We start from the raw sequence: 72,089 nt of genomic DNA, 5'->3' as shown, positions 1-72,089 counted from the left end.
ATTTATGCATTCTCTTCCGTTTCTATTTTTTATTCTAGTGATCCTTTTTAATGAGTGGTAATTTCTTCCCAAAGGCATCCTACTGCACTGTGATTGTGGTGTGGTACATTCCAGGAGGTAAAGTTCATACTTCGTAATAATAAAAAATAAATAAATAACAATAATTTATTTATTATTTATACCCCACCCATCTGGCTGGGTTTCCCCAACCACTCATGGCGGCTCCCAACAGAATATTAAAAACACAATAAAACATCAAATATTAAAAATTTCCCTAAACAGGGCTGCCTTCAGATGTCTTCTAAAAGTCAGATAGTTGCTTATTTCCTTAACATCTGATGGGAGGGCATTCCACAGGGTGGGTACTACCACCAAGAAGGCCCTCTGGCTGGTTCTCTGTAATCTCACTTCTCACAGTGAGGGAACCAGCAGAGGGCCCTCGGAGCTGGACCTCAGTGTCTGGGCTGAAGGATGGAGGTGGAGACGCTCCTTCAGGTATACTGGGCCGAGGCCATTGAGGGCTTTAAAGGTCAGCACCAACACTTTGAATTGTGCTCGGAAATGTACTGGGAGCCAATGTAGGTTTTCATGAACTGACAGTACTATCCCTTGCAGATAGGCTCATGGAAATGGTTGCTGCCTTTCAAATAAGATTTCCCCATGGAGTCACTTGCCCACATACACAGTTGTGTTCATCAGCAAACCGTTCCTTAGTTATTTTGCTTAGTAGAAAACTCTAAACTCAAAATGCCACTGAACGAGCCCTTGGCAAACACCAAGGTGGTGCTGATATCATCTGGGTCACACAATAAGCATTCTGTGTGGAATATTTCTGCAGTTTCTAGGCAAACACAAAAACAATGGTGTGATGATAATTCCTTCTTCTGACTATCTGAGAAAAGGTCACCTTGAGTCCCTATGGGGCTACTTAATGAGGCATCTTCTGATGGGTTATCTGAGTCAAAAAGGAGAGATGGAATGAAAAAACCCTCAGGAATCATAAGTTTAGTGAGCTTTTCCCTGAATTAATACCTCATGTTAAATTTCAGAGCTGTGTTTTGTGTGTATAGAAGCTCAATATTAGTGAATAACCTTTAATGCTTCCTTTTTTAAAAAAAAAATGGCCGCACTGTGCCCAATCCAATTTCTGATTCAAAAACACGACAAAAATAAATGCAATCCAAAATGTGACATATGTCATTCTAATATATATTGCTTTGGATGCAAAATTTTTCAGAATCTTCGTCCATTTGTTTGCATCCTGGAATAAATATACACAACCTATTGGCCATGTATTTTTATATGGGTAGGTTTGAAACTACTGATATCAATGCCCACTGCTCTCCCACCAATGCCTAAGAATGTTTTGCAGCAGCATCTAACACGGGCTAAAAGGTGGGTGGTAATGTGGTCTAAACCATTGAGCCTCTCGGGCTTGCCGATCAGAAGGTCGGTGATTCGAATCCCTGTGACGGGGTGAGCTCCCGTTGCTCTGTCCCTGCTCCTGCCAACCTAGCAGTTCGAAAGCACACCAGTGCAAGTAGATAAATAGGTACCACTCCAGTGGGAAGGTAAACGCCGTTTCCGTGCGCTCTGGCACTCGTCACAGTCCTCCGTGTGCCAGTAGTGGTTTAGTCATGCTGGCCACATGACCCGGAAAGCTGTCTGTGGACAAATGTTGGCTCCCTCTGCCTGAAAGCGAGATGAGCACCACAACCCCATAGTCACCTTTGACTGGACATAACCATCCAGGGGTCCTTTACCTTAAAGGGTTTGCAATTAAGATCATCAGCATGTGTACCAAGACAATTTAAGTCCTGGGCATTGGGGATCAAAGCCAAATCTCGCCAAATCCAATTCTTAGCTATAAGGTTGAGCATGTCAATAGGCATAGGCAAAACAGGTTCCATCAAAATTAACAAAGTATTCAAAAAACTCATTCCTTTAGAATCACAACACAAATGTTTCAAAGCAGTAAATTCTAGAAGATTAAGAGACTCCTTTGCAGACTTGGCTCTCTCAAAACTGAATCTTCTCTATAAAGCTTTTATTTCAAGTCACAGAGAGAACTTTGGTTCGGATAAATGTTTGCCAAAATTAAATCATAGATGATTTTCCATAACCTAAACTCTTTGTCCCTTTTGCGCATCTCTGTAGCAGAATTCCAGTAGCTTATGGTTTAGTAACGTTTTACTAATTTGATAGAATACTGCAAGTATTAATACTCTCAAACTGTATCCTATAAAGTAATGCATTCCAGATAACAATGGTGTATATCGCACCAAGGGCATTGTCATAAATATAATCAATTATGCAATATTTTTAATATAAGAGTAGGATTTTTTACTGGGCAATACATTGAGTTTAATGCAGCTTAGTACCGCATTTTTCGCCCCATAGGACGCACTTTTTCCCCTCCAAAAATGAAGGGGAAATGTGTGTGCGTCCTATGGGGCGAATGCAGGCTTTCGCTGAAGCCTGGAGAGCGAGAGGCATCGGTGCGCACCGACCCCTCTTGCTCTCCAGGCTTCAGGAAGCTATCCGCAAGCCTTGCAAGCCCTGCGGGAGTTCCCAAGGGCTCACAAGGCTTGCGGGCAGCAGCCTGCCGCCCGAAGCACGGGGAGCCCTCCGGAGGATTCCCCGTGCTTCGGACTAGTGTCCGCAAGGCTTGGGGCGGCAGCCGCAGCTAGGGGGGGAATAAATTTTTTTTATTCATTCCCCCCCCCAAAAAAACGAGGTGCGTCCTATGGGCCGGTGCGCTAATTAGACACATTTCATACAAATTTTGGATGGAGAACAATGCTACAAAGTCCAGCAATTCACATATTGTTTTAGAAAGTGCACATTTCTTCCTTGTCTCTATCCATGTACCCAAACCAGTCCTCCACTCTGTGCAAGCTGCTCAAGATGTCATAACCTTCAGATTATTGATTCAAGCTTATCACTTTAACTCAGGCTTGTTTTGACTAGGAGTATGATTCCCACGTTGTGTGTGAGAGGTCCTAGGTTCAGTTCCCAGGAAAGAAACCCACCATATCCCCAAGAGGAAAGTGCCATAGCTTCCCAGAGTCACCTGGTTGTCCTCTGTGGGAACAGGATGCCCTGCCAGATGGAACATTGGTCTGATTGTCTTATGTGAGAGTTCCATACACAGTGGTACCTCTGGTGATGTACTTAATTCATTCCGGAGGTCCGTTCTTAACCTGAAACTGTTCTTAACCTGAAGTACCACTTTAGCTAATGGAGCCTCCCACTGCCACCGCGCCACCGCTGCACGATTTCTGTTCTCATCCTGAAGGAAAGTTCTTAACCTAAGATACTATTTCTGGGTTAGAAGAGTCTGTAACCTGAAGCGTATGTAACCCGAGGTACCACTGTACTGTACAGTGGTACCTCGGAAGTTGAACGGAATCTGTCCATTCAACTTTCAAAATGTTTGGGAACCAAGGCACGGCTTCCAATTGGCTGTAGGAAGCTCTTGCAGCCAGCCAGAAGCTGCAGAAGCCCCACTGGATGTTTGGGTTCCAAAAAACGTTCGCAAAGTGGAACAATCACTTCTGGGTTTGCGGCGTTCAGGAGCAAAAATGTTCGACTCACAAGGCGTTCAGGATCCAAGGTACAATTGCATTTGGTTCTTCCAGATCTTGAGCCAGATCCAGGGTTTGAGTTTTCTCTGGATCATTCCAGGTTGGGTTAGTTTTACAGGCTTGCTCAGCTTTCTGAAGATCACAATTTTATCTTGATTTTTGAAATACTATTATTATTATTATTATTATTATTATTATTATTATTATTATTATTAATATTCTGCCCATCTGGCCAGGCCTCCCCAGCCACTCTGGGCAGCTTCCAACAAGCTTAGTGTGGTCCTTCTGAGAACAACTCTTTAATGTGCTTGTTCTTTTGCTTAAATAGAATGGGAATATCGGAAAACCTTCCAAATGGATTATTATTACTATTTATACTCCACATTTTCCCCTGACTGGACTTACGTATTGTTTTCTAGTGAATTCGGTGACCTTTCAAGGCCAACTTTAAAGCATTACATAAGTGAACTTGCCATTTGAGATACTATTAGTCTCACAGCTGCATTATGAAATCATTTTTTTAAAGTCTATAAAGCGCCATGATGAGAAGACATCAAAGGAAAAGTTCTCTCCGCTTTAATTGGTACATATTTGATGGATCAAGCTTAGATTAATATCTATTTGCAGATCTTTACGGAATTAATCATTATAAACCTTGTACTTTGCGTTACTTATTTAATTCTAGATTAATTTTCAATGTAGCTAATCCTTGGGATGAAAAAGTAATTCAATGGATATTCAAATAATAATAAAAAATGCACCGTATTGAAAGTCAATATCTGATGGATGTTGCATAGCTCTGTGTGCAGCCCAAATTACTAGGGCTGGATCTACACTGCCCTCTTAAACATTATTAGAACAATATTAGATACATTGTTCTAAAAAGTCACAGGGCATACTGGTAAAATGAAAGCGTTCCTTCCCTGTTTCCTCTGTAGCAACACCGTCCCTACTGCCTGGTTCTTGGTTGCTCTGCAGCGCCTTCTGGTGTCACCTTTTAATAATGCATTATTAACGTTCCAAGCAAAATGCAACATGTCCAAATACATTATTGTAACCGTTCCTTAACCCTTCCTTAACGTTATAAGCCATGAGTGTAGATCCGCCCTAGATGTCAGGGAATGGTCGGAACAGGGAGACTGGGAAGTGTGCACTCAGTCTGCTTTCCGAAGAGGAGGAGGAGAGGGAAGCTTTGCCCTCCTTGTCTACAGCAGTTTCAGGAGGGGAGAGAGAGAGAAATGCTATACTGTTCGAGGAAGAATTACCAAGCTATGAGATAGTGGAAGAGGAAGGGGAAGTGAGAGAGCAGCCGACAGAAACCTCCCTGGAGAGTATGGGGGATCCTCCATCTCCATGGGCCCGTCGGTCCCTTCGCATCCTAGAACAGATAAGGCAGAGGGGTGGGACTCCTGGGACTTCCTGTTGGAGCTCAGGATGTTGTGTGGTGAGCCAGGAGCCAGTGTGGTGTAGTGGTTAAGAGCAGTGGACTCGTAATCTGGGTAACCGGGTCCGCGTCTCCGCTCATCCACATGCAGCTGCTGGGTGACCTTGGGCCAGTCACGCTTCTTTGAAGTCTCTCAGCCCCACTCACCTCACAGAGTGTTTGTTGTGGGGGAGGAAGGGAAAGGAGAATGTTAGCTGCTTTGAGACTCCTGAAGGGGAGTGAAAGGCGAGATATCAAATCCAAACTCTTTGTTGTTGGGGATGGAAGAGGTGGGGCTCAGAGTAGCCAACGTCTCTCTTTGTGTGGAGACATGGATTCTTGTCTTGCAACCAGATGACTGAATAAAAAGGGCTATAAAATACAAGCCACTTGTTCTTCTTTGATGCTACCAGAGGCAGAGAGGACTCTCCACGCCTGACACTAGGTGACCAGTGGTGATTCAGTAAGGTTTGCACATGCCTGAATTGTATTGCACCATTCACAAGTCTCAAGTCTGTCAGGAACTCCCAAGTCACTCTGTGGACTCAATTGCGCTCACACACTGCATTTTGCCAAAAGAACCCGAAGTGACTTTTCTTTCTTTCTTTTGTTCTTTCTTGGTTTCGAGTTGAATCAAGCTAAGTAGGAAAACACCCTGAGCTTCAATGGGAAGGTCATGGAGAGATGGGAGGATCTTAAATGTTCATTTGGCAGGTCTAGGTTTTAATCACAGTGGACTATTTTCCCAGGGCACTCCAATCACAGTGTTTTGGGGGAGAGATGCTGAAGTAATTAAAAAGCATTTATTTATCACATGGGGACGCGGGTGGCGCTGTGGGTAAAAGCCTCAGCACCTAGGGCTTGCCGATCGAAAGGTTGGCAGTTCGAATCCCCGCGGCGGGGTGCGCTCCCGTTGTTCGGTCCCAGCGCCTGCCAACCTAGCAGTTCGAAAGCACTCCCGGGTGCAAGTAGATAAATAGGGACCGCTTACTAGCGGGAAGGTAAACGGCGTTCCGTGTGCGGCTCTGGCTCGCCAGAGCAGTGATGTCACGCTGGCCACGTGACCCGGAAGTGTCTCCAGACAGCGCTGGCCCTCGGCCTCTTAAGTGAGATGGGCGCACAACCCTAGAGTCTGTCAAGACTGGCCCGTACGGGCAGGGGTACCTTTACCTTTACCTTTATTTATCACATGGTCAGTTTTGTCCTGTGAATTCTGCTTGGGGGGGAAATAGTGTATTTAGAAGAACAGTGATACACTGGTGTTTTTCCAAATTAATGTTAATTCCCAAGCAAACAATTAAAGGGAAGGTCTTTGATCAATTTGCATTCTTCTGCTGTTGTTTTCCTGGTTTGCATTCGTTTGGTTGTTATTTTGCAAACTTTTAGGGGAGATCAGTAAAGGGTCATTGCACTTTCCCTTTCCCTCGGTTCAGCTACAGGGCTTTTTGCATGATTTATTTTATTCATCCCTTTTTATTCTAATCCCTTTCTGTTTTCCAGCAAGCAACACCTGCTTCGGCATGTGTGTGTTTGCTAATTTTTATTCCTTTCCAGTGGTGGTTTCTCTCTCTTGTTAATTTGTTAATTTGCTTGTTCAAAGTTTCGGTTTTAGGGTACCTGTGATTTCCTTAAATTGTGTTACTATTATTACTATTACCATTAACATTATTGTCATTGATGTTTTCTCTCCTTTGCCATCTATGTCTAGTACATCTTTCCCACTCAGCTAAGTTTGCTTCCCCTCAGAGGTGTTGCTCTTTGGCTGTTATTATTCACCTAGCCAGCAGTAAGTTATAACCAAGCAATTGTAGGCAATGATTCACATCATTTACACATACATGCAAATCTAGCCTGGATCTATATTGATCTTGTAAATGTTCTATGGTGCTTAATAGCAGTTTTCCAATGCTGGTGGCTCGCTGCTCTGTAGCGGCCTCTGGTGTCACACTTTAATAACACATTTATAATGTTATAAACAACGCATGTAGATCCGCCCCCAGTTTAACAAAGATGTGTGGAAGGTGGCAATACAAAAGCCCTAATTTTTATGGCAACCTATGTAAATCAATGAATATGAATAAAAGTATGAGTAAGGGACGCGGGTGGCGCTGTGGGTTAAACCAAAGAGCCTAGGACTTGTCGATCAGAAGGTCGGCGGTTCGATTCCCCGCGACGGGGTGAGCTCCCATTGCTCTGTCCCTGCTCCTGCCAACCTAGCAGTTTGAAAGCACGTCAAAGTGCAAGTAGATAAATAGGTACCACTCTGGCGGGAAGGTAAACGGCGTTTCCGTGCGCTGCTCTGGTTTGCCAGAAGCGGCTTAGTCATGCTGGTCACATGACCCGGAAGCTGTACGCAGGCTCCCTCGGCCAATAAAGCGAGATGAGCACCGCAACCCCAGAGTCGGTCACGACTGGACCTAATGGTCAGGGGTCCCTTTACCTTTACCTTTTTAAGTAAAACAAGGAAGAAATATGAAATATATATATAATGTATATAGAAACCATATATAAGGTAAAGGTAAAGGTACCCCTGCCCATACGGGCCAGTCTTGACAGACTCTAGGGTTGTGCGCTCATCTCACTCAAGAGGCCGGGGGGCAGTGCTGTCCGGAGACACTTCCGGGTCACGTGGCAGCGTGACATCACTGCTCTGGCGAGCCAGAGCCGCACACAGAAATGCTGTTTACCTTCCCGCTAGTAAGCGGTCCCTATTTATCTACTTGCACCTGGGAGTGCTTTCGAACTGCTAGGTTGGCAGGCGCTGGGACCGAACAACGGGAGCGCACCCCGCTGCGGGGATTCAAACCGCCGACCTTTCGATCGGCAAGCCCTAGGCGCTGAGGCTTTTACCCACAGCGCCACCCGCGTCCCTGAAACCATATATAGATTTTTTTAAAAAACAGTATGAACAAATACATTGTCGTACAATTGTATTAGGGACCTTGAGGATCATCTAGTCCAACCCCCTACAATGCAGGAATCCTGCCCACAGCTGTCCCTGGATGGACTCGAACTGCCAACCTTCTGGTTAACAGCCAGACACATTGAGCCATTGTGTTACTGTGTCATTCCACAAATTTAAAAATCAGAGCCCACCTCTCAATAAATGATGCTAATGATTATATTTTTCCTTTTAATCTACTCAGGCTTGATTATTGCAACTCACTCTACATGGGGCTGCCCTTGAGACTGACCCAGAAACTCCAGCGGGTACAGAATGCCACGGCGAGACTCCTTACGGGGTCCTCGCCATGGGATTGCATTCATCCGGTGCTATACCAGCTGCACTGGCTCCCGGCGGAGTACAGGATCAGGTTTAAGATGCTGGTTTTAACCTTTAAAGCCCTATATGGCCTAGGACCCTCGTACCTACGGGACCGCCTCTCCTGGTATGTGCCACGGAGGACTTTACGGTCTTCAAATAAAAACATCTTGGAGATCCTGGGCCACAGGGAGGTTAGGCTGGCCTCAACCAGAGCCAGGGCTTTTTCGGTGATGGCCCCAATCTGGTGGAATGCTCTGTCACAAGAGACTAGGGCCCTGCGGGACTTGACATCTTTCCACAGGGCCTGCAAGACAGAGCTTTTCCGCCAGGCCTTTAGCCAAGGCACAGTCTGACCCCCCCTCACTCCTCATAGAACTTTAACCCAATGGTTGCCATTAATTTGATTCTGAATTGATTTTAGAATGTATTTTAATTAATTGTGTGATTTTATGTACACTGTGCTATCTTTACTTGTTGTTAGCCGCTCTGAGCCCGGCTTTGGCCATGGTGTAAAAGGTAAAGGTAAAGGTACCCCTGCCCGTTTGGGCCAGTCTTGACAGACTCTAGGGTTGTGCGCCCATCTCACTCAAGAGGCCGGGGGCCAGCGCTGTCCGGAGACACTTCCGGGTCACGTGGCCAGCGTGACATCGCTGCTCTGGCAAGCCAGAGCTGCACACGGAAACGCCGTTTACCTTCCCGCTAGTAAGCGGTCCCTACTTATCTACTTGCACCCGGGAGTGCTTTCGAACTGCTACGTTGGCAGGCGCTGGGACCGAACAACGGGAGTGCACCCCGCCGCGGGGATTCGAACCGCCGACCTTTCGATCGGCAAGCCCTAGGTGCTGAGGCTTTTACCCACAGCGCCACCCGCGTCCCAGGGTGGGTGGGATACAAATAACAAATTATTATTATTATTATTATTATTATTATTATTATTATTATTTGTTATTGTTGTTGTTCCTCTGCCTTTTCCCTCCTTTATATGTCCTTTTCCTTTTCCCTTTCTACTTATTTTCTTTTTTCTTTACAAGCTTGTTTGATGTCTAACGGTCTTGGCTACAAAGAGTAATAATATATATAAGCGTATGAGCAATAGTACTTCAATTATACCGCTACGTGCTTTCTTCCCCATGGAAACTGTGCTCCAAACAGCTCACCATATTGCTACGAAGTCATTGTGAGGTTGAACAATCCCCAGTGGGTCATAGGTGGCTGGATAATAGCTCAAGTAATTCAATTCATCATTTAAAACACTTAAGGAAACTCACTTTGCACTTCAGAAAACCACTACTCTAGTCCACCGAATTGGTTTTATATATAGAAAGCTAGACATATTTGTCAAAATATGCTGACAAGCTCCACAATTAATCATTCATAAGCCCAGTTACGATCAAATCTGCTACATTTCAGGGGAACTTAGTCCCATATTATTTGCCGCTCAGGTATTAACATGAAATCTGGCGTTTTATCACCATTTCTTTCTTTGCTGCTCTCTCCCGCTTTTTGTAATTCAGTATTCTTAGGAATTACTTGTTAAATAAACCTACAGTTGGACCGGTTTAGTGGTTACTTCATACTTTTGTGTGTCAATATTTTCACGGGAAATTGAGAGTCTGCTTGCCCAACCTAAGTAATAGCCTGCAAATTACAGTATATGGAAGGTGTCACATGAAAATGTCCCACTTGGAAGAGGAGCGGAATGCAAAAATGCATTTATACATATATGAAAATAGACATCATTCCCTAAGGATTTAATTTTAGAGCATGGCACATTTCTGGTTTAGCTAAACATTCCTCATATCTGAAAGCATTACGGGTGTTTTGTAGCTGAGCCAAATAGGAAATTATTACTACTTTTGTGACTGCAGATTCTGAAACCTCCACAGGCTTAACTTAAGGCCTGGTGTACACAGAGCCGGCTCTCCCATGAGGCAAAGTGAGGCAGATGCCTCAGACAGATTTTTTCAGTTGGTTTCACTTGTATAGGTTTTTTTTTCTGGTTTAAATCTTTAATAAAATCTTGATACAGTGGTACCTCGGGTTAAGTACTTAATTCGTTCCGGAGGTCCATTCTTAACCTGAAACTGTTCTTAACCTGAAGCACCACTTTAGCTAATGGGGCCTCCCACTGCTGCCGCGTCACTGGAGCACGATTTCTGTTCTCATCCTGAAGCAAAGTTCTTAACCTGAGGTACTATTTCAGGGTTAGCGGAGTCTTTAACCTGAAGCGTATGTAACCTGAAGCGTATGTAACCCGAGGTACCACTGTACTTGCATTGTGCTTTTATTGCAGCAAGTTGCCTTGGCACTTTTTTTTGATTAACAAATAAACACAAATCATCTTGGATGCCATGAAAGGACATCAAATTGTTAGTTACTTAATGTATTATTATCATAGAATCTTTGAGTTGGAGGGGACCCCAAGGTTATTCTAGTCCAACCCCCTGCAATGCAGGAATCTCAGCTAAAGCATCCTTGACAGATGGCTATCCAATCTCTGATTCAAAACCTGCAAGGAAGGAGAGTCCACCACCTCTCGTTGGAATCTGTTCCACTGTCAAACAGCTCTTACTGTCAGAAAGCTTTTCCTAACCTTTAGTTGGAATCTCCTTTCTTGCACTTGAATCCATTGGTTCAAGTCCTACCCTCCAGAGCAGGAGAAAACAAGTATGCTCCCTCCTTCATGTGACAGCCCTTAAGATATTTGAAGATGGCTATTGTCAGGGAACTGCCATCGGAGCAGGAGGCGGAGAGGAGGCTCCAGGACGATGGTGGAGAGGGTCCCAGTAGGGGAGTGGTAGCCCATCCGCTGGGGAAGGAAATCAGCGTAACACCAGTGGAGAAGGGGGGCAGATGAGGGAATCGGAGAGGTGGCTCCAGGACTCTTCGCAGGAGACCAGCGGAGAGGGCATGAGTACTCCGCTGCCCACACCCACTTTGCGCAGAAAACGTCCGCGCAGGCAAAGGGGGACGCTAGGCGTCAAACAGCTTCTATGCTGGAAGAGGTTCAAGAAACGCCCACTGACGGATTCTGCCAGCGACTGAGGCAGCCACGGAACTTGAGGTTGTCCAGACAGAAAGGGTTCAACCAGGCAACCTAGCCAGGAGTAACGGCAACTTACGCACGAGCAACCCCTAGAACCATTACAGCTATCATATCTCCTCTCAGCTTCCTCTTTTCCAGGCTAAACATACCCAGCTCCTTCAACCGTTCCTCATAAGGCTTAGTTTCCAGACCCTTGATCATCTTGGTTGCCCTCCTCTGCACACCTTCCAGCTTGCCAACATCCTTCTTAAATTACGGTGCCCAGAACTGGACACAGTATTCCAGGTGTGGTCTGACCAAGGCAGAGTAGAGTTTCCCTTGATCTAGACACTATACAGTCATACCTCTTGTTACGTTTGCTTCAGGTTAAATCTTTTCAGGTTGCGTCCTGCAGTGACCCAGAAGTACCGGAAAGGGTTACTTCTGGGTTTCGCCACTCGCACATGTGCAGACGCGCAAAATAATGTCACGTGCATGCGCAGAAGCGGCTAATCGCGACCCACGCATGTGCAGATGTGGGTTGAGTTCCGTTCAGGTTGCAAACTGGGCTCCGGAACGGATCCCATTCACAACCAGAGGTACCACTGTACTTCCGTTGATGCAGAAGTAATAAACTTCAGTTTATTTATCTTTCTGCTGCCAGTGAATTGGAGAGATACAGGTGTCAGAATATCTTAGCTAGGCTTGGGTCCCCTGTGCTGAAAGTATGAAGTGTGTGGGGGGGTGGCGTTTAATGTTCTGTCTCGGGCAGTGAGATATCATGGAGCTAGCCACACATCTGCACATCTAGCACAATGAAAATGAAGAATGAAATGTACCACTTCAAACTGCAGGTCACCTGTTTGTAATATCCATTGCTTGGAATCTTCCAAATAGCAAAGCTTGATGTGAAACTTTCTCAGTAGTGTTTGATAAAGTGGTATAGAAGTGAATAACATCACCAACAACAACAATATAGGGTGGGAGGTTTGTTGGGGGGGTTGTTTTTGTTTTGTTTTTTACTTGGGAGCATTGAAAAATGGTGCCCCACACCTGTTTCTGAAGTGGCACAACCCAGTCTAACCTCCTCATGTTTGTATGTATATGTGAGGAGAAAATTAGAACATGCCTGAGAAGTTAACATTCTTGGGAATGAAACGAATGAATATTTGGGAATGATTTGTATTGTCTGGTTTCATACCTTTGGGTATGGGGTGGTATATAAATTCAATCAATAAAATTATTATTTTTGCTTCCTCATTTCCTGGTTCCTTTGTTTTTGGAAGAACCTCTCAATCTCCCTGTGACATGCCAATCTTTGTGATGATTAATACAAATTGAAATGTCCCAAGTAAAAAAAAAAAAGTGAAGTCCCTAAAGTGCCCAAACCACAAGGAACAAGCTCTTCTGTTGATTCAGTCATTGGATTGACTTTTATTTTGGTTGGTATTACCCTTTAACTCTGCCAGGTATGACATATCTGACACTACCAAATGGAACAGGCTGCTTTTGAAATTTAGTTCTATGATGGATTTTTAAATGATATTATATTGGTGGAAGTTAACCTGGCAGTTTCATGGCGTGACCTACTTGAGTCAGGATGGTTTGGGTTTATTTCACACACAAACACCCCCAAGAGCTGGTTCATTTATGGCACAGTACATAGAATGTATGTACAGGTAGGAGCAGGAATGAACATCACATGTCTTCTTCTTCTTCTTCTTCTTCTTCTTCTTCTTCTTCTTCTTCTTCTTCTTCTTTCTTCCTTATTATTTATACCCTGCCCATCTGGCTGAGTTTCCCCAGCCACTCTGGGCTGCTCCCAATCGAGTAGATGCAATCCCTTCTCCTACCTGGACAGTTATCTTTCCACAAGGGCCAACATTGATGCCGAAATCTAGCATTGACTGAGCTCTGCGAATACACCTTTCTCGCAATTGAAGTGCAGAGTGTTTGAGGACCGGAACTCTCACAGGGAAACCAAAATGCTTGTTTACAAAGCTATTGTACTACCAACCTTACTGTCTGCTTGTCAAATGCAGACCACTTATAAACGCCATCTCCAGCTCCTTGAAAGATTCCATCAACAGTGTCTTTGAAAAAGTTTACACATCACTTGGGAAGACAGGCGAACTAATACCGGTTTACTGGAAGAAGCAAAGATCACCAGTGTTGAAGCAATGATTCTTCAACATCAGCTTCATTGGAATGGTCATGTTGTGTGAATGCCTGATGTCTTCCAAAGCAACTCCTCTATTCCAAACTTAAAAATGGAAAGTGTAATGCTGGTGGTCAACAAAAGAGGTTTAAAGACTGACTCAAGGCAATTTTTTAAAAAATGTAGTATAAACACCAACAATTGGGAAACACTTGCTTGCGAGCACTCCAGTTGGAGAACAGCCTTTACCAAAGGTGTCATGGGCTTTGAAGACATTCAAACTCAGGACGCAAGGGAGAAACATGCTAAGAGGAAGGCACACCTAGCAAATCCACACCATGATCAGCTCCCGCCTGGAAACCAATGTCCCCACTGTGGAAGGACGTGTGGATCCAGAATTGGCCTCCACAGTCACTTACGGACTCACTGTTAAAACCGTGTTTATGGAAAACAATCTTACTCGGCTATGAGTGATCACCAAAGAAAAAAGAAGAAAAGATATAGTAGGTGCACATTTAGACCAATGTGCCTGTTCTATCTGCAATTCAGGTGCTGAATGTTGATAGACAACTTCAGGATTTATTTATTTTTGCTCTTCTTATTTATGGTTCTTTATCTTTAAACTGGACCCTAAACTGTCATATTCATTTACTGCTGAAGTTACGATATTGGAAAGCATTATAGAATGTCTATTCCACAGGGTGCCACCATGTTGCCCCGCTGGCACCCCCAAACCCCTGTGCCCCTACCTCCTTCCACCCATGAGGCTAGTAACTGTGAAGGCGTTTACACTACTGGGACACAAGGTGTCTCTATCCTTCTTTTTGCCCTCTCAGCTGCTGATCTCTGCCTTTGATATTGAAAAGCTTTCAAGAGATTCCTTACCAGATGCTCCCCTCCCCTTTCCCAAAGCAACATCATTTCGGGCCTCTGGGCGGCCGGAGAAAAATAAACCACAGGATATGCTCCAGAATCTTCAGGAGCAGAGCAAAGGCCTGAAACAATAAACATCTGCTGTAGCTGACAATCGCCAGATTCTTCCAGAGAGACCATTTCATCTGGAGAGCTTTCTAGCTGTTGGAGAAACAAAGGTAAGATTTTATATGTGGTGCAGTTTCAAAAGCATTTCAAAGTGTTTTTCATGTTAAAGCACAAGCAAGCAATGCAAACATTTTTATCACCCTGAAGAAAACCCCCAGCTTTTGTTCTGTCTCTGGGATTTCCTGCTCACCTCCTTTCCTCTTGTTCCGAACTACTGCCTTTGTGCAGGGCAGGTTCAACTTCACTGACCCTTAATAAACAATTGTTAGGAAGAAATAACTTGTCTGGGAGCACTAATATTTATGCATTAATGAATTGGTGATGATGATTCTGCTAAAACCTCTGGCACTGACTGCTTCACCTGCCTTGGCCAAACAGAAGAATCTCTAGCAGGCTTTTGCTGATTTGCTCTGGTTCTAGAGATGAGAAGACCAGGCAGAATTCTCATTATATTCCTCTTCTAATTCCAGTCTTGGATTCATACTGCTTTCCAAAGATCTTTGCAGGCAGGATGCAAAAATCTGTACATGAGAGGAACTGCCTGGACACTTGTAGAGAAGATTATTGTTATTGACATGTTGCTGCAAGGCAAAGTTCCAATGGTGGACAATTACACAAAGACTCAGAAATACTGTATTAGAGGACAGTTCTATACAACAAGATCCTGAGTTTGCTGAAGAATGGTGACTGGGACAAAGTTTTAGAGTTTGACCAGGAGGATCCTAGTTCAAATCTTTGCTCAGCCAGGAATCTTACAGAGTAACTGTGAGCCAATCTCTTAGCACAACCCATATTGCAGAATTATTGTGAGTATAAAAGAAAGGGCCACCTTGAGCTGAGGAAGGCAGGGTGAAAATAAAGTACTAATAATTAAATACAGTCGTACCTTGGAAGTTGAACGGAATCCGTTCCAGAAGTCCATTTGACTTCCAAAACGTTCAAAAACCAAATCGTGGCTTCTGATTGGCTGCAGGAAGCTCCTGCAGCTAATCAGAAGCCGTGGAAGCCCCATCAGACGTTTGGCTTCCAAAAATATTTCTCAAACTGGAACAGTCACTTCCAGGTTTGTGACGTTCGGGAGCCAAAATGTTCAGGAACTAAGCTGTTTGAAAACCAAGGTACAGCTTTAATTGCAATCAAATGCTAAAAAGTTAATTCCTGCTCAAGTGGAACATGTGCAGAGAGAGCAGGGCGGATGCAGTCTTAACAAAGAGCAAATAAGACTTTATAGTACTCATGCTAGGAGGATGTATCAGCATGAATAAGTGCAACAAAATCTTCAGAGATGAGTAGATGCATTTAGGAGTTAGTTGATGTATTTGCTTATACTTTTGTATGAATAACTCAGATTATATATGGTTCCCCAGATGCATATTTTTCACTTCGCTTTGAGAATACTGTTAATGAAATTCAGATGGAGAATGCTTGACAGGGTCATCGTTCTAGAAAACACCTTCGCATCCTAGAAAAGCAGCTGATCAGAATTATCTTGGAGGGTGCATGGAATACGCGGCTGGCTGGTAGACACAGGAAGTCATTTCACAGTTGTTGGGTTGTTAGGCAGCCAGTGAACACAGATGCAGATACATCGTCCAGAAGAAACAGATCCAGAGGGAATAACGTTGGATACTGCAATTCTTGGTCTGTGCTATCCTTTATTTGCCAGAATTAACAGTTCTTGGTCCAAAATAATTGGCTTTTCCTAGGTGAAATGGAAAAGGAGTGAGAATCATGTTTGCCTAAACAGCGGAGATAAGCAACTCATGCTCTCCAAGTCCCCCCTCCCCCTCCCCCAAAATCCTGCATGAGGTGAACACAACTGTATCTCATGAAAGGAGCCCAATAACCGGATGTTCGGCTGCCACCAAAAATAACTGCATGTCTAATTTTCTGCTTCCCCTCTGCAATATCTATTGTGACATCACAGAGTTCTGTGCCATTGCCAGCCAATGGGCAGGCAGGGATACCTAACACTGTGACATCACTGCATGATGGAAGTTCTACCAAATCTTCAGGAGAGAGAACTCAACATGCAAGCCCTGGTTTGATTTTTCATAGTGTCTGCAATAGTTTTTGAAGTGTCTTACTTGCCCCCCCCCCCAGCAATAATGTACCATAATCAGTACTTTAAATTGCCAGCCCAACATAGACACCCTGTAGAGTGACTTTTGTGGAATCGCTGTGTGGCCCTTGCTAGTGATTATACATCCAATATATAAACAGGTTTCGGGTTACAAAGCTCTCTAGGGCAGCTGTTTCTCATTTCCCATCCTACACATGCTATCTTGCTTACATGGCAGTTTAGTTTAAAGGATCTGTGTTGACTCAGAGGAGCAAGATGTACAATGCTCAGCATTGCCTGAACGTCACATTATTACTTGTAGCACCAACAGGATTTCTTGGTGGTTGGAGCAGTGTTTTTCGATAGGTTGGGGAAGAACAACATGGTTTCAGAAATTAGGCCAAAATCCTACTCTCCAGGAGGCAGACTTGCAAGCTATAAACACTCTAACAATGTGCTGTGCTGCCCCACTGCAGTGGAAAATTCTGGTGACTCGGAATTTTGGCTCCACTGCAACAAATGAAAAGTTCATTAGCTAGCTTGACCATACAGCTTAAATACAATGTTTCTTCTCTAAGATAAGGGTCAAGTGGGGGTGTGAAGGGATGGAATATTTACTAGATACAGGAGAGAGTATTTTATTTTATTTTTTTAGTGGTGGGTGGGACCTCCCTTGAATCATTTTGTTTCCATTTGAAATTGTTGTGAAGCTGTTACCAGTTCATTTGAGGACATCTATTGCAATCCAACAGTTCCTCCTGTCCTTAATTGGGATGCAGGCGGCGCTGTGGTCTAAACCACTGAGCCTCTTGGGCTTGCTGATCAGAAGGTCAGCAGTTCGAATCCCCAAGACAGGGTGAGCTCCTGTTGCTCTGTCCCAGCTCCTGCCAACCTAGCAGTTTGAAAGCACGCCAGTGCAAGTAGATAAATAGGTACCACTGCGACGGGAACGTAAATGGCGTTTCCGTGCACTCTGGTTTCCATCACAGTGTTCCATTGTGCCAGAAGCGGTTCAGTCATGCTGGCCACATGTCCTGGAAAGCTGTCTGTGGACAAACGCTGGCTCCCTCAGCCTGAAAGCGAGATGAATGCCACAACCCCATAGTCGCTTTGACTAGACATAACAGTCCAGGGATCCTTTACCTTTTAATTTTTTACCCGTCCTTAGCTTCTAAAACAGGCTTCCTCAACCTCACCCTCCAGATGATTTGAGACTACAATTCCCATCATCCCTGACAACTGGTCCTGCTAGCTTGGGATCATGGGAGTTGTAGGCCAAAAATATTTGTAGGGCTGAGGTTGAGGAAGCCTATTCTAAAACATAAGGTGCTGGGACTAATGGTGGGGGTGTGGTTTTGTGAGAAACTATATGCTTTGCAGGCACAGCATCCTTGTTTCATTCTCAACCATCTCCAGCTAAGTGATGACAGGTTTCATGGGTGGGAAAGTGCTAACCATAGGGTGGTCAGTTGCTTATCACCATATCAAACTCTCTACCTCTCTGTCTCTGTCATCTCTATCTATTGATCATATATATGGAAAATTGGAAATAATTGCTATAAATTAAATAGATATACAATGCCCCTCATCATGGTGGGATGAACTCAGGCTGGTGTGCTTGCTTGGTTGCTGTCCAGTGTTGATGGGCAACTTCAAGACCCCTCCTGCTCTCCTGTCCTATGGCTCCTTATCTTTTGATCTTCAGCCATGTAGCCCATCATATAAAGGACACCTTCAAGCCAAACAGAGGGCTTTCTTGGTAGTGGTACCTGCCCTGTGGAATGCCCTCCCATCAGATGTCAAGGAAATAAACAACTTTCTGACTTTTAGAAGACATCTGAATAGATGCGCAGTCCTGTATTTGCAAGTTGTTAATGTTTGATGTTTCATCGTGCTTTTAATATTCTGTTGGGAGCCTCCCAGAGTGGCTGGGGAAACCCAGCTAGATGGTCGAGATATAAATAAGTTGTTGTTGTTGTTGTTGTTAAGCAAAGTCCTATGTAATGTAGGCCATGGGGCCACCCTACCAGATTGCCTATCTATTACAACAGAAATATTAATGCTAATATTTAATACCATGAATCTGAAAGGTACTAATTCTTTCTTTTAAGAGTCAGTCGGTGCTCAGGAAAATAGTATGGATTTTACTCAGTATCTTAAAACTACAAGGGAGGAGCCAGTTGGTCTAGGAAAAGGAGCCCATGAAGCAGACCATCTTATTCGCAAGTCCAATAAACTTAACAAGCCACTGCATTTGGAAGGACAGACAAAATGTTTTGAGAATTGGGGCCCCTTTATAAGACTGGGGAAAGTTTTATGATTCTAGATAGGGATCTTATTTTTGGATGTGCTTTCAAATTTCTCCGTGTTTGTTCATCTCTGACCTGAATTGCTGATGGTTTTGGAAAGACTGTTGGTGAGAAAAAGGTCACATTTCTGCACTTTTGCTCATCATTAGTCTCCATTAGCTTATTACCTCTGGCATCGCTCTGCTGGGCAAAGTCCAACCTTGCAGTCCAAAGGAACAGACTTTCGCCCCAAGTCTCTCCCCCCCACTCCCTTTGCCTGCACCCTTAGGGTGTAAAATCTTCCAGTTTACTCATTGCAAAGCTTCCAAATGCCTATTCCCTCTCCCCGAATGGATTCTCAGACATATGAATCATCCAAAACGAAACTCGGTCCTTGAGAACTTTTCTGAGAGTGAGCTAAATTGGTTTGAAGTGTATATATGATCACTTGCAGAATCAATGGCAAAGGATGTGAGAATGCCCTCACTGCTGCAAGAACTTTAGGCCTCGTGTTTTTGTAACACGCAGTTTAAATTTTTTAGAAACATCCTTGTCTTCTGTGTTGCAGAGGCATAGGTTGTAGAACATTTTAAGCACTCTGAAACAGTGTTTTTCTTGGAGAGGAGTCATGTGGCGGGCTTTCAAGAGTGAAACCGTTTCAAAACGTTTGCGGTGGTGTGTGTGTTTTTTTTGCTTTGGCTTGCAGCTGCATTAGAAATCAAGCATTTTTGAACATGGCAAATATTTCCACTCAAACCACTGATGATGTTCCTGGAGGAAGAACTGACGCTACAAAGATTATAGTTTGTCTTTCCAATTTACATAAGAGCTCACAACAGCGGAGGAGAGAGGAAGGGAAGTAATGAAGCTACAATGACAATTGCTTCAAATAGCCGAAACTATGATGCCAGTCGAATGCATTGTTTGGCTAGAAAAATATATATAGTTGCATTGTAGCTGTGATATCAGGCAAAATCCACTTCATCCATTGTCTCTCAGGACTATTGAGCATCTTCAAACACTTACCTGCTTTCAAAGATGTTCATTTACTTTAATCTGGCAGCTTCAGTGTCACAGATCCCCATAGATTGAGCCTGCCATTTTCTAAGGAGGATACAAAGGGAATGCATGAGGAAGATTGTTGTGGCCATCAAAGCAGGCCATCAAATTTCAGACTTCTATAGGGGAAAAGCAAGAGATTTCAAGATGCGATGCGATGGGGAGAATTTTTTTTAATCCAGAGTATTTTGCTTCAACTGTTTTCTTTTCTTTTCTTTTCTGCATCCAGTAAATAATGTTAACCACTTAGAATAAATGGACACTTTTTAAATAAAAAAAGCACAGGGATTAGTGCACTGGTCTGTTTCAGGGTTTATAACCATTATGAGTTTAAGCAGTAGGGGTAGGCCAACTGGTCAATTTCAGTTTCTCACATTTTCCGATTTCCCCAATCTTAAATTCAGTTCTCCACTTTTTAATATCAGTGTGCATGTTCGTTTGTTTTTTTTAAAGTCCTCATGAAAATTCACCAGTATTTTAGTGGGAATTTTGTCCAATGTGCACTTTTTTGTATGCAATTTCCCTTAATAAATAATCTTTGCACAACAATATCCCAAAATATAATGCATTTTTTTTTGCATGTCACTTTCACAAATATATGCATTTTACTCTAATCCATGAGGGTTTTTGTTTTTTTACAAAATTAGGAAAAGTGCAAATTCAAAGGTATTGTGGGTTAAACCACAGAGCCTAGGACTTGCCGATCAGAAGGTCAGCGGTTCGAATCCCCGCGACGGGGTGAGCTCCTGTTGCTCGGTCCCTGCTCCTGCCAACCTAGCAGTTCGAAAGCACGTCAAAGTGCAAGTAGATAAATAGGTACCGCTCCGGCGGGAAGGTAAATGGCGTTTCCATGCGCTGCTCTGGCTCGCCAGAAGCAGCTTAGTCATGCTGGCCACATGACCCAGAAGCTGTCTGCCGGCTTTACTAATATTTCAGAAGGTACCAAGTAGGTAGGTTTTTATGCTTACAATCAAATTTCTCTCCATTCTCTTGTACTGAGAAATCATTCTATGAGGTCCAATATGCCTATAAATGGTGCCCTTGGACTGTAGGAAAATAAAGAACACAGACAAAGAGAAAATTGACTCATCTGCAGTGGGACTGACACACAAAAATTATCTCTCCCCCCCCCCCCCCGCAAAAAAAGCCCTGTTCTTTTGAGAAAGACGACCATGACATTGGTTTGTATGCAATGTAGAGCTAATGTGAATATTCCATTAACACTAGGGTTTCTCCTTGAGCAAATAAGTGTCAGCTCTTGTGGCGTTTGCCTGTTCGTTTAGAGCCTGTCTGTACAGGGGGAAAAGAAAGGGTTAAAAATGTAGACCAATAGGAAAGCTGGAGGCAGAGCCTTCATGTGTATAAAAGGGCTTAGCCCAAGTTTTTGTTAGAGTTGTTGGTTGGTTTTGGTGGATTGGCTGGTTGGGAAAGGCAGTTGGCAGGCAGTTCATAATCGTAATAGGGAGACAGGGCAGTGGGTTCTTGAGTGTGGGGAGTTAGAAGAGATAGAGAGAGGAAAATAAGACAAAGTAAAGAGTAGGGCTTGCCGATCGAAAGGTTGGCGGTTCGAATCCCCGCGGCGGGGTGCGCTCCCGTTGTTCGGTCCCAGCGCCTGCCAACCTAGCAGTTCGAAAGCACTTCCGGGTGCAAGTAGATAAGTAGGGACCGCTTACTAGCGGGAAGGTAAACGGCGTTTCCGTGTGCGGCTCTGGCTCGCCAGAGCAGCAATGTCACGCTGGCCATGTGACCCGGAAGTGTCTTTGGACAGCGCTGGCCCCCGGCCTCTTGAGTGAGATGGGCGCACAACCCTAGAGTCTGTCAAGACTGGCCCGTACGGGCAGGGGTACCTTTACCTTTACCTAACAACGTTTGGAATACCGTAAAAGTTTGTTTGTGTCTGAAATAAAGCACACTCCTCTTTATTAACTTGAGAACCGGACTGAGACTGAAGTGATTTTACTGGGGAGGACCTGGTTGGGGGCAGCGGATTAGTGGTGTACGGGTCAACAGTCCATGAGATGACCGGGGGCTCCGTATGAACGCCACAGCCCTCCTACCCCTGTGTACCCCCTAAATGGGAACATGGGGTTCTCCCAACTGTGCAGAGCAGATTTAGGCATGGCACGTGTAATGGGAAGGGAAGGGGGGGGGAATCTTGGTGCACTACCACTAATCCTAGCTCTGGGGCAACTACCGTATTTTTCCGTCTATAAGATGCCCCCATGTATAAGATGCCCCCTATTTTGGGGGACTCAGATTTAAGAAAATACACCCTCGACACTATCCATGTATAAGACGCCCCCTAATTTTTGACATGATTTTTTTTGGGGGGGAGAACTATTCTTATACACGGAAAAATACGGTATTTAGTTGCATACCGCCCATTGTTTCACAATGACCCCATTGCTATACAGAACGGTTACAATTTTTGTGCCAAAGAAGCGAATGGCTCACAGTCTGGAACAGCAGATGCAAAGCCACTTTGTTCTATTCCAAGAAGAACCAGATGGCCTGTCACTTCCCCATTGCATTGGACAATCAGGTCCATGACTCATTGACACCCACAGCACCTGGCTTTCCTGTGCTGGATAAGTCTTCTGGCCGCAGAACGACGCCTTGGCAAATGCATCTTCTAACCAGAGTAAAGTTTTAGGCAGAACTTGAAATAACTGTGGTTATTGTGTAGGCTTTGGGGAAACTGACCTTTCCTAAAAACATTCCAAGGTAGCATGTTGTGTTCTTATTGGCCAGGGTTCTTACACAGAAATGTGGATGTCTGTCTGTCTGTCTGTTGGTCTGTCAGCTAGCTGGGTCAAAGCAATCCAATCCTTGGAGGATAAGGCTGTGATGTCAACCTTAATCTTCCCAGTACAGTTTCTCCTGCTTCTTCCTCCTCTCAAGTCCTTCCAGGTGTGCTTCTCTTTCACACGCAGTTGCAAGCAGGAGTCCATTGTTCACCCTTCTTCTGTCAGCATCGCCCTTGAGCCAGTGCCACTAACTGGACTCATCCACTTCAGCCCCGACTGGGCTAGGCAAGCTGGGTAGCACTTCCAGAGACCACCTTCTGCACAGGAACAGGTCAAAGTGCTGTGGACTCACAGCTTAGAGTTGTGAGCGCTGGATTCACTTCCACAAGTAGACAGTCGTCACACAGCAGAGTACAGCAGAGTACTCGGAGAGCAGCTCTGTAGAATATTCTCTTTATTCTATAACTACAACTATTATACAACTATATACAGAGCTAAATAGGTCTAAGCATAAAGAATGCTGAACCGCACTGAGTGCCTGCAGCTGCTCTTAGCAGCACACAATCTCTAACACTCAGTCTCTCTCTCCGACACACTGACTGACTGACTGACCGACTCACTCACTGACTGACTCTTTGATGTGGTGCTGGAGCAGAATAAGTAGAGAGCAGAACACGCCTCCTCCTCTCTGCAGAATCAGCAGACTCCTCAGGAGATTCTTGGATATGGGAGGGGTGAAATCTCCTCATCTTCATGTGGGGAAAGGCGTGGAGGCTACTCCATTTGGGTAAATGGGGCACTGCCCCACTAATTGCAGCCAGTCCCCACCTACCTGCTGTCTTACTTAAAAACCAGTCTAGGAGGTATCCCTGGCTTCCAGCTTCCTCCTACTTAGTCTCAGTGTTGCACTTGTAAAACTCAGCAGAGAGGAGGATGGGGACAAAACCAGAATTAGTTGACTACACCTGTCTACAGCCACTGGAAGGAAGTGGACAGATGAAAGGGGAAGAGGAAGGGAAGGTAGAAAATCCATGGTTACCTCTTCTTTTCCATTTCATAGTTTTGAGTCCTTAGGAATTCACTTATAGATGTTTTTAATTTGACTTTTAACGTGTCCTTCTTTTCCCCCTCTAACAAATAATGGAATTCTGCTCTCTTGCACCTCCCCCCCTTTTTTTCCTGGAAAGCATTTAGTTTACCAAATAAACAATATCCCTCACAATAAGGTACACATAAGGCAAGTCTTCTTCCAGATGCTAATCCGTTCAAGATGTCTGTGTATAAACATTCTGAAGGCTGAAGCTGGAACTTGTAAGGAAAGGTGTTCAGAAAATGAGATTTCATCTGAGGAGCATTTGAAATATGCATTTGAATATGGGAAATTTGAACCCAGATTGTAATCTTAAAATAAAGTAGGAATGACATCCAGCAAATGTAACAACCTCCTCTCAAGTCCACAGTTTCCACATGGTGATCTGGGTCATCAAGTCTCTTGCTGAAAGCATTTCATGCAGCATTTTTAGAGAATTAGTTTGATGCAGTGTTGGTCATTTGTTCTGGATTGTAGGACTTTATAATCTTAAATTGTTTCAATGATTTTACCACCTTCTTCTTCTTCTTCTTCTTCTTCTTCTTCTTCTTCTTCTTCTTCTTCTTCTTCTTCTGTTGTGTCCGACTCTTCGTGACCCCATGGACCAGAGCACACCAGGCATTCCTGTCTTCCACTTCCTCCTGCAGTTTGGTCAAACTCATGCTGGTAGCTTCGAGAACACTGTCCAACCATCTCGTCCTCTGTCGTCCCCTTCTCCTTGTGCCCTCCATCTTTCCCAACATCAGGGTCTTTTCCTGGGAGTTTTCTCTTCTCATGAGGTGGCCAAAGTATTGGAGCCTCAGCTTCACGATCTGTCCTTCCAGTGAGCACGCAGGGCTGATTTCCTTCAGAATGGAGAGGTTGGATCTTCTTGCAGTCCATGGGACTCTCAAGAGTCTTCTCCAGCTCCATAATTCAAAAGCATCAATTCTTTGGCAATCAGTCTTCTTTATGGTCCAGTATGGAAGTGAAAGCTGGCTAACTTGATTAACTTGATTCAAAGAAACAAATGGCTAGACATGGCCTCTCCATCAGCTTTATTGTTTGTTTCCTAGCTCTAAATGTGTGGGGGGGTTTTCCTTGCCACTCCTCAAGGAAAACAAACTTCTTTATTCCCATAAGTATTCTAAAGAACAGCATTTTTCTAGGCTTTTAACAAATATTGATTGCTTTTATTAAATTTCTTCTCTCTCTCTCTCTCTATATATATATATAAACAATTTCATTATTTATACCCTGCCCATTTGACTGGGTTTTCCCAGCCACTCTGAACGGCTCCCAACAGAATATTAAAAACAAGATAAAACATCAGCATTAAAAACTTCCCTAAACAGGGCTGTCTTCAGCACTCACCGCAGGGCAATGTCCCTCAAGCCTCCCAGGAGTCTCTTATGTTCAGCATGGTGAGTCTGGTCCCCACCATCTAGGCCAGGTGGAAAGGGCCTTGCAGGGAAAAGTCTTCAGCACTCACAGCAGGGCAAGAAAGTTCTTAGCATTCCAGCACACTCTGGAATCGTCTACCTTGTAGACTATCCAAGAAACATCAACTAAGAGGCGGCTATGCAGATAAGAACAGGCTTGCTCCTTAATGGCCCTCATTGAGGGTCACAAAGGGCAGGCAGCATGTTTAGCTTCTTCTACCCTATATGTATCACTGAGTGCATCTGTTTGCTTTCCCCCTGAATAGTTACTCATCACTCCTATGGGGGAAAGTAAAGCTTGGAACAACACCACAGTGAGGCAGAGATGGGAGGAATCACGCCTCCTCCTTTATGCTGGGTGGCCTGACCTTTTTATGGATCCACCAACGTTCCTTGCAATAAACAAGTCTCTACTCTGCAGACGCCCCATCCTCCGAAACAATGGACATTTTTGCCCGTGCAGGTATAAGCTGTGAGTGCATGTTCAACTTTTTTGGGGGGGGGGGACCACACAAAGCAATTCCACCAATCTGTATGCTTAATGTAACTCAGGTCATGTTTGCATTTAATGTGCAACATACAATGTTTTCTTTTCTTTCATTTGAAATTACACACACACACACACACACACACACACTATCCTTCCTCCTCAGAGATACCAGAGAGGCATACAGCAAGTCTGATTAAAGTGGATAAAAGTAAACAAAAAAACCAAAATAATGCAAGGCACATCAGTTGTGTGGGTGTGGATTTTAGAAGGTGTGAAGGAGTGGGGAATTTTAATTTTTCCTCCTCCTGCTGCAGTGCTGAAACCCCACTTCTGAAGTTGGCATTTACACTGGGAGGAGATTCCCCCATTGGTTCTATTGTAAACAGCACCTTCCAAGGAGGGGTTGATTTCTCAGGAAAATGTGGCATCACATCTAATTTGGCCTTGAAATTACAGGACACAGGCCACTGTAATCAGTCCTGATTCAAATAAATGAGCTTTGCACATGGATCTTATAGCAATTCTTCACCCCCATTCCTTTTTACATCCAGGCTAAAAATAAATAAATGCCATAGATAACTTCTGTTGTTTGTACTCATTCAATTTTTAAAACATATTTTGCAAATTCATTTGGTGTAAAGGGGAAGAAAAGGCACTGTGTTTCCTTTTGGGACAAACTAGATAGTGTCATACCAGTGGATTGTGAATTATGCAGTGAGGAGGGGGCACGGATGAGGAAGACTTCACAGAAAGTAGTCAGAGCTATCAACTATGTTAATTTTCAGGGCATTTTGAAATGTATTCTTTGTGCCACTTGCCAATACATTTAAACCCTAAGAATGTTGCGAAATTGTGTGTTTCTGCTAAACTCCCATTGTAGAATGGCCAACCAAGCTCCACATCAGGCTTGGCAGTTCACTATGAATCCTTATTATCTCCCTCTTTTGCTCTTAGCAAATGTTGCCTAAGTCTTGTAATTACCTCAGTCTGAATGTGAATTTGACCAGCTCGTAATTGCATGTCAAGACCCCGAGACCTCCCCTTATGTTGAATAATAACACGTGGAGACAGTATTTTAGGTTAATGGGCAAATTTAGGCCACAACTTTATTGGTTACAGAATGTGAGCGGTATTGGCCTAGGCATTGGGATTGGACCGACTATATCTGACTCCTGCCCACCATGGCGGTTGTTATGTACTGAAGTTCTCACCCTGGGCCAGCAGGGGGATACTGTAGATAGTTATGCAAATGAAGGATCGAAAGTGACGTTCAGTGATTGGATAGTTTGTATGCAAATGAAGGATTGAAAGTGACGTTCAGTGATTGGATAGTTTTAGAAAGTTGCAACAGTTACCTTGTTCTGGAGCTCTGTATAAGCAGGCTGACTGAACTCCTCAGTTCAGTCTATTCTGGCCTTTGAATAAACAAGAGCTGTTTGAAGAATCACTGTGTCGTCTGATATGTTCGCCCACAACTTAACATAGGTAGTCCAGGATGGATCAACCACCAATAGGGGGAGCCCTGTTGATGCACATCAACTAAGAGCTCCCCCAGAGTCCCCTATGAAGTTGTGGCATGGCCCTAGCCCCTACCTGGGCTTTGGACAATATCCACACTCCCGGATCCCTTTAATGGAATACCCTTAAAATGGAGGAGCAGGTGATGGCCACACCTCCCCTCACCTGAATGGAATGAGAGGGGAAATCCCCCTGCAGCGTGACTGCTTAAAAGTGCTAAGCCATGCCCCCTGACCAACCGGATTGGCTGGCTGGGGGCCATGATGCAGCAAGGGTCTCCCTAGTGATGTGGGGTCTTAGCTCAGCCCCCACTGTGTGCAGGAGGCCACGTGGCCTGCCCACAACACCCTCCCATCAGGAAGTGGAGCGGCCTTCTCATACATGAAGAAAAAGAAGAGGAGTTTGGATTTGATATCCTACTTTATCACAACCCGAAGGAGTCTCAAAGCGGCTAACATTCTCCTTTCCCTTCCTCCCCCACAACAAACACTCCGTGAGGTGAGTGGGGCTGAGAGACTTCAGAGAAGTGTGACTGGCCCAAGGTCACCCAGCAGCTGCATGCGGAGGAGGGGAGACGCAAACTTGGTTCCCCAGATTACGAGTCTACCGCTCTTAGCCACTACACCACACTGACTCCGCATGACATTTTGCTCTAGAATCAACAGAGAATGGGTACTTTGTCTCCCGCCCTATGTAGTTCTCACACAATCTAGTTCCCTTTCATATTTTTTTGTCCACAAAAAGAGCTTCTTGGGAAACTAATTTCATTCTGGAAAAGAAAAGCTCATTGTGGGTTTATTCTGCATTACCTTGCATTGTGTCCATCTGAAAGCTGCCCTTTGTGCAGAAAGAGGTAGGTGCCTTTTATATTTCTGTTCAGCCACATAAGTAATGTAAGTGGATGATTTCAGCAGACTTACTCTGAGTACGACTAGTGTTGGCTATCGCCCAATCAGCTGTAGAAACCTGATGCTCACATTTGTGCTATTTTTCAGCCGACAACTTTCATAGCATAAATAGCATGAGATTATTTGCAACTCTTTATTTAATTCTACTGCCCTCTTGTCCTATGCTGGAGATTCAAGGCACTCTTTCAATTTAAAAATGCCTCTCCCCTCAAGACACGGAAACCCTCCCCCAAAACAGACACATTGTACGTATATATTCTGAAGATGCAAAACCCATTGAGTACCACGTCCCTCCATAACTCCAAATTGATAGAGACAATCACAGATTTACATGGGTCTGAAGCCCTTATCAGCTTTGGTTAATGACTGCCAAAACACTCAACTATGTCTGCATAAAGGAATGATTCATATATTTAACAAGACAACCAAAGTATTTTACAAACACAGCCCCCAGTTTAAGATGATTCTGGTTGTGCTAGGAAAAAAACAAATCAAGATTTGGTTTAAAATGTTTAGCATCCTGTAACTTTGTCCAGAACTATAGCCTTAAAAACAAAAGGGTGACCTTTCCCATGGAATGGCAAAAGGAAAGGATTAGCTAAAAATCCATGAAGATTCTTTGTTGCCTTAGGAGAGTTCATTGCTAATACATCCCAAAGACTGGTTTTTCCCAGCTACAAATTTGCACTGAATGAGAATGAGAATAAGGAAATGATATGTTTTGTGAACTAATGCACATAACTGAGTTTCCCTCCCCCCCCCAAAAAAAAAACTGCACAAAAATGACTTCACTGGCCCAGTAAGAGGCAATTGTGTAAACGGGATGATCCTGTAAAGAGAGTAGAAAATTAGTAAAATATCTATAATATGACTGAACCTGGGAGCTACACTGTATACCAAGTCTAGCAATCAGATTTCCTTGGTATTATATAAAAGGATCTGAAAACAAGAAAGAATATTGTAGCACTTTAAAAGACCACCAAATTTGTTATAGCATAAGCTTTTGTGTACTGTAGTTCACTTTTTCAGATCCATGGAACATTAGGCTCATTCAATTTATTTTATCTTATTTAAAAACAACAACCACCTTGATTTAATGTGTTGTGTTAAGGGCTTTTCCAGGCTCACTCAGGCTCCAAAGTGCCAGGAAATTGCAGCTGTTAAGGACCATGTCCTTTACAGATGTGGTTATTTAAGGTGATATTGACCTGCTATGGTCCTGTGGTTAGTTTCACAGGACCACCTTGGAGCTGGCTGGTTGCCAGTGGCAGAGGGATGGGCCTACATTTGTCCCAGGGGTGCCCAAACTTTTTTCAAATAGGGCCGGATTTGATGAAGTGAAAATGCGTGAAGGCTGACCAAAGTTGTTGAGCATTTTTTTAGGACTTAACCCCAGGACATATACTGCAACGGGGGCCGAATTAGGCCCCCCAAACGGACTTTGGACATCCCTGATACATGCTATGTGTAGCACTTTACAAGGGATGCGGGTGGCGCTGTGGATTAAGCCACAGAGCCTAGGACTTGGCGATCAGAAGGTCGGCGGTTCGAATCCCTGCGACGGGGTGAGCTCCCGTTGCTCGGTCCCTGCTCCTGCCAACCTAGCAGTTCAAAAGCACGTCAAAGGGCAAGTAGATAAATAGGTACCACTCCGGCGGGAAGGTAAACGGCATTTCCGTGCGCTGCTCTGGTTTGCCAGAAGCGGCTTAGTCATGCTAGCCACATGACCCGGAAGCTGTACACTGGCTCCCTCGGCCAGTAAAGCGAGGTGAGCGCCGCAACCCCAGAGTCGGCCACGACTGGACCTAATGGTCAGGGGTCCCTTTACCTTTACCTTACAGTGTGCCAGATTCGACTCACCACCCACTTTGCAATATATCAATGGGACGGTGTGGTTTTGGTAGTGAGAGGTCATTGGAGCAGACCTTTATGCTATGGGTGTTTTTGGAAGCACCTCCTCCCCCTGCCATGTTTCCCAGCATCCCTGCTTCATCTCTTTGATCTCTGTGCCATCAGTTTCTGAATACAAGTAACTACAGCCAGGGAACTAGTCTGGTTTTTGTCTTTGCTCAGCTACACTAATGAAGGGCTTTCTTTCTTTCTTTCTTTCTTTTTTTCTTTCTTCCCCCTTGATTTGACTGCAAAACACACCATACATTTAAAACACTTTGCTTCCCCCCAAATCCTGGGGACTGTGGTTTGTTAAGGGTGCTGGGAATTGTCGGTTTTGTAAAATTATTTATGGTGCAATCTTATATAGAAGGCATGTCCAAAGTCCTTTGGGGGGGGGCTAATCTGGCCTGCTGGTCGGTTTAATCTGGCCCCTGTGGCAGTTATTTCCTGGGGTAAAATCCCCCCAAAAGCTCAACAACTTCAAACCTAAGAAAAGCGCAACAATTTTGGGGTAAAATCAGGACTGGATTTAGATGAAGAGAGGCCCTAGGCTATTCCACTTGTGAGATTTTCTCCCAGGTAAGTGGGGTTAGGATTGCAGCCTTAGTTATGTAAATCCATTGATTTCAAGGAGTCTCCTTATGGGTATTGAGGCGTAATACTGCTGGTGTTCATATTATCTGCTAGAGCATTGGAAGGACGATGTCAATGGATGCATTACATCAGGCAACAAAATGAAATTGTATGTATGCTGGTTCTTTGTTGAAAGTGCTGTAAATGGGGGAAAACAATTCTCCTTTGTAGTGCAGAATAATTCAGTACTGTGGCAAGAGTTATTTAGACATGAGTATGATAGAGTTATCGGGACGCGGGTGGCGCTGTGGGTAAAAGCCTCAGCGCCTAGGGCTTGCCGATCGTCAGGTCGGCGGTTCGAATCCCTGCGGCGGGGTGCGCTCCCGTTGTTCGGTCCCAGCGCCTGCCAACCTAGCAGTTCGAAAGCACTCCCGGGTGCAAGTAGATAAATAGGGACCGCTTACTAGCGGGAAGGTAAACGGCGTTTCCGTGTGTGGCTCTGGCTCGCCAGAGCAGCGATGTCACGCTGGCCACGTGACCCAGAAGTGTCTGCGGACAGCGCTGGCCCCTGGCCTCTTGAGTGAGATGGACTCACAACCCTAGAGTCTATCAAGACTGGCCCGTACGGGCAGGGGTACCTTTACCTTTACCTTTATGATAGAGTTGCATTCTGGACAAAATATAACATTCATTGGAGAATTATTTTCAGGAGAAGACTAAAAGTAGTTTAAAAGACTCCATTTTTGTAAGCAGAGTCTGCACTGTAAGGCAGAGCCTATAACCCTAGAAGGGTTTATTTCTGTCGATGGGTCCATTGTGTGACACTGACCTTTTTCAAATGTTGCCCTTTTGCTCTTTGTCTAATGCCAGCTTAAGAATTTGCCCTCGGGCTGCAATTTGACTTCACCCAGTTTCCAAAACATAGGACTTTGTCACCAATGTACACTACTATTGTTAGATTACTGGAGGATAAAATTCTGTCAGCTAATCACAGTAATAAGATTATGGCTATGAGATAAGAGTGTCTAAGAACAGCAGCAGTAGAAGCAGCAGCGGCAGCAATAGATGAATTTTCATGTTTATTTCCATAGAAGAACCCAGTCCACATAAGGAAAATATTCTATGTCTTGGGGCACACAGAGACCTCTAGATTAGAATCTATAACATCTAGGTGGAGAAGATTATCCACTTCAATGTTAAGTACTTTTAGGTAGTGACGACTGAGTAGGATCTATGGAGGCAGTGATTTTTTTCTCGTCTTGCTTCTCACAATCAGCACTTTTTCTATTCTGCTGCAGTTTGGCTTCTGCTAAAATCAACTTTGTTCATCTCACTACCTGCAGTGGCCAAGACTAGTATAGTTAACATCATTTATGTAACATATTCAGACAGGGTGGGGTGGGGGTCGTACAGTAAAAAACTTCTTGTATTCATTTGCATGATTTCTATTCCTGATCTTAGGGAAATGTGCAGATTGCAGCAAATTCTCATTCTTGTTTGCTGACATCCCAAGAGATGAGGGAATTCCTTCAGATCAGAACCAATTCAGCATTCATGAGCTTGCTCAGCAAATCTTCTGAATAGTTGCTTACTAAGAGTTCTCTCCTGGCTTGTAAAGTTGGTGCACAAGTCTTGTTGCATTGCCCTTTGGGAATTGTAGTTTGGTTTCTCCTCGCATGGACCCAAGACATCACTTGTTGAGAAGATTCTGCTAGGCATTCAGTCTCTCCTTCACCTTGCAAAAGCAAACACTCATGAGAACAAAGAGGCTTTTAGATCTAGCGATGGGCCAATCTGTCATTTTTTCTTGTCTTAAATTCAGTTCACTCCATTTCCACAACAGTTTGTGATCCCCTCCCTCCAAAAAATATGTCCACGTCAAAATTTGTACACATTTTTGCTTGCATTTCTCTAAATATATGCTTTTTTTCAAACGGTCTCCTTGGTATAATGCATGTTCATATGCTATTTTCACCACAATATGCATTCCCAGTTTTATATGAATTATGTACACACTTTTTGGCTGGAAAACTTCATTGCAAAATTCAAAGAGGTGCACATAGCTGCATTTTGTTTTAAGTTTAGTAAGTGCAATTTAGATACGTAGGTTTACATTAAAATGCAGGCTAAATAATTTCTCCCCCACCCCTAATCTAGATGGATGGCATATAAAATGTTTGCAACTAGCTTTAATTTCTAAATCGATATTTGATATAAGGTCAAATGAAATGAGTATTGAACATCACACAAAAGATTCATGAAAAAGCCATCTCCTTTTATATCATATTCTCAGAGGAGTCATTATCTCTTTATGTTTAGTATGGCTTTGATATGTTTTTGATGAGCAAACTATCTAGTCATCAAATCGAATGGCATTTCAAGTAACTAGCAGTTGTAACAAAGGAAATCTAACAGGAATGACAAAGAAGGATAAAGTTATGGAAATGAATAGCTTTATTAAATACCAGTATAGTTTACAATCATAGGTTAATTCTATGTTAATATGGCAAACACGCACTGTACGCTTTATGTATGGCACTTTGTATCTTTAATCGATGTGTCCAATATATGGTAAAACTCTCTTGGGAATTAAAATAGGTTGAAAAGATTAAAGGGGGGGGGGCTTTAAAAAAATATTCAAGGGAATTGATTGACCCAAACAGAGAACATTAAAATCAAGCAAGAGATTTTTGTTTGGTTGATATAGTCATTTAGTTCACAACAATCAATGGGAGTTCGACTGAGAGTCAATAGCTCACATTAAAGCACTTATGGGCCTATATCTGGCCCTGGCTTTGTCGTTCTGGTAGTTTCACAGCAATTATCATGCCTTTTCATCCAGAGTAAAGGGTTGATATTTAAGAACTTCCATTTTGTGCCTAAAGGGTAGCTGTCTTTAGGTACCCGGTCTCTTGAAACTTCCTGCACATGCTCAGAATGTGGCTGAAGAAGAATTTCCGAGGAAAAGGTGCTTGTTTCATGAAGCCGTCAAACATAATGAGCTGTACAAATTTGTATACCAAATGAGGCAAATACAAGCTTTGGCACCATAATTACTTTTAAGTTCCTTTTATTCCAATGGCAAACAGTTATGTATGTAGGACTGCAGTTGTAGGTTTTTAAAGGTAAAGGGACCCCTGACCATTAGGTCCAGTCAAGGCCGACTCTGGGGTTGCGGCGCTCATCTCACTTTACTGGTCAAGGGAGCCAGAGTCCAGCTTCCGGGTCATGTAGCCAGCATGACTAAGCCGCTTCTGGCGAACCAGAGTAGCGCACGGAAACGCCGTTTACCTTCCCGCCAGAGCGGTACCTATTTATCTACTTGCACTTTGGCATGCTTTTGAACTGCTGGGTGGCCAGGAGCAGGGACCAAGCAACGGGAGCTCACCCCGTCGCGGGGATTCGAACCACTGACCTTCTGATTTTTCAAGTCCTAGGTTCTGTGGTTTAACCCGCAGCGCCACCTCTCTTGTAGGTTCTTAGGTCCCATTAAACTCAACTGATCGTAATTCTGAGTAGTTGTATACAGAATTGCACAGCACATGTTCCACTGAACCCATGGAACCTAAAAGAGGATACACAGTGTCATAATTGACTTTTTATGCTGAATTCAATTTTGTCTTAATCCTCCCAATAGAACTCGGGATGTTTGCTTTCCACAATACGTTGGCAAATTACTTATTTATAAACTTCATTTCATGCTGCAATCTTTTCAATAGTAACTCCATCAGTTTCCCCCCTGTAGACATAGCATACCATGTCTCCAAGCCTATATTTCATTTTTATCATTTCCACAATTTCCTCTGTGTGTGCAGTAGACTTATGAGATGACATCTAAGACCATGCCTGATTTTATAACTCTCTTAATACTGAGAGAACTGCCATGGTATAATGACATCTGCACCATAAATTTCCCCCTATTCATATATCTATTAAGTTGAAATTGGTGCAGATTTTACTTAAGAATGCACCTGACCTTTTTCTGCTTCCATGTACAACTTAAGTGGAACTGTCAGCTGGGGTTTAAGAAGACACAGACAGCACATAGACTGCCAAATATCTTTATGGGGTATGTCTGCAGAGAAGATGTAACATCATTACATCTGCAGGACACTAGCTGATAAAGCTGTTTATCTTAGAGCTGATTCTTGTTTCTTTAACCGATTCTTCACATATTGGAAGATCTACAAATAAGAGGACAATTTCCACTGTTTTTGCTAAACCACATTAACCTTGAACCGTCATTTGAATGGTATTAAAGAGTTCTACAATTCAACACATTCCCGTAGATCAGCCTTCACTAACTTTGGGTCCCTGGACGTTCTTGGGCCCTAGCTTCCATCATCCCTGATCATACTAGCCAAAAAAGATGGAGGTTGTTGTTCAACAACACCGGGGGACCCAAGATTGGGGAAGACTGCCATGATGTCAGGGAGCCATCAAGGAGAACAGGCCGTTCACAGATCAGAGTAGGAAAGTGAAACACTGGCCAACTTAGTTATTTTATTAAGGAAGCAGAACAGAGAACACATGGAGACATCTAAGGGTTGCTCCTGTCTAGATGAAGGAGTTGCCCAGACTGGCTTGCAACTCCCCCTTCATTCCCTAGCCCTCTGTATCAGGCCCCTCTCTCTGTTTACATGAGCCCCAAGGACCCTCTCTGTGGCTGCCTGGCTCTTTGCTCAGCAATATGCAGCAGATGTGTCGTTCTGGGAGGTGGGGGGACTTGCTGGTTGTCAGCAGAGAACCTGTTTGGGGTGGCTCTATGGGGGAGCTACCAAGCCTGATTTCTGTCCCTGCTCTGTGCTGGGGCACCTGCCTGTTTCCTCCTCTTCAACCTCCCAGCCTCCAGTACTTCCCTCCTCTGGGGTGTGGCCAGTTTCCCACCCCCAGGAGCCAGGATCCAATTCCTCTCCCTCTGTGCTTTCCCTGGGGAGCTCTTGGTCAGGCAGCTTCCACCACTCATCCAGCCAGTCCTTGACACATGATGATCTTACATGATCATTGTTTTGCACTCTGCAAAGCAAAGAGTGCTTATACAGAAAAGCAAGCTTCCCTATGCATGGGTTTTCCTGGTTATCCAGATCAGTCTAGGGATGGCAGTCTAGGGTCTTCAGATGCTGCTAGACTCCAAATTTCATCTGCCTCAGCCAGAATGACCAATAGTCGGGAATGGTAGGACTTGTAACCCAACAACTTCTGGAGGATATCCACAAGACTTGGAGACAGCCATGAGACTTCAAAGTCTGGACTTCAAAAATGGAATGATATCACATATTCCTTTGGCAACAGATGTGAAAGGAAGGAGACCATGTGACCCCCAAAAAATCACATGCATATCCAATGCACTTTCCCAAGGAGTGAGTTCCCCCTAACTAGTGTTTTTTTCCAAGGAAAGTTGTATAGTTTGGGTTGGATAGTAATTCAAACGGTGATGCATGGTTGTGAATAGCATTTGATTGCTTTGTTTAACTGGGCAAGTGTGAATTTATTAAAGGCTGAGGATGGGGGGATGCTAAAATCCCAGTTTATTTTTTTTCTGATAAAACAACTGATTAAATTCACTAAGATATGCAATACTAACATTTGTACTGTGTTACTGAGCTATACCCCCCACAACTGATGACAAGTGAAATGAGTGCACATATTTTCACATTTGAAATGCTGGATTGCATTGATCTAATCCATCATTAAAAAACACTTTGAAATGTATGAGCTTTGACTTCCTACTTAACATTTGGCAGTGCAGGAACATTCCTGTTCTGCCGTGCATCTTCAGCAATCATTTTTATCACAGGCAATTATTCTTACCAAACTGTAACATATTTAACTTGCATTTGCAGTTATATTGAATAGTTTACATACATCCCCTTTATCTAACAGAGAGATAGGAAACCCCTAAAACTTTTTTAAAAAATCTTTTAGGAGAAGTGGTAATGTGTACCAGGCAGTTGGTGCTAATAGGTACCTGGAGTACAGTTCCTAGACACTGGCCATGATCCACTGATTTCAAAATGCTTAGGAATTTTGAAGTCTGAAACCGATTGCAACCTTTGCCTTCAGTAAAAGAAAATTTCCAACGGAAATGGCAGCCAGTACTTTCACTCCCCCACGAAGAATGTGGCAAGCACATATGAGTGGAGTGCTAAAAATGCACACCATGTGTTACTCCTTGCATTTATTGAGTAAAGAATGAAAATGAAGCCAAATGGGCCCTATGCAATTCAGTTTTTCATTCATTACAAAGCAAATGCACGACCCCAATACCCAAGGCCCCATCTTCTGCACCAGTGCAATTTTTAAGTCAGAAAAGGATCCCCCTATTCTTCCTGATAGGGACACGGGTGGCGCTGTGGGTTAAAGCCTCAGTGCCTAGGACTTGCCGATCGAAAGGTCGGCGGTTCGAATCCCCGCGGCGGGGTGCGCTCCCGTTGTTCGGTCCCAGCGCCTGCCAACCTAGCAGTTCGAAAGCACCCTCGGGTGCAAGTAGATAAATAGGGACCGCTTACCAGCGGGAAGGTAAACGGCATTCCGTGTGCTGCGCTGGCTTGCCAGATGCAGCTTGTCACGCTGGCCACGTGACCCAGAAGTGTCTGCGGACAGCGCTGGCCCCCGGCCTCTTAAGTGAGATGGGCGCACAACCCTAGAGTCTGGCAAGACTGGCCTGTATGGGCAGGGGTACCTTTACCTTTACCTTTTTATTCTTCCTGATGAAACCGATTTGTTTTTTTTAAAAAAAGTGTTATGTGGAAAAAAATACAAGAGGGAGACATTGCACATACCTTTGTAAATCAAGAAAATCTTTAATTAAAATACATTAAAAAAGAAAAGAAAAGGAATAGAGAAGAGATGTCGAGCTAGGGCTCTATACCTGACTACGGATCCCACAGCTAGATTTGGTTCCATGAACTGTACAAGAATTTGGCTGCAGCCATGTGACGAGATAAATCCTTCTCTTACTTCTGAAAACTTCCCATGCTGCTCTTTAAACAAACAGGCAATCCAGTCCATTCCATGTTTGTCTTGTGAAATAAAATCACAAAGGGACCCGGAACTCCACAGACTGAGCTTAAACATGACTTGAAAGCTCCACCTCACGTTTTGTGTTCCAAACTGCTCCTTATTGAATCCATAATAATAAAAACAAAAACCTGGATGATTTTGATTACCCATGCCCCTCAAATAAGATATATCTCATTTACATATTATAATCACTGCAGCTCCCAGTATCCTGGCTACATTTAATAGGTATTCTGATAATGTAGATGGCGATTTGCATCAGTAGGTGTGATGGGGATGGCATGAAACAAACGGAAAAAGTTGAGCAAACCTGCAGCTAGCAAGCCTTCCTGAAGCTGCCGATGAAGGCCATGAGTATTGAGAAGGCAATGCTCATATTTCATTATTGCTGCATAAACCAAGCAGTGGCTCACATGTTACTTCCTTCTGCTTTGTGCAATTAATTGCTGTTAATTAATTGCTTGGCAGCCACAGGCACTGGGCCTGCAACCCTTTTTCTAGACAGAGCTGATGCAACACCAGTCGCTAGATGGTTAAATATTTTGTTTCTTCTCATTCAGAATTATATTTAAGATAACTTCCATGGCCACAGATGTTTTAGCTAAGGTGCTTCCAAGTAAGCGAAGACAAGCCAAAGGACAGAAGGTTATGCATAGTGAATCCAAGTCATATATAAGTGCTTTCTTTTACACTGCCAACAAGCCAGCTAAATGTTTTCCCCTTCCAAGAAACATAATATTTAGAAGAATTCCTTCCTTATCTAGAAAAGAAATAAAAATGGGCTAACAATTATGGTTCCCCATGCATAGAAAAACTGGTTCTTTATAAGGAAATTAACAACGTTGTTCTGATAAGCCAATGTTCTAAAGAAGGGGTGGGGAGTTAGCAGCCTTCCACATGTTGGATGACAACACACAGTATCCCTGACCATTGGTCAATGTGGCTAATGGGAGTTGGAATCCAATCTTCTCTTTGGCGATCACTTGTAGTCGAGTAAGATTGTCTTCCATGAACACGGTTTTAATAGTGAGTCCGTAAGTGACTGTGGAGGCCAGTTCTGGATCCACATGTCCTTCCACAGTGGGGACATAGGTTTCCGGGGGGGGGGGGGAGTTGATCACAGTGAGGGTTTGCCAAGTGTGCCTTCCTCTTAGCACATTTCTCCCTTTCATCCTGAGTTCGAGCATCTTGACAGCCCATGACACCTTTTGTTCATGTGTGTGCATGTATGTTTACGCCTCCCACCCCACAAATGTTGTTGTTGTTTAGTCGTTCAGTCGTGTCCGACTCTTCGTGACCCCATGGACCAGAGCACACCAGGCACTTCTGTCTTCCACTGCCACCCGCAGTTTGGTCAGATTCATGTTTGTAGCTTCGAGAATACTGTCTAACCATCTCGTCCTCTGTCGTCCTCTTCTCCTTGTGCCCTCCATCTTTCCCAACATCAGGGTCTTTTCCAGTGAGTCTTCTCTTCTCATGAGGTGGCCAAAGTATTGGAGCCTCCTCACAAATACGACAGGGTAACTCCTACAATGGCTATATTGTTCCAGCTATACAAAAAATGTCAATATCTATTATTTTTGTGACTCATATGGGCACACTGACATACTTTTAAAAGGCTATATTTGCAGGCAAACTCCACAGTGGCCTGCACAGCAATATTAAATGTACAACTCTTCGTTTCAGGCAAGAGGGTATGTTAATATGTGGATTTGTTAGTCTGCAAGAGATGTCTGTCAGACATTAAGCCTATCACAGTGTTTGTGTGAGAGAGAGCTGCTTGCAGCTGCTTGACCTCAATTCACATGCTGGGATGACAGGCTGAGATGAAACAGAAGAAACCCCCCAGGAGAAAAGAAAGAAAGAAAGCAAATCAAACTAAAAGATGGATTCATAAACAGAGCTAGACCCTCATCAGTCTTATAGATATGGAGAGTGAAAACTCATAGTCGGTGTTCATGGTTGCCTTTCTATGATAAAATAAAAACTCAAGGTAGCTTGCACATTGAAGAAGAAGAGAAAATATTACAAACATTACCTAATAAAACAAACAGCAGAAATACATCATCATAAAAAACCATAATGACAACAGGAGATAAATATGATCAAAGTCTCAGCTTAAAAAGAGGCCTGCTGGAATAAAAGCCATCTGGAAAGATGTTTGAGATGGAGACGGGAGAAGGGGAAGACTGATGAACTTCTATTGGGAGGCTATTCCATTGTTTAGGTACCACAGCTGGAATGGCCCCGTCTCTCTTGTCTACACAAGTAACACTCCTGTCAGCGAAGCAACAAGGAGGAAGTGTCCGATAATTGGACACAGATCCAGTAGCAGATGGTGAGGTGGAGTAGCGCTGCTTACCTGACCTCCTAGCAGGTGGGTCGCTGCTGCTTGCCAGGACGCAGGGTGGGAGGGGCAAAGCAGCACAGGGGTCAGCACTGTGCAAAGGCACTGGAAGAATTATCTCATTGGCTCCATCAGTGCATTTGCACAGTGCTGACCTCCTCCCTGTAAGCAGCAATGACTCACCTGTCGGGAGGTCAAGGAGACATTGTCTCCACACAGGGCTGTCTTAGGCATATGCGGCGCCGGGTGCAAAGATCCTCCGGCGCACCCCCCAGCCCAGTGCAACAAACCAGCCCAAGGAGTCAGCGTCGGCAACTGAGCAAAGTCAGGCGCCTTGTGGTGTGAGCAGCGTGCAATGGCCGGGCCTCTCCATGGCCCACGCCAATCCCAGGCATGCAGGAGGGTGGAGTTGGCTGGCCGCCTCAGCTCCTCACTGGCTCACTCACCCCCGAACTCACGGCACAGAGCTCCCACCACAAACTCCAACTGGTGGGCTCTTGTTAGGATATTTCCGTTCCACCTTAAAAGGGAGCAGGATGTTTGTGTCACAGCCTGTGAATTTCCTGTTTCACAGAATGTTTATGTTGTGTCTTTGCTTTCGTTTCTCTCTCTGCTGGAGACATTGAAGCAAGCAGTCATGTTTTTCTTTGTTCTGATCAACGCAGAAATAAACTTGTAAATAATGCTCTCCTGAGTACATCTTTCGCTGTGTGCATTATCTGCTGATAGAGCGTGCACGGCTCTGGAATTTGGCAAGCTATTTCTGGAGCTCGTGTCGCTAATTGCTGATACTGCGTGTCTACGGGAGATCGATGGACGTCCGGAGACGACGTGGAGTCATGATGGACTTTGTCTCCCTGGCAGTATCCCAACAGCTCTTCCCCGGACTCCAACTCTCAGGCCCCAGACTCTTGGCCTGGCACCCCTGAGAGCCTGGCGCCTGGGTGCCTTGCACCCCTGGCGCCTATGGTTAAGATGGCCCTGTCTCTACACCTCACCATCAATGACTGTGCAGATCTCAAACAGGCTCATAAGGGAGGAAGCAATTGTAAAATCAATGAACTTGGCATAAAATTGGCCTAATACTGCCTTTCCTAGCAACCCAAGTCTGGCAGATTTTTCTTCAACTATTAACTATGGTTATTATAGTTTCTGAAACTTTTTTTTAGATCAACTCTTCTTACGAGTTTAGGATGATTGCCTCTTGTGGCTTTGCCTCCATTGAAAGGGGCAATATCTGCACCATTTTGTGACCCTGTCTCCTTTTGTGCTCCTTTTAGATGTGGCAGCCAATTTTTGTAATGCCCCCCATCTCCTCTAGCCACAGCAGCCATTTTGTGACTAGTGCCCATGGCACTTTCGCAACATTCCAAATGCACCCGCTGACCCAAAATGGCTGGTGACCCACGAGACAGAGGGACAGCAAGCAAGGTTGTATTTTTGCCACCTGAAAGAACAATGTGCAAAATTCCTGCATCGCTCTTGTGTTGTCAGAGAAAGCTCAATTTAAATTATATTTTGAAAGAATTAAAGCTGGATTTTATTTTACTGTAGTTTTTTAAAAAATATTTTGTAAACCTCTTTTTGTGCTTTATTATTGGTGGTTATTTTTGTAAGATGCCCAGTCACTTTCTGCATCATCATAGGTACTTTTAAGACACGAAGAAAACATTTCTGGATGATTTCACTGTAGGACTGGATTCAGTAATGTTCTGGCCTACATTTGTGGACACACAAGGAAGATTACTTTGTAAGTTCCTCAGCAGTTATCCAGAGCTCCACCAAAATGAATCACCTTCTCAGAAAACCAAGTCTTCAAATACTTTTCTGGCCTAAAAGCTGATCTTATTTATTTATTCTGTTTGCTATGACAAGTTAGACCCAGATTTTGAACTTGTTCGAAGAGGAGATTCCTGTCTTGCCACTATTGAATCCTGCCCAGAACATCTGTAAAGATTTATATTCTGAGCCCTTAGTAACTTTACTAAGCGACACAAGCCTGCAGGCAAATATGTTTTTTATTTATAGAATAATTTTGAAAGTTGTACATTTCCCTTGCCTTGAGGATAGTTTGCCTCACAATATGCTGGCAGAAAGTTCTCAACCTGTGGGTCCCCAGATGTTGTTGGACCACAACTCCCATCATCCCTGAGCTCTGGCCTTGCTAGCTAGGGGTGATGGGAGTTGTAGTTCAACAACATCTGGGGACCCACAGGTTGAGAAAGGCTGGTTTATAAGCTGTCTTATAACAATGCTCTTAGTAAGGGAGGTGAAATTGCTGCATAATGAAGCACATACACTGGGTGTAAAAAAAAAAGTCCATAGTTGTAGTTCACCAGCATCTGAAGAGACACTGGTTCCCTGTCCTAATGAACTTAAGCATGGAGACTTGTAAAGTCGATCAACCATCTTCATTCAGGATATGATTAAGATATGACTAAGCTGAACAGTTCAGTAGCTGGTAAAAAAAAAAATATTATCTTACTGGAGATCACATGGAATTATTTCTGTGGCTCTTTCTTCCCCATTGTTTATATGTTCCAGTGTCTGGCAACACTTTAAAACCATAGACTTGCAGGAATATTCCTGGAGAAACCCAATAGACTTAAAAACCATCTACTTCAATCGCCTTACTCTTTCCCATACCAGGATTCCTAAAAGATTGCTCTATACCAGCGGTTCTCAACCTGTGGGTCCCCAGATGTTGTTGGACTACAACTCCCATCATCCCTGAGCTCTGGCCTTGCTAGCTAGGGGTGATGGGAGTAGTAGTCCAACAACATCTGGGAACCCAAAGGTTGAGAACCGCTGCTCTATACCATAAATATTACAAAATGTGAAAGCCAGAGAAGTGAAGAAACTGAGAAAGCCATGCCAGAAATCAGGAGTAGCCAGCGTTGATGTTCTCCAGTGTTGTAGAACTCTTAGCTACTATCAGCCCCAGCAAGCATGGCCAACAGGTCAGGGATTATGGGAGTGGTAGTCCAACGACACCTGGCAGGCAACTCATTGGCCACCCCTTCTTGAAATTATGAGGTTTTCCATCCATCCATCCATGGTATGAAGAACATTGTGTTGCACTCTAGACACTGAACCCAGGGCAGAATAGCAATGGGCTGGATTCTTAATCACTAGGTTGACCAGGGGAAGGAAGGAGGTTAAGAACTCCTTCGTCTTTAAGTTCGCTAATATGAGCAAGTAGTTGCCATTTGTTGTACAGGAAAGAAAAAGGAAAGCCTTGCATTGACACTGGGTAATCCTGGCTAACAAAGCTACTACAGGGAGAGTACAAATGTGCCTTTGTGTGCAATTGACTGCAGTAAAGGTAAAGGGACCCCTGACCATTAGGTCCAGTCATGACCGACTCTGGGGTTGCGGCGCTCATCTCGCTTTATTGGCCGAGGGAGCCAGCGTACAGCTTCCGGGTCATGTGGCCAGCATGACTAAGCCACTTCTGGCAAACCAGAGCAGCATACAGAAACACCATTTACCTTCCCGCCGGAGCCGTACCTATTTATCTACTTGCACTTTGATGTGCTTTCGAACTGCTAGGTTGGCAGGAGCAGGGACCGAGCAACGGGAGCTCACCCTGTCACAGGGATTCAAACCGCCAACCTTCTGATTGGGTGGCGCTGTGGGTTAAACCACAGAATTGACTGCAGAGGTCCATGCAATACCCAAACCTTGCATATACATAATATTAATGACTGACATTTTGCTAGATAAGTAATACAGTTGTACCTTGGATCTCGAATGCCTTGGCTCCCAAACAAATCGGCTCCCGAATGATCGAAACTCAATCAGAAGCTTTGCTTTGGTTTCCAAACATTTTGGAAGTCGAACGGACTTCTGGAACAGGTTCCATTTGACTTCCAAGGTATGACAGTAGTACTGTATTTGCAACCCTTGAGCCATCCAAGACCTGAGTCCATACACTACAAAGGGGTTTTCATATTTGCCTGAACCCATCATCCCCCTCACCTGGGAAACCTAGAAACCCATTTTTAGTGTGTGCCTTGCCACACTGCAGGGACACCGGGAGAACATTATATCAACCACATCTTTACTTTGATGTATTGGAATAATGAAAGAGAATCACATTGCAACAGCAATGCACAGTTTGTTCCAATTCCCCCACTTTTGCTGTGCTTCTTGCTGAGGAGCAGCTGCAGCAATTCGCATAGGATGGTCCAGTAGCCTTAAGTAAGTACAACTCATTGGTTTTGCTCTCCAATTTGTTAATTGGAGCTGGCTTGAGAGCATGAGCCGGGGTTATGCAGACCAGTTTCAGTCATCCGGCCTCTGTTGTCGTCTTTCAGTGGGTAGCTTGTCCAGAATCTCATGCTCACTCTGATGAAACCATATATCAGCCCGCTGAAACCCTCTTCATTCCTCCCCTCCGATACAATTTTAGTCATGTGAATGATAAGAGCTCATGGGTCCCACATCTCCCTTGGGTTTGCAACACCCAGTACCTGGCTGCAAACCCTTTATGCATTCAAGATGAGCTTCTGCAATGAGGAGACTATGGTACTCATACAGATGCCTGGATGATTCACGAATAGGGCAAACTCCCGACTACAGAAGTTCAGCTTAAAAGCATGGTAGGCTGATAGGATGGGCCTTTGGCAACACAATGGAAGAAATGAGGTCAATGAGCATACTCCCAAATATATATACACACACAATTGGAATCTCTGTGTATTTTGGCCAATCGTGGACACCGTGAAGAATGTTTTGCAGCTGAACAGAATATCACCCTATAATAAGAGTTTGTTTCAGTTAAAAAGCTTTATCCCAGAAGGGCTAGGTCACATGTTAGTTGCTTCTTGGAGATGGGTGCAGTGGCGTAGCGTGGGGGTGCAGGGGGGCCCGGCCGCACTGGGCGCAACATCTGGGGGGGGGCGCTCACACTCGCAGCTCTCTGCCCCCTGCTAAAATCCATGGGTTAGGGAGCGCAAATTACTTGCCTTGCCCCGGGTGCTGACAACCCACGCTACGCCACTGGATGGGTGTTAAAGGCAAACTATCATTCATGCTTTCAATTCACCACATTGTGTGGCTGGTTTTCTTCATGCCATGGCAAATAGTCATGAAATGTCAACACTGTGATGGCCAGGCCTTGGGCCCTGGGCCTCCGTTTAGTCGATTTACCTGACAGGAAAAGCAGGTGAAATTCCTATGCACTTAACTTGTGCATAGAAATGAAGAACCATCTTTCCCATCTAGTCGCTGCACTGCTTTCCCCCATCTGCAACTTTGTTCCAGATAACATGTCTCTCTCATTTTAATTGAAACCATCCCCCCTGGAAAGTCTCCATTTTGGAAATGCTTTTTTGGTTGGGTTTGAGTTCACTAATTAGGCTCAGCTTTTTCTTTCAGGAGGATGGAAATTCTTACTGCTGTTGATCTCATTCTGATAGGGCAACACATTTTCCAACTGAAGATGGATAAAAAGTCTGGGAAAGATATAATATTGTGCACTGTTTTAATTGCTGAAGTTGGACATTTTCCTCTGAAAAGGAGGAGAGGGCAGTTCAAAATAGGAGGGTTAGGAAGAGAATAAAACAAGCTGGCCGGAATAAGTCTTTTGCGAGTGATATGAGTTTTGCATGCACCTTTTGAGCCAGTCAATAGGAGTAACTGATATAAAAGCCAACTTGTTTTGGGCATTGAAGTGACTGAGTGTATATTTGGCCACATGTAATGAAACAATGTCGGGGCACGGGTGGCGCTGTGGGTAAAAGCCTCAGTGCCTAGGGCTTGCCGATCGAAAGGTCGGTGGTTCGAATCCCCGCGGCGGGGTGCGCTCCCGTTGCTCGGTCCCAGCGCCTGCCAACCTAGCAGTTCAAAAGCACCCCCGGGGGCAAGTAGATAAATAGGGACCGCTTACTAGCGGGAAGGTAAACGGCGTTCCGTGTGCGACTCTGGCTCGCCAGAGCAGCGATGTCACGCTGGCCACGTGACCTGGAAGTGTCTCCGGACAGCGCTGGCCCCCGGCCTCTTGAGTGAGATGGGCGCACAACCCTAGAGTCTGTCAAGACTGGCCCGTACGGGCAGGGGTACCTTTACCTTTTTAATGAAACAATATGGCAGTGGTTGTTAAGCTGTCCTGTCTGAAAGTTGAAAAATAGGACTTGGGCTGGTGCTAGCTGATTGGCTACTATTTTATGTTCCTTGATTCATTTCACCAGAGAAAGTAGGAGAGGAAAACGGTGGGGGAAAGTACTGTGGGTGGTGGGGAGCTAACAGGAGCCTGAAAATAAAACACTCTAAACATGTGGTGATGATGACTAAAACTTACTAGCATACCCTCCAGCATGTCCCAGCGGAAAACTGGGACATGCGTTTTTCAGGGCTCTGCTCCTGCACGAGTCACGTGACCTGTGCAAGAACACAGTGCCCCAAAACAATGCTTATTTCCCCAAGCTTAATTCCTCAAGGACCGCCTCTTTCCATATGAACCTACCCAGACCTTGAGATCATCTTCTGAGGCCCTTCTTCGTGTGCCTCCTCCACAAGAGGTCCAGAGGGTGGCAACACGAGAACGGGCCTTCTCTGCAGTGGCTCCCCGTCTGTGGAATGCTCTCCCCAGGGAAGTTCGCCTGGTGCCTTCATTATACACCTTTAGGCACCAGGCAAAAAGGTTCCTTTTTAACCAGGCCTTTGGATGATCTGATTTACATCCTATGCCCTTTTAAAATGTGTTTTTTGGGGGGAGGGGGGCTATTGGGTTGTTGGTTTTATTTCTATTAGGTATTTTGTGGTTTTATATCTTGATTTAATTCTGTGAACTGCCCTGAGACCCCCGGGTATAGGGCGGTATATAAATTCTAATAATAATAATAATAATAATAATAATAATAATAATAATAATTCAGTTCTCCACATTTCCACCTCACTTTGCTTTAAAAACAAACAACAACTTATGAAAAGTTACCAGTATCTTAGTGCAAATTATTCCTTATACTCTTATATGCAAATGTACCTAATATGATGCATTTTGGCTGTTATTTGCACAAGTACATGCCTTTTTATGCATGCGTTATACCAGTTTAAACATCTTTGTACACACTACTTGGCTGGAGAACTGTTCTGCAAGATTCAGTACAATTTTCAATAGATGGCTGTGTTTCAGTTCACATATTGTTCCAAAAAGTGCAATGTTGGTACGCTTCCCCATTGATGTGCACAGAATTGAATTTCTTCCCTATCCCTAGTGACAATCCCAAATTGATTTTACCCATTGTAATGAGAAAGCTTCTAATCCGCACCCAGACCGTCTATGTATGGAAGGCCTCTTATTTCCATATAAAAGAAAAATGAATTTCCATGTGGATTTTTTTAAATTAAAAACAAACCAACCACAAATGAATGGGTCTATGGGTTAACACATGCAAACATAGCATGGACTGGAAACAGGGTGATTCATCTATCCTACAAAGTAATGTCAGTGACTGAACCTGGGCAATCTGAACCCAGAACACATGTTTACCACTAAGCAGTGGTGCCAAGTGCAGGCCTGCCATATTTTGAAGAGCAAAAAAGAAGACACATTTGCCGACTTTTACTTTTAACTATGGATCGCTATGATGACTTAACCCATGAAAAAGAGGACGTGTCCTGGGGAAAAAAGGACATATGGCAACACTTACTAAGTGTTTCAAGAATCTTGGCCATTTTGGGGGAGGTAGAAGTTCACCATTACTACAAAGAATCTTTTTGGTTAAGCAGCATGGGAAAAGAATGGTTGCCATATGGATAAACTTATACATCAAGCTTTCTTTCTTTATAATTATCCCAAAAACATGCCGTTGGTTTTGATTTACTGTATACGCATACATACATACATGTGGAGATGGTAAAACGCCACAAATACATTGACTATCATTTCCAGACAGCAAAGAACAATACAGTTTAATTGTTCCTGTTGATTAGTTTTGCATTCTTTCTCTCGTTCTACTTAGGACGTATTTCATGCTCATTTTAAGTTGCCAGGCCACTTTCAGCAAGATTTCAGTGACACCAAAAATATATTTCCTTAAATACAAGAATGAATGATGAAGACAAGCCAAAGCATTTATCTCAATTGTTTGGCAAAAGAAGATCTGTGTCTACAGGCATCTCAGAGTTATCAGTCCCGAAGAAGATCCAATTTCTGCACAATGACAAATCTTGTACAATTCATACTTGTTTAAACCTATATGGTCTGTGGGTTATATTCATCTAAATCATACTCAGAGGTGGTAGACTCATTGAAATAAATGGATGTAGCTAACCTTAGCTCATTAATTTCAATGTGCTTATTCCATGTATGACTTATTCATATACAACTCTGGACCAATTGCAGTATTGCGATGGATGGGAAAACAACCACAAAATGTTTAATTTTATTCACCAGCTTCAGAAAGATAGATATTCAGCAGCCATGCTTGGTGGATACTTGCTGTCTGTTGTCTTTTGGGTGAAGCCTACTGAAGACCTTCCTGTCTCAACCATCCTTCAAAGTAGAGGACTTTCTTGGTTTGCAACTGTATTAGAATTATTGTCAAGATATTGTTAAGGTGTTTTAATTGTTTTGTCGTTTGTGTGTTTCCCACTTTGGGCTCTTTTGGGGTGAAGGGCAGGATATAAAATTAATAAACAAACACATGCTGGAGCTGTAACATTAGCACAGTTGTACCTCGGGTTACAGACGCTTCAGGTTACAGACTCCGCCAAGCCAGAAATAGTACATTGGGTTAAGAACTTTGCTTCAGGATGAGAACAGAAATCGTGCTCTGGTGGTGTGGCAGCAGCAGGAGGCCCCATTAGCTAAAGTGGTGCTTCAGGTTAAGAACAGTTTCAGGTTAAGAACAGACCTCCAGAATGAATTAAGTTATTAACCCGAGGTACCACTGTAGAGGCAAATGTGCTGGAGATGGAGCAGGGAAAGACATGGACACAAAAGATCTACAACCTTCTCAGTTGTCACCCACACAAAACAGGGTGAAACGCACACTAGCCTCCCAGAAAAGTTGTTTTTGAAAATGAGCCTGGAATGGCGAAGAGGGAAGAAGAATATCACTCTGTCCTCAATCAGGTAAAGGTAAAAGGTAAAAGTCCCCTGGACAGTCAAAGGTGACTATGGGGTGCGGCACTCATCTCGCTTTCAGGCTGAGGGAACCAGCATTTGTCCACAGACAGCTTTCCAAGTCATGTGGCCAGCATGATGAAACTGCTTCTGGTGCAATGGGACACCGTGATGAGTGCCAGAGCACATAGAAACGCCGTTTACCTTTCTGCCACAGCAGTATCTATTTATCTACTTGCATTAGCGTGCTTTTGAACTGCTAGGTTGGCAGGAGCTTGGGCAGAGCAACGGGAGCTCACCCCGCCGCGGGGATTCGAACCGCCAACCTTCTGATCAGCAAGCCCAAGAGGCTCAGTGGTTTAGACCACAGCACCACCCACGTCCGTCATTCAGTAGGGTATTGAAAAAGGTAGTTCATTGACATTTGACCCTATCCTTTGAATTGCTCTGTTCTTATATTACATATAGAAAAGAGAGAATGAAGATTAGTAACATATATGGCTATAACTCCCAACCCCCAGTATACAAGTAAAAGAAGTAGAGCTATTAAGTATAGTTGGGTAGACATTATGATTTACTGAAGTGAATTGAGAAGATTATTTGGATATTTAATGCACCAATGAAAAATACATTGTGTGTGTGTGTTAGAATAATTAGTTGTACTTATTTAAAAAATACGTATGTGATGCACTAGTTTTCTAATACTTTAAATAAATATCTTGATTAAGGGCAAGATTTTTGAGGCAGTGAATATCAAATCTAGTATGGAGATATCTTTTACTTTATAAATGTTGGATTTCATCCCAAATTGCTAATCAAAGAGGTGAAAACTGACCACATATTAAAGATTCCCTGCAGGAATATATTCTTGAAAAAATGTCCTCTTGTGCTGAATTACTTGCACAAATTCAGATAATTTACGCAGAATAGGTAACAGATGTGGATTTCACAGCCACTTCTCAGAATGATACAGCTATGATCAAGAAAGTATAATGTAGAATTCACATTAAAAGGTAAACAAAATGCACATCTAGATGCCCTATGTATTCATTCTGAGCACTCCATACAAGGAGGGATTTTGTGAGCATAACACAAGGGTCGGGTGTCTAACAATGTCTATGGCTGTAGTCCACAACCGACCTTACTACACAGTAAAAATATGCATTAAAAGTCGTGCATAGCTGAAAACACAAGTTCTTGCACATGATGCAGCTAAGCTTGCCTGCATATTCCCTTAGCTTCCCACAAGTCCCTGTGTGCAAGGCTCCCACATACTGTATACTTGCATACTTGCATACCTATCTCCCAGGTAAATCCAGAGAAGGACTGTCTGTGATTCTGGGCAACAAATGATTGTTGTTGTTGTTTTGTCTATGTGTTTCTTTACTTTTGAGTGTGGTTTTATTTACTCTCTGGTTTTATCTTCTTGCAATCATAGAATTTTAGAGTTGAAAGGCAGCACAAGAATGTGGTCATTGCACTCTGTGTGCTTGTCAGACAACACACCAACCCCGAAAAGTCAGTTGCACTATATTATTTTCCGTTCAGCAGCCCAATAGCCCACGGATAGAAACTGTTTTTTAGCTTGTTGGTACGGCTGATTATACTTCTATATCTCCTGCCCGAGGGTAGAAGATTAAATAGGTGCTGGCCGGGGTGTGAATCGTCCCTGAGAATTTTTCTCGCTCTCCTAAGGCAACGATCCCTTGCAATGTCATCTAGCGAGCTCAGGGGACAGCCCATGATATCTTGGGCTGTGTTCACCACCCTCTGTAAAGACTTTCTGTCTGTGGCTGTCAAGCCAACGTACCACACTGTGATACAATATGAGAGGACACTTTCTATTGTGGACCGGTAGAAGGAGGTCATCAATTGTTGTTTAACATTGTTCTTTCACAAGACCCTGAGGAAATGGAGTCTCTTTTGGGCCTTCCTAACCACCTGAGTTATATTGTTTTTCCAAGTGAGGTCTTCAATAAGTTAACTCCCAGGAATATAAAGGAAGAGACTCTCCACACACACACACACCCATATACAACAGGGCTAGTTCCCCTCTCTTCCTCCGAAAGTCCAACACCATCTCCTTTGTCTTGCTGATATTTAGGTGCAAGTTGTTCTCTAAGCACCATGTGGAGACTTTTTGAACCTCCTCCCTATACGCTGATTCATCTCCACCTGTAATTAGACCCATTATGGTAGTATCATCTGCAAACTTAATCATTGCAGTGGATGGATCAGATGAAATACAGTCATATGTATACAACGAGTACAGGTAGGGACTCAGCACACATCCCTGTGGATTGCCAGTGCTGAGCTTCAGAGAGGTAGATGTAACAGGCCCAATCCTCACTGTTTGTGTCTGACATAACTGTCAAAGGGCACCATTTCTGTGATGACAGTGATGGCTTATATGGTGTTTGTTATGTACTGAGTTGAATAGGATCCAAAATGCAGCAGTCTGATTGCTCCTAGAACAATAGGATCCCAAATGCAGCAGTCTGGTTGGTCCTAGAACAATAGGATTCAGAATGCAGCAGTCTGATTGGTCCTAGAACAATGCAGCAGTATGATTGGTCTGCAGGAGCCACCCAATCCAGCTCCAGATGGAAGTGAATCCACAACCTGATTGGCCTACAGGAGAATTCCGGAATTAGCCAATCACGTGCAGCCCATTGTGTAAATAATGTATATAAAGCAGATACTTTGGGGAAACATTCATTCCTCCTCACCACTATGAGCTGAACAAAGAGCATGAAATCCACTCTCGACTCTGAGCATATTTCAGTGTTTTTATTTATTTATTTGTTATTTCATTTATAAATCACTTAAAGCAGGGGAGGCATCTGCAACCCTCCGGAGTTTGCTAAAGTGCTCCTCCTATTATCCCTGGCCATTGGCCAGGCTTGAAGGGGCTGATGGGAGTTGTAGTTCAGCCGTATCTGAAGGTCCTAGGTTCCCCATCCCTGGCTTAAAGATGTGTCCCCTAAGTAAATCATAAGCATGATAGGTAGCTTGATTTAGCCCTATCGCAAGTACAATGCTGGTGTGCCTGGTATCAGGGAGCCATTGTGTCATATTTATTGAGTGTACACTTTCCCCAAACATTTGCTGAAGGGTAACCAGCCGGAAAGAATTGCTACAGCTTTAAAGTGCTAAGAGAGATGGTGAAAGTAGATTGTGCATTGCTGGGTTCTCATGCGATTCCCATCAAGGTCATTGTGAGTGCAGAAGGAAAGAGGCCAGCTATCTCTGGCGCTAACAGTGAGGTCTAGGGCTTCTTGTAATAGCTTTGCCGGCTCACGTGACAGCGAGGCAGTTAGCATTTGTCTAATTACCATAATACGTTAACTCAGATCAAGTTAAGAAGTCAGATTCAGAGCAGCCTTCACAAACCACTAGCAGCAAGATGAGCATGCGGCGGCTCTCGAGAAGTCGAATCCACGTATTGACACGTTGATCTAAACCTCCACATAGTACTTGCAAGTGGAAGTTTTCATATGAGAAGAAGCCACAGAAAAGCTTTGTTTGTTAGCAGTTTTTTCTCAGATCAGCCAGAGAAGCAGTTTGGGAATCTCAGTGTATAAATGAGAAAAGGTTGCAGAGAGAAAAAACTGAGACCTGTTTATTTAACTTTGTGGAAACAGTTAGAAATCAACCACATCTCTGACACTGAAAGCTCGAATGGTTCAAGGAATTTCTCATTCTGCAGTCACAAAGGAGTAGTGACTATACATCACTAGACTTAGCTAAGGGTGCTTATGAAATACCCGTACCCCTGCCTCCTCCTAAAACTGGATTTGGTGCTCCTAAGCACCATACCTTGTTTGTGAAAAAGGCACTGAGGAGTCAACTCTTTGCTATTCTCTGTGCTGTTTAGATGGTTGTGTAGACATAGTTAACTGCAGTGTTTGTGTTTTCTTTTCCTTACAGATTGCTAGTGCATATGCACATTGATGAACAGCACAATCCTATACATATCTACTCAGAAGCAAGCTGAATTGCAATTACTGGAGCTTCCAGGTAAATGTGTATGGGATAAAACTCCACTTTGAAAGCAAGCTTGCTGTGATTACTTGATTGCATTAAAAAAAAAAATTCCCTTTTGTATTGCGATTTAAGCAATATACATGTCCGCACAATTTTATGTGTGCATTGATTAAATCACACTACAAAAAGAGCTCTGATCTAATAATATGACTGCATCAATATTTCATCTGTGTGGCACTTTAATCAATGCATGTCGGTGACCTGTAAGAAAATTATGCCACAAAGCTGCAGCAAACCCAACATGAATACGCCAACTCCAAAATTAGTTTTAGAAATTATCTGAGCTGAGCTGAAAGGCAGTGAGACAGAGGGAAGAATCAAGCTAAAGACAAATAACAAAGCAGTTATTTATAATGTGCTCTACCAGTTGACATTTCAAGATTTCTTCCTATTTTAGTCATTTAACCTTGATTTGATCTATGTATTGCACAATAGACAGTTGCAGTAGAGTTCTGACCTGTACCGCTTCAGAATGCAGGTGTGGGTGGGAGAATCATATTTTTGAATGCTCTCCTGCATTTCTTTTAAGTAAAGAAATCCTTGCCCTCTTCCTGAATAAGCGAATTGCCTAAATGCATAAAACAATTTGCACACGTGAACATTCGGCTACACTTTAAAGTGGTACAACCTTGAACTCTACCTAACTCTGCCGTGTCAGATTCTACAATGTGTAGAAAATCTCTGAAGGGTCCAACAATAAAGATTAAGTAGTTATATTGTTTGCTTCAAACTTTAACGCCCTAAACGGGCTCGGCCCAGTATACCCGAAAGAACGCTCCACTCCCATCGTTCAGCCCAGAAACTGAGATCCAACTCCTAGGGCCTTCTGGTGGTTCCCTCACTGCGAGAAGTGAGGTTACAGGGAGCCAGGCAGAGAGCCTTCTTGGTAGTGGCACCGCCCTGTGGAACACCCTCCCATCAGATGTCAAGGAACTCTGACTTTTAGAAGACATTTGAAGGCAGTCCTGTTTAGGGAAGTTTTTAATGTTTGATGTTTTATTGCATTATTATTATTATTATTATTATTATTATTATTATTATTCTGCTGGGAGCTGCCCAGAGTGGCTGGGGAGACCCAGCCAGATGGGCGGGGTATAAATAATAAATTATTATTATTATTATTAATACTTCATAACGGGATACATTCTGTTTTATGTCTTCCTCAAACCCCTCTTGTTGCAATGGACTGTTTTTAAACATAGTACATCTCCAATTCTGCTTTTCCCCATAAGATATAAACGAAGCCTTAACCTATTCCATTTATTTCAGTTTCAATTAAGATTAATTACTTTAACTTGTTGAAGTGAAATCAGATCTAGACTTCACTGTCAGTTCCGTTTCTCATCAAGCTGAACGAGTCATACAGTTCTCATTCCTGTAGCTCTTTTAATTTTCCCAAAGCTTCTAGTATTGGCTAAAGACTGGTCCCACTGGGCTTAAGGAGGAGCAAATGTGGGGGAGGCCTGTCAAATTATGAAAAATCTCACAGATGTTCTTCTAAAAGACTATTCTCTTTCTGTTTCACTGCCAAAGCGCTTTGATCAAAATGAGATGCTGTTGAGCTAGGTAAGTAGCAAGCAAGAAACATCTCTTTCTCATTGAAATTCCTTCTGTTAATAATAGCACGTCACATTTCACATGACTCTCTCAGATCCTGATTTTAAACACTTACTACTTGCTGCTAGCAAAATATAATGCAGCTCCTTGGATTTCCATGCCTTGACAATAATTTAAGTCACTCATTAAATCTCCTTATTCCGTCACCTGCACCAGCAGCCCAAGAGAGAACAGGGCCGTAGGTGGTCAGTGCAAAGCCCGTTTTAGAAGAGGGAAATTTCATTAAACACCATATGTTCAGAGCTGATGCAGAGTACTGGCTAAAGAACCCGAGCTACAAATCAGGAAGCCCCCATTTTGAATCTCGCATCTGCCACAAACTCACTAGGTGGCCTTAGGTGTCAGGAGCAAGCCAGCAATAAATCACACGGAGTAAGTGAAGTTAACTCTTCATTAGAAGAAACAGGATCTGCACAGGAGTGCCAGGCCTAATAAGCACCAATCACAACAATACAAACACAACACGTAGGCTAATTGTTAGTAGAGAATATGTAGTAGAATAATGATATCATTCAAATTGTAGAAATAAGCCAATCAAAGTTCATATGTACAATATAACAGAGTGGAACGAGGACCGTTAAGCCGTGTGTTCCAAAACAGATTTCTAAGGACAGTCTCACAATAGTCTTTCAAAAGTTTCAACAGAAGACATCTCAAAAGCCTCAAAAGGACAGTGTCTCCAGAATGATACTACTGTTTCGTACTAGTCTTCATCAGCTGGAAATAAGAGACAAGGCATGCAGCCAAGGAATGAAGGTTCCCGCCTTCCTAGAGCTGCCTAAGTCTCCTTCTCTGCTGTGTCTTTCCCAAGCAATCTGAGACTGCACTGGTGTGCCTGCCTTTGCTCCTCCTGCTGCATGCCTCTTGTGGTCCTGGGAGCCCAGGGAGAAGGGGAGCTTATTGCAGCAGGAGGGAGAGGCCCCTCTGCTTCTTTACCAGCCTGCCTCATCTCTGCCTCTTGGCTTCCCTCATCCCACTCCCCTGCTTCCACTTCCGCTACTGATTCTGGACTTCTCTCTGCCACGGACTCTCCCTTCTCACTAAGCCCTGTTACCGCTTCAGCTACTGACCCCTCCTCTTCCCAGTCTTCTCCCTCTGACCACTCATCATTGTCCCACCACCATTCCCTGGGCCCTGAGCCTTCTTCCCTTGGTACCTTCCACCATTCCTCTGCATCCTACCAGTCCAGGACATTAGGCAAGACCAGGGATGGATTCCTGGCTGGAATGTGCCCTTCAACTCTGATAATGCCTCTTGCTTGCTTGAAGAGAGGATGGAGGTGCATAGAAATTTCTGACTGTGGCAGCAATATACAAAGATAAGGGATGCATTTGTTGCTCTGCTCACTTTTCTCTCTTTCCCTACCCATCACTAGCATGTGGCCCCTGAAAGCTTGTCTGTGAGGGAAGAAGAATAAGAATAAGAATTTATACCCCGCCCATCTGGCTGGGTTTTCCCAGCCACTCTGGGTGGCTCCCAACAGAATATTAAAAACACAACAAAACATCAAACATTAAAAACTTCCCTAAACAGGGCTGTCTTCAGATGTCTTCTAAAAGTCAGGTAGTTGTTTATTTCCTTGACATCTGATGGGAAGGCGTTCCACAGGGACTAAGTTAACTTCAGCCTTGCACTTCATCTTTATTAGGTTATTTATCATGGACACAGAAGCCAAATATCTGAAATGAAGTGACTGGTGACGATGTTTATGTCTGCGTCGGCGGATAAGACCGGAATGGACTGAGGCACATAAAAAGAGAAAGTGCTGTCTGGCCTGCTCTTGATTTCTAGTGCATTCTAGTGCCTTTGTGCTCACCTGACTTAGTTACCTTGGGACAGTCCTTGTAACTGTGAAAAAGCTTCTCACGGATGAAGGAAGCTGTATGTGGCAACTGGTCTTCAGCAGCTGCTGGTTTTCAAAACATCTTTTTCTTTTTGAAGTGAGCTGCTGCTGAATTCAACAATAAGCAACAAGACAGTGAAGATGTTTGTGGGTACTCCTGGTTCTCTTTTAGCCTCTGACAGATGGTGCGGTAATAATCCCATTTGATCTCGTTTGGAGCTAGAGAGGGGGCTGCTTCTAGATATTGAAACATCAATGGCCTGGAGTGCCTTTTATCCACTGAACATGGCTCCATCTCTCTCTCTCTCTCTCTCTCTGTGTGTGTGTGTGTGTGTGTGAAACAACAGATATTGGCTGTAATCATTCTTTCTTTCGGGACTTCTACATTGTTCCACTGTGATGCACATTGTTACCTCACAGTGAAGACAACTCAGAATCTAGGATTGGGTGAAGAATGCTACAGCTCATCTCCTGGTAAAGCCACTTCCGAGCTTGGGAGGAGGAGGGGTTGCGGGCTTCACGCCCACCCCACGTGCGTGGGGGCTGTCCCCAGCCCCCGCGAGATCAGGGGAATCCTCGGCCGCGTCATCCACCCAGCCACCCAACTGGCTGGCGGGGGGGGGGGCATGGCCTGCCCTATTTAGGGCCGGCGTGGCCGAGGCTCCCCCCTCTTTTCACCGCGCCAGCCAGCAGATTAGTTTCCCACCCTCCCTCCCTTAGGCTCTTTGTCCTTGCTATGGACTTCGGTTGGTCGCCGCAAGGGGCCTGGTAGGAATTTTTTCCAATTGGTAAATTTCCAGCCAATTGATTTTTCGCCTACATCGTAGCAACTCATCACAACTCCTTGGCATTGGCGGTTAGGCATTGGTAAGAGAGGGTTAAGTGTGAGTGGGGGGGAGGAAGCGCCATCGCCTCCCCCCACAGCAAAGGGTAGTCCAATAAAGGACTCCGGGGGGCGTTGCCCTGTCCGAAGCCTATGGAGGTGTGGGCCTAAGGCACGCCCCCGAGCGGTGACCCCGTGGGAGTTCCTAGTTGGCGTGCCTCAGCAGGACTCCCTCTTCTGGTGGTTAACCCTTCATGCAATCGGGCTGAAGCCAGCTAGCCGATAGGACCAATGCCTAAGCCAATACCTCTCATTCCTGTAATCAATAAAGTTGTGGCCTATTTCGCCCATTAACCTTAATACTTGGTGTCCTGTGTCTTTATTTCTTCCTGGGGGAGGCAGGAACTCGCCACACAAACAGTGAGCAGTGAAAACGTATTCAACCAGTCTGCTGGAAGCTGCAAATGCTGCTTGAAAGCTTATGGGAACAATTCAAGGTACTCATGCATACCCTCAGTCCCCAGCCCAATATGTCTCAATATGTCTCAGTTAGATCCCCCAACTGCACAATACATTTAAAGCACCATGATACCACTTCGAACAGTCGTGGCTTCCCCCAAAGAATTCTAGAAACTATAGTTTGTTAAAAGTTATAAGAGTTATAAGGATATCACTATTCCTCTCATGGAGAACTACAACCACGAGGCTCCAAAAATAACAGATTGGCAAATCAAATTACAGGAATTGGTGGAGACGGCTCAACTGACTAGTAAACTCAGAGGAAACTCAAAGCAAAAATTAGCAGGAAAATGGGATGTGTATAAAAAATATGTTCAAAAATACAATAATAGTTTTGACTCCATGCTAGCATTCAAGTGATAAAGGAACTAAAAGGAGGTGGACTACAATTAAGGATTTATTATGTTTTCAGAATGTATTAGAAAAATTATAATATAGAAAGGTTTATTGTTTTGTGTACGTTCAAATGTAAGATAAAACATATGCAAAGGGACTTGACAGGAAGTCAAAGTTGAAGAAAAGATTTTGGAAGAGAAAAGGGAAAAAAATATTTACTTTCATTATTATCATTTTCTGTGCAGGTGTGGGTGTGTGGGTGTCTGCACATATGTGTGTTGTTGTATGCAATGTTTGGGAGGAAATAAGACGGTAAATAACAAATAACAAACTAAATATCAATGTATGTAATTTTTATTTCTTAATTATATTTAGTGGTAGTATGGCTGTGTTGTTTTTTGTAACATAAAACCATTCAATAAAAAATTATTTTTAAAAAAGAGAGAACTACAATCCCCAGAATGGTTTAGCAATCAATGTCTCTTCCCAGGAAATATTTACTTCTTCAAAATTACCACTGTTCAGAAGTACCTTGCACATACAAATCCCTTCCCTGCATGCTTTTCTCGGTCTTCAGCATATTTACATCTGTGCAGAACCGTTTCTGTGGTTTTAGCTATGCCAGACATAGAAATGTAAAGTGTTGTCCAAGTGTGAGCTGGAATAAGCTGAAGCTGAAGTCTAGGAGGATAAATATAGAATTACATTGGCTTTCTCCGTGGAAGAGATGGCCAAAGTGTGTGGCTCATAAAGCACAGGCGGTTCCCAGCTTGTTCAAGAGCAGCTCTTGGGTAGCGTTTGAGTGTAAATAAAAAATTGGCTTAGAAGCAAGAGGGCTTTGTGGGCACAGCAGATGCTTTGCCTTTGCTGCCTGTCTTCTAGCCAAGCTACAAGCCAGCAAGGCAGGGTGCCAGGGGTGTGATCTGCTGGACCTTGCAATGCTATGGATTTCCTACACAGAAAGCACTTATGTGTAGGATAAACAGGAAAAGTCGCATGTCAGCCATGGCATGAGATCATCACAACATGCACATATTTCCATCTGTTTATATGACCACTGCAGAGGGATAGATTACAAACGCCACAGTTCACGGACATTGGAAAACGAGTTTTTGCACTATTGCATCCTGGCTTCCCCACCCCTTAGGACAGGCATAGGCAAACTCCGGCCCTCCAGGTGTTTGGGACTACAATTACCATCATCCCTAGCTAACAGGACCAGTGGTCAGGGTTGATGGGAATTGTAGTCCCAAACATCTAGAGGGCTGGTGTTTGCCTATGACTGCCTTATGAGGACCAACTCTGCACGTCAGCAGTTCATCTCCATCCAATGTTTTGAAGGGGCCTTTTGCTGAGAATTCCTGAATGATATAGGTTGGGAGAATCAGTGTTCTGATGTGGATCAGAGAATGGAGGGCGAAGCTAGTGTTGCCATGGGTTTGCATGGGAAAAGCCCACAAGAAGATAAAAGAAACTCAGAGGAGACTAGTAGGCAGAATGATTGTACTTCGAGGAAGTCATGTTGTGCGGATGCCTGATTATTGTCTTCCAAAGCAACTACTCTATTCCGAACTTAAAAATGGAAAGCGTGATGCTGGTGGTCAACAAAAGAGGTTCAAAGACTCTCTCAAGGCAAATCTTTAAAAATGTAGTATAAACACTGACAACTGGGAAACACTGGCCTGCGAGCGCTCCAGTTGGAGAACAGCCTTTACCAAAGGTGTCATGGGCTTTGAAGACACTCGAACTCAGGATGCAAGGGAGAAACGTGCTAAGAGGAAGGCACGCTTGGCAAACCCTCACCATGATCAATTCCTGCCCAGAAATCTATGTGGAAGGACGTGTGAATCCAGAATTGGCCTCCACAGTCACTTACGGACTCACTGTTAAAACTGTGTTCATGGAAGACAATCTTACTCGGCTACGAGTGGTTGCCAAAGATGAAGAAAAAGACTTTGGGGAAAGCTTGCATCCTAAACATATTCCTCTGAAGTTACGTCCTTTTGATTTTGAGGGAGTTACCTGCAGTAACATCTGGCAGGGTGGAGAAAAGTATAGTGGCATTGCCTACCAGGCTTCCCCATGTGGAGGTGTCAGGGGCTGAACTGATGAGGAATGCTGGGGGCCACTCCCCCCTTCTCCTGAACCTTCCTGAGAACAGGAGGACACTATAGATTTAGAACAGTGGTTTGCAGAAAGTCATAGTTCAGAGGCTGCAGAGGGGAGAAGCTGGGAAATACTGGAAGAGGAACAGCAGGAAGAAGAAGCGGCACCAGGGGAGAGACAGCTGACAGACTCAGTGCCATTGGAAAGCATTCCTGACCCACCCTCTCCCAAAACTAGGCTGGCATTGAGGGTAGTAGAACAGAGAGCTCAGAAACAGAAAGCTCGGATGAGCCAATGCAGGGGTGATGTAGAATAGTAGAGGGGTGGGACTTTACTTGGAGAAATGCCATTATCTTGAGAGAGACCGCATTCCTTTGTCTCTCGCTGTGATTATTGAATAAACTACTTGGTAAGAACTCTTCTTCTTTTTATCTGCTTCTTTGCTGTCACCGTGGGAGGGATAGGTTCCCTGGAGCCTGACAGGAGGTCCTTGTTGACAACAAAGAGGCAGAAGTGTGAGGAGACAGGGAGGTTGGCATGGAGCAGAGGGAAGGGTGGAGCCAGCCTGACACTGCACCCACCCTGGGCTAATCTCCCCGCCGTCTCCCTCCTCCTCTCGTTCAGTTACCAGCAGTGACCTCCACATTGGGAAACCTGTAAACAGCACCACAACATTGCCTGCAATTGGTTTCCTTTCAAGGAAGCAGCCTTATTTTGAGTTCCAGCTTGAGAGCCAGTTACAATCTGTACACTGCAACCATATACAATATGTACATTGTGACTATGTCCCTTCAAGTAACCATAGGGGCCCAGCAATGGAAGTTCATTCCATCACTACTACAAGGGAGTAACCCATTTGTAGCTCCCCAGATGCTTTTAACGACACCCCACATTTTCACCTTCTTTTATAAATTCGGCTGAATTGGTTTTATTTTAGTGTTGTTTCGCTGCGTTATCGCTCAGTCGGGGATCGTATGATGAAGAGCGGGGTAGAAATTCTCCTATAAACACATGCAAATAAATAGAAATCCGCAAACCATTTAAACTGGAGGTATTTGCACACAAGCCGTTTGACTTAACAATGAAGTCACAAAGTCAACCCAGCCTTTCTGTTGCTTTTTGCAGAACATAATTCTGGATCCCACTAATTAAGTTCAGTGGGTTGAGTGAGTTGCAAATCAGAGCCAAAGTACATCGGGACTAGATCAGCAGGCCTCATGGGGACGGTCTGCAAAGTTCCCATGTTCTCAGAAGGAAATCTTTGTGGATTTGGAAAGTCTGAGTGCTCATACTACATAAACAGAAATGAGTTTCTTACCAACGTGGTTTTTGTAGAATGCAACAACAAATTATCTTTCCTTTTCACAAACCTCACCACTCCCTTTCCTTATGCTCCAAATAATCAGGCTGTAGAAAAGTCCAAACCAGCGCTGTGCCAATATTCATCCTCTGGTTTTTCTAAAGTTCTTCTCCTGCAGAGAGGGATTCTATTTTCCTTCCTCGTTTTCAGGGCATTCAAGTATTTCTTTGTAACTGAAGGATAGAGAAGCCCCAACAAAAGAAGAATGGCAGATGAAACTGAAGGAGTATGTGGAGATGGCTAAACTGACGGGGAAGATTCAAAACCAGGAAGATCAAGTATTAACAGTGCTACCTCGGGTTAAGAACTTAATTCGTTCTGGAGGTCCGTTCTTAACCTGAAACTGTTCTTAACCTGAGGTACCACTTTAGCTAATGGGGCCTCCCACTGCCGCCGTGCGATTTCTGTTCTCATCCTGTAGCAAAGTTCTTAACCTGAGGTACCATTTCTGGGTTAGCGGAGTCTGTAACCTGAAGCGTCTGTAACCCGAGGTACCACTGTACTAAGGACTGAGTAAATTTGTAATTTACTTAAAAGACCACTGTAAACAGTTAAAATGTTTGGCAGGGATGTAAGGACACTTGCAATGTGGAATTGTTTATGACCATTATGGTTAATTAATAGATAGATATTGGTAAAAGATGCAGCAAACTTAAATTTAAATATGGAATCCATGGAGGGAGGGAAGGAGGTCTGAAAGTTCAAAAGAAACTTGTATTTGAATGTTTGAAAAGGTTATGTTTTATATGTATAAAATTATTTAAAACCTAATAAAAAATATTTTTTAAAAAAGGTATTTCTTTGTAACTGTGCTGGGTGCAAAGTTTTGATTTGAGCCCACCAAAGGTATTGTATGCTTTTTACCTTTCCAGTCTGGAAGTTGGTTGTGCTCTCAGCTCCTGAAAAGACCATCATCAGTCAGCCTGAGAGGCTCCTGAATATGCTGTTTATTTGTTCTGGTATTTTAACATTGTAAATCACCTCAGGTGCCTTGGCAGAAAGGCAGTGTATGTATGCAGTTCATGTATCAATCAAAATATTTCTCCAATGCTCTGCAACCTCTCTGGCTTCCTGGTCTGAAAAAGCCCCCCCTGGGAGAAAGTATTCCCCTGGGACTTAATTGAAGTGGAGGCACCCAGGAAGGCTGTACAGTAGAGACCACTGGTAAGATGATTTGTAAAATTACACTGAATGAGGTTTCTCTTGGCCACCTGAAAAATAAAGAAAGCATGCATTTAAACAACAATAACAATACCGCACCCATAATTTCACAACAGGTTTCTCTCTGCTATGATACAGTGGTACCTTTGGTTGCAAATGGGATCCGTTCCAGAGGCCCGTTCGCAACATGAGTAGAACGCAATCTGCGTCTGCACGTGCGCGGGTCGCGATTTGCCACTTTTGTGCATGCGCGTGATGTCATTTTGCGTGTCTGCGCATGCACAAGCGGCAAAACCCGGAAGTAACCCTTTCCGGTACTTCCGGGTCACCGCGGGATGCAACCTGAAAATGCGCAACCTGAAGCAAACGTAACATGAGGTATGACTGTCGTTTTCAAATGCAATCTCTTTTCTCATTAATTGATGGCAAATGGGTTTCTTTTTTTAAAAAAGAGGATGAGAAATCTTGGGCGAAGCAACTGGACCAAAAAGAGTGCCAAAAGCTGCATGCCACCTCCTTCCTGAAAATGTTCCCCTTCCGTTCATTGTATTCAGAATCCCGTGGTCTCTGCTAACTTCAGTGATGGGTATTGTGCTATATTTTGCTTGTGGGACTGATGCAGGATCAAACGGAGTGGTAGATAAGCTCTGTTTCAAACTGAGTGTTGCATGATATCACTCCATCAACCTCCCCCAGCCCTTGCATAAATGGTTCAGAACAGTGGCGTAGTGTGGGGGGTGCAGGGGGGGCCGGCCGCAACATCTGGGGGATAGGGTTAGGGGGCGCAAATCCACAGGTTAGGGGGCGCAAATTATTTGCCTTGCCCCGGGTGCTGACAACCCACGCTACGCCACTGGTTCAGAACCATTGTACAGAGGTAGCGGCGGGAGAGAGACTTTATCCTGTAAAAACTGTAGCTCTGTTTGATTTGGCAACACCAACTTGTTTAGAAAGATTTTATAACAGATTTCCTCACAATGTGGTCAAGCAGACTCGCTAATGCTCTTGTCTCAAGCCAATTTATGTAAGTGCGCTGTCATCTAGCAACATTTAATATGAGGCACACTGGGGTACAGAGTTTTGTAAGACGAGCAAGCTGTTGTTGAAAGGAAACTACTGCAAACCAAATATCAATGTGGCCTAGTAGCTAGAGCCAACTAAGTTGGCCACTCATCTTCTGCTCTTTCCCTAGCCAACCACAACCTCCACCCACTCCTCCCCCTCCTTCTGCTTTGCAATGCAATATTAATTTCACTGACAGCTCACTTCAAACTGCAGTGGTGTGATGACATCACTGCATCACCATGACATCACTACATTGGCCAAGTCAAAGATTTAAGCCCCATCCTTCTCCAGTCAACAGTGATTTTGGCTTTACCATGCCAAGTATTTCTAACTTTGGGGGCTGTGAAAATCAGATTACAGGTATGAATTAATGGATCAGAGTTTTGGTTAGTTTTCACACACAAAATAACAATAAAGTGCAAATGAAGACTTGCAGAGTATTAGGAGTTCTGTCTTTGGTAACCTATCATCAGATCGGACCCACTACAAATATGTTTATCAGCTTTCTGACAGCCGCTGATTTCGGATATGCATAAAAGCAAAAGAGAGGCTTGTATGACAGCCCCTCATATTAACATGCTGATACAGCTTTTTCCAAATTCTTTCTTGGGAATTGATAGGTCCTTCCATCCCACTCTCAGTTATTATTATTTTTGAAAATTTAATTTCAATTGTCCACATTTCCCCTGCAATTTGTGACTTTTTTAAAAAAAACATCTCATGAAAATTCACTGCTGCAATTTTCACCTCATAAACATATTTCTGTATGCAGTTTTGATTAATGTGCACAGTTTTGCAAGCAATTTCCCTAACATAATGCCTTTTTATATGTTATTTTCACTAATATCGAGTCAGTGTGTCACTAACAGAACATCACAAAATGGGATAAGCATGAGTTTTTGAGGATGGCTATGTTTTGTTTCTTGTATTGCTTCAAAAAGTGCAAATTTGATAGATTCTCCTTTAATTGCTCCTTTAATTCAGCAATGCTGAGAGAATTCACAAACCCACATTAAGAGAGACCTTGTAATTACTTTAAAGTCAGTGGAGTTGCAAGCCTTTGAACTCCTGGCTCCAGTTTTGATGAGCCCCCTTCCCACATAGGGAGGGGGCTGAAATAATATTCTGCATTCCATAACTGATTAAAACGCAAATGTTATCCACTGGACAATCAACCATAAATACAGAATATATGCATTGATGAAAACCTGAAATGCCCGGTTCTGCTTCAAAGTTGATCAACAAAATGCATGAGTAGTGCCCTGAGGAAAGGACCATAAAGACATGAAATAAGCAAGGAAAACACCCAAGGTCTGCCCTGGATGTTTCTACTTATTGTTCATCTGATACACTGAGAACTGGAGCTGGGAAAGGCTTTTGCATCAAAATGCTCTGTCAGGTTCTGATGATGCCCTCGCTAAAGAGGAACAGCAAAGATAAACAAGACGAAATGAATTCTTTACAAACCCAACAAAGATAACAAAGCTTTGTGTTACATGTAGCAATGTAAGTCCAACCCCCCTACCCTGCTGTCTCACTTCGTAATTGGCTTGGCTTTTCCTCAACTTTCTCAGAGAATGTTCAGATGCTTTTTCCCCCCTGGAGCGCTTGCGATTTTTGTGAGTTCCAAGCCCAGGAGAATGAGTCCCCTCTTTCTCAAAACGTGTCAACGGGGAAGATGAGACTGGTGAGGCAGATGGCTGGTGACAGAGGTGGAGTCCTCTTCTTAAGGCTTAGATCTCCATGTGGAGCAGAGGAGATGTTCAAGTGGGCATGATATGATGGTGAAATTCTTTGGGAGGTATTTTTCATAGTCCCAGGCATTATTTGATGTTCTATGTGAGCGTCCAGACCTTACAGATGAGGCTTACGCTGCAACTACCCATCCTACCAGCCACTGGGCTCCAAGAGTAAATAACAGAGATATGTGGATCAGCAGTAGGAAGAACTGGGGCCTGATAAACCATTATGAGGTAGACCTAAATGTCAAAGAGCAGGTTGGGCTTGGTAAATAATGGAACTGGGGATTTCAGACTGGGGAAGTTAATTTTCATCTGCTCTCCCATTTTGAACTTTTTGTTGGTTGCATAATACTTAAAACAAGAACCTACGTTTTACCTATGTGGTCAGGCAAATCTTAAAGGTTATCTCATTCAGGCTGAAAGAAAATGGAGGAAATGCTCTTTGGGGGGAAAAGAAAACAAAAAGCACTTCTTTTTGTGGTTTCTCAGGAGGGCATGCAAAAAAAGTTTTATGCTTTCCACCCTCACTCTGAATGGAGTAATCTGAAAACAAATTGGCTCCCTGGTGACGCAATGCTATTGGGTTCACATGGAGTGAGATAGATGGGGTTCCTGGAATCAGGGTCCCCAGGACCAAGAAGAATTGGGGAAATGGCATTGGGCTTGTGGGTGGTTGCAACTGTAAACAGATATGAAACAAGGAAAAGGCAGGTTTCTGACAGGACCATTTTTGACCATTTGGTAGAGCCCTAGTTAATATCAAATGTTTCTCAGACATGCAGAAATGTTCCTTCAATAAATGAAGAAAAACTGACTCAGAAGCGGAGCTCCCTGGAGGCCCGTATTTATCCTCTCGTAAATCACTTCCAGATCAATGTTACTCGGTTTACCAGTAACATTATTTATTATCCTAAATAACTTTGTGAACTTTAATTTGTTGTGGTAGGCCACAAGGGTGCCATTGGTCAATGGTGTCATTCTAAGACACAATGACAAAGGAGTGGCAACAGAATTGATTTTAACTGCTAACTTTTAACCCAGCCATCGCTATTGATGATGGACTACAGGGGTTCATTTAGAATTGGTTTGGGGACTGACTAATGACAGTCTATTGTGTTGGGTCTGTGTGAAAGGGTAGAATGTGGAATTCCTCAAGGTATGATATGAGTAATGGTATATCTTTTATTATAAAGTAGATAATAAGAGTTTGCTATCTCAGAGGAAGCACAGAAGGATATGTAACTAGGATTTCTTTGGTCCAAGGTGGAATCTACACACATATAAAAAACGTTCCACAAATGCTTTTTAAAAAAATGCGCTTTTAAAAAATACATTGAATTTTCCATAAGGCTCACCATTGCCATCCAATGTCACATTGTATATTGCACTTAAAACGCACTTACAACGTTTTATTTGCAGTTGTATAGCTGAGTCCACTGTTTATAAGTGACGCAACCTGATTCACATTTCTGAGACGAATGTGACAGAATGCAGTTATCCTTTGGTTTTTGCATTTCTCTGAATTTTGCAATACAGTTCTCATCTTAAAAAGATGAACCAAAATGCACAAAAACTGTGCCTCAGGTTAAATGTGCACCTAGAGGTTTATTTTAGAGGAAATGGATGCAAAAATATATATACTTTAGGGTATAATGCATACAAAATTGTATATTTTAGGTGGCAGGGGAATACACAGGGAAAAGAATGTTATTTTTTGTATTTTATTGGCAGATAGGTGTGGAAATGGAATGGGCTTAATATCCTGGAGAGCTGCTGCCATGTAGATAATACTGAGCTAGATAGACTTAGCAAAAGGTGGATTCCTATGTTTCTATGGGACAAAGTTAGTCCCATCCTTTCTGAGTCTGGCTGACCTCAATGTGTCTGTCCACACGTTGTGGAATTTTTCAAAATATAAATTCACACTAGTGCTTCAGGAGTTTACACTGACCTGGACAGATGTTCCAGTGGGCCAATTACAAGACTGGATTAAAAAGGGTTGTAGAAAGATTACATGAAGTGGATATGGTTTGCCTGGTAACGGCGAAAATACTCTTATTAAGAAGCAGATTAACCGTGGATCCAAGAGAACCAAAATCATGAGAATATTTGCACTCTGGTAATGGAAAGTAGAAGGGGGAAAATCCATAGACACAAGGTGGGGGAGACTTCAAAAAGAGCCAAAATCAAATGGAAAATCAAACAGAAGTCAGGGCCAACTTCATGCTTGAAATGGAAGAAAAATTGCTGTAGGAAAAGGGTTTTCCTAAAAGCAAACAAAACTGAGGGACTGGGTTTGAAATATACTTTTAATAATCTCCTTGGCCTGTGTTCTTTTGTAATTTGAAGTTGCACTAAAGCAAAGCAAGATTATGGCAAAGAAATGTCTTTAGAGCAGATAATATAGAATTCAGATTAGTTTGTATTGAGTTATCCAAAGCTATATTGACTTTTGTTCACTTTTTTTCGTTCATTTTTTAAATACAATGCTTATTTAAACACACACAAAACATTACTGGAGTTTTTCTTTTTTAAAAAAGAGGTATACACACAGTTAAATTCAGACCCCAGTTCAAGCATTTTGGAAAGAACCCAGCTCAGTTCAGACTGATTCAGATGTTGCACAATTTAGCTTGGGTCTGAATCCAAAATCTAGTTCAGAAAAACCAAACCTTCATGTTTGTCCATTCACTCTCATAGGGGGAAAATGGGGGGAAATCTATATCCTTTTTTCTCTTTGATAGAATTAGATGATACTTAACTCCTAGAACCTTCCAAATCCAAGACAAATAGGTCAAGAACATTTTGTGCCAAGGGCTTTTAATGCTTGATTTATTTATTTTTAAGGGAACCCTATACAGCTTTAAGCTGTATGAGGGACGTGGGTGGCGCTGTGGGTAAAAGCCTCAGCGCCTAGGGCTTGCCGATCGAAAGGTCGGCGGTTTGAATCCCTGTGGCGGGGTGCACTCCCGTTGCCCGGTCCCAGCGCCTGCCAACCTAGCAGTTCGAAAGCACCCCCAGATGGCAAGTAGATAAATAGGGACCGCTTACTAGCGGGAAGGTAAACGGTGTTCCATGTGCGGCTCTGGCTCGCCAGAGCAGCGATGTCACGCTGGCCACGTGACCCGGAAGTGTCTCCGAACAGCACTGGCCCCCGGCCTCTTGAGTGAGATGGGAGCACAACCCTAGAGTCTGTCAAGACTGGCCCGTACGGGCAGGGGTACCTTTACCTTTACCTTATACAGCTTTAAAAAAAATCGGGGGGTGAATCAGATGGCATTTGCAAGTGTTATGGGAATCCCTTCTGAGGGGATGAATACTGCCAACTTTCAGAAGGATAGTTGCAGAGGTTTTCCTACAAGGGCAGCCCTAGGACAGCTAAAAAAAAAAGTTTTCTTGATCTCCCTGGTTGTTTTGTGGAAGATTTGCATGAAAAGAGCTTGTCTCAGAGAGGTAAGAAGCCTGCCAAACTTCAGGACAGATGCCAAGATGGTGTTGGTGTTGCACTATGTACCTCTGAAGTTAATTTTGGTTAAAAGAACAAAAAGGGTTTCTCTTCCTCTCCTGAAAATGGTGTTCGCTCTTGAAAGTAACCTGCTATAGGAAAGTAACCTGCAATATTGCAAAAGATAGGTAGGTGCAGAGGTTAAGGCAGGCTTCCTCAAACTGGGCCCTCCAGATGTTTTTGGCCTACAGCTCCATGATCCCTAGCTAGCAGGACCAGGGTTCAGAGATGGTGGGAATTGTAGTCTCAAAACATCTGAAGGGCCGAGTTTGAGGAAGCCTGGGTTAAGGAGTCATGTTTATGAGGAATGAGGGTGAGGGACAGTATCAGACTTGCATTTGGCTCAGTTGACACCAACAGTTATAGAAACGAAGCTCAAAGTTGATTTTGACAGGAGTAGTTGTGTGGACAGGTAGCAGGCCCTATAAGTGTCCCTATTTTCCAGGGACAGTCCTGGATCTACAGAAGCCGTCTTCATTTCTGATTTGATCAGATGTCCCATTTTTTCCTTAGGACACCCCTATTTTTATCGTAGAAAAGTTGGGCGGTATGGTAGGACACCCCAATTTTCATTGGAGAAATGTTGGAGGGTATGGAATTATATGATGCCTGACCCAAAGAGGTAAGTAACTATACAACCTTTAGAAGACATCTGAAGAAATCTGTGTATTGGGAAGTTTTTTAACCAATCAAAATTGCAGATGATGATGATGATGATGATGATGATTATCATTCTTGAATAGGAGTAGCACAGGCAGAAAGTCCAGCATTTGTCAAGCAAACATGACTAGTAGAGCTTCCAAATTGCAAAGGACAGGTAAAACTAAGGTAAATGATCCCTGGATGGTTAAGTCCAGTCAAAGGCTACTATGGGGTTGTGGCCAAGGAAGCCGGTGTTTGTCCACAGACAGCTTTCCAGGTCACTAAACTGCTTCTGGCACAACAGGACACCGTGATGGAAACCAGAGCACATGGAAATGCCATTTATCTTTCCGCCACAGCAGAACCTATTTATCTACTTGCCCTGATATGCTTTCGAACTGCTAGGTTGGCACAGGGCAATAACAAGCTGATAGAGTACCGTACTTCAGCATCCTCGCAAACCACTATGATCAGAGACCTCCAGTGAAATCATTCTCTCTGATTAGAGATTAGTCCTGTCAGTCACAGAAGAATCCTCTCTTTTCCCCACCTCCTTCCTAGCCTGGCATTTGCCTTACATGGAAAGCTTGCAGAGAAATGTCTCAGTTTTTGCAGACATGCTGCACAGCTTTGGAAGCAGCTAAATATCCTTGAATCACTTGGGCGGCCCCTGATTCTGTTTGGAGTAGAACCAGAAGGATCCCACTCACAGACAAGCTCCAAATCTTTCTGAACAAGCCCACTTAGACTTGGGGTTTGAAATTTGTCTGGCTTCAGTGCATATCCCTAGTTAAGGGGCGAGAGACATAGTTAACATGGGAGCATTCTTGTATCTGTGAATACTTAAAAATAAGGTAGGTGTACTTCAGAAATGCTAAAAAACAGGCTTCCTCAACCTCGGCCCTCCAGATGTTTTTGGCTTACAACTCCCATGATCCTTAGCTAGCAGGACCAGTGGTCAGGGATGATGGGAATTGTAGTCTCAAAACAGGGCAGAGTTTGAGGAAGCCTGTTAAGAAGGAGAACAAAATTTCAGTGAGGGCTTTTCTGCACTAAGTTATAGTGGTGTGGTTGCTGTTTGATCCAACCTTTTAAGGACCAGCATTTGTAGCTGATTGTTTGCATGTCACTGTTATTAGAGTGAGTGCATACTTTTTCTTCCCCTGCTAATGGCAGGCTGTGCACCGAGAAAATTTATGTGGTTCTAGTCAAACCCCTTATAATCCCTCATGCTCCTCCAGCCAGTAAGCCTCAGAGGCATTTTGCAACTTTTTTGGGGGGCGGGTATTTAATGCCTAGAATTCTGAAATTCTAATCTAGTGGGAGGATAGGAGATGAGAAGAAGTACCAGATATCTGCCAGAGCTATGAAGAACCTGGTTAGATTGTGGTGATATTTTCTCCGCAGGAAATGGCTGCTGTCATGGGCAGTCCTCAGAATTTGTCTCATCATCTCCTGAACCATGTAATTCCTTTATTGCAGTTGACATAAAAGGTAAAGGACCCCTGGATGGTTAAGTCCAGTCAAAGGCGACTATGGGGTTGCGGCGCTCATCTGTCTTTTCAGGCTGAGGGAGCCGGCGTTTGTCCACAGACAGATTTCCAAGTCATGTGGGACCGCTTCTGGTGCAACAGAACACCGTGATGAGTGCCAGAGCGCATGGAAACGCCGTTTACCTTCCCGCCACAGCGGTACTTATTTATCCACTTGCACTTGTGTGCTTTCAAACTGCTAGGTTGGCAGAAGCCGGGACAGAGTAACGGGAGCTCACCACTGTGGAGTGGATTCGAACCACCAACCTTCCAGAGAGCCAGTGTGGTGTAGTGGTTAAGAGGGGTGGACTCGTAATCTGGTGAACCGGGTTCGCGTCTCCGCTCCTCCACATGCAGCTGCTGGGTGACCTTGGGCCAGTCACACTTCTCTGAAGTCTCTCAACCCCACTCACCTCACAGAGTGTTTGTTGTGGGGGAGGAAGGGAAAGGAGAGTGTTGGCTGCTTTGAGACTCCTTAGGGTAGTGATAAAGCGGGATATCAAATCCAAATTCTTCTTCTTCTTCTTTTGATCGGCAAGCCCAAGAGGCTCAGTGATTTAGACCACAGCGCCACCCGTGTCCTGCCGCTGCAGTTAGTAGTGTGTTCAGTTAAACCACAATGTTCTGTCGTATGCAGGGGGGAAATGTTAGTGAGTAATGGTGGTTGTGTCTCCCTGAGAGTCAACTTACCCATTTGGTGAGCCATTCCTTTTATGGAATCAAGTTAGTATTTTGCTAATAGGGCAAGATGGCCAGTTTGTTCTATTTTCCAGTAACAGTAGAGGAAATCTGTTTTTCAGTTC

General features: G+C 43.7%; 1 long non-coding RNA gene across 1 annotated transcript; it reads right to left on the bottom strand.

Moving 5' to 3' along the window:
- Positions 1 to 16,134: 16,134 nt before the first annotated feature.
- Positions 16,135 to 17,119, bottom strand: LOC310665527. Its single transcript, XR_014505509.1, has 2 exons — positions 16,365 to 17,119; positions 16,135 to 16,201 (listed from the first exon to the last, which is right to left on the bottom strand). It is a non-coding gene; the product is annotated as an uncharacterized lncRNA (long non-coding RNA).
- Between the last annotated feature and the right edge of the window lie 54,970 nt (positions 17,120 to 72,089).

Source organism: Podarcis tiliguerta (genome assembly GCF_965153285.1).
Source record: "Podarcis tiliguerta genome assembly, chromosome: 1".
In the NCBI taxonomy this organism is placed as follows: Eukaryota; Metazoa; Chordata; class Lepidosauria; order Squamata; family Lacertidae; genus Podarcis; species Podarcis tiliguerta.
Note: the sequence above shows the minus strand (reverse complement) of the source record. Positions and strands in the feature narration are given on the sequence as shown.